The 72,089-nt window shown below is 25.5% G+C and overlaps 9 protein-coding genes across 10 annotated transcripts in view; 5 read left to right on the top strand and 4 right to left on the bottom strand.

Moving 5' to 3' along the window:
* Window positions 1-5,931, top strand: part of LOC129615078 (protein PF3D7_1417600-like) — an 18,724-nt gene extending 12,793 nt beyond the window's left edge. For both annotated transcript variants that reach the window (XM_055530139.1, XM_055530140.1), the window contains exons 2-8: window positions 2,607-3,677; window positions 3,774-3,930; window positions 3,995-4,124; window positions 4,219-4,355; window positions 4,733-4,961; window positions 5,057-5,226; window positions 5,349-5,931. In XM_055530139.1, the coding sequence (XP_055386114.1) occupies window positions 2,713-3,677; window positions 3,774-3,930; window positions 3,995-4,124; window positions 4,219-4,355; window positions 4,733-4,961; window positions 5,057-5,226; window positions 5,349-5,897 (2,337 nt within the window). In that variant the 5' untranslated portion in view covers window positions 2,607-2,712 and the 3' untranslated portion in view covers window positions 5,898-5,931. The remainder of the gene's footprint in view (window positions 1-2,606; window positions 3,678-3,773; window positions 3,931-3,994; window positions 4,125-4,218; window positions 4,356-4,732; window positions 4,962-5,056; window positions 5,227-5,348) is intronic.
* A 4,258-nt stretch (window positions 5,932-10,189) lies between these two features.
* On the bottom strand, window positions 10,190-13,407 carry LOC129615201 (ELAV-like protein 2). The gene is made up of 2 exons (XM_055530300.1): window positions 12,865-13,407; window positions 10,190-11,025 (listed from the first exon to the last, which is right to left on the bottom strand). The coding sequence occupies exons 1-2, from the start codon at window positions 13,263-13,265 to the stop codon at window positions 10,425-10,427; spliced, it is 1,002 nt and encodes a 333-aa protein (XP_055386275.1). The 5' UTR covers window positions 13,266-13,407; the 3' UTR covers window positions 10,190-10,424.
* Window positions 13,408-16,286: 2,879 nt separating this feature from the next.
* LOC129615332 (uncharacterized) lies at window positions 16,287-20,270 on the bottom strand. The gene is made up of 2 exons (XM_055530476.1): window positions 19,686-20,270; window positions 16,287-17,046 (listed from the first exon to the last, which is right to left on the bottom strand). Exons 1-2 carry the CDS (start codon window positions 20,117-20,119, stop codon window positions 16,449-16,451), a joined length of 1,032 nt encoding a protein of 343 aa, XP_055386451.1. The 5' UTR covers window positions 20,120-20,270; the 3' UTR covers window positions 16,287-16,448.
* Window positions 20,271-21,820: 1,550 nt separating this feature from the next.
* On the top strand, window positions 21,821-26,926 carry LOC129615050 (ELAV-like protein 1-A). Its single transcript, XM_055530101.1, has 2 exons — window positions 21,821-22,336; window positions 26,199-26,926. The coding sequence occupies exons 1-2, from the start codon at window positions 21,936-21,938 to the stop codon at window positions 26,776-26,778; spliced, it is 981 nt and encodes a 326-aa protein (XP_055386076.1). The 5' UTR covers window positions 21,821-21,935; the 3' UTR covers window positions 26,779-26,926.
* A 925-nt stretch (window positions 26,927-27,851) lies between these two features.
* On the bottom strand, window positions 27,852-29,803 carry LOC129615377 (ELAV-like protein 2). The gene is made up of 2 exons (XM_055530542.1): window positions 29,290-29,803; window positions 27,852-28,819 (listed from the first exon to the last, which is right to left on the bottom strand). The coding sequence occupies exons 1-2, from the start codon at window positions 29,682-29,684 to the stop codon at window positions 28,237-28,239; spliced, it is 978 nt and encodes a 325-aa protein (XP_055386517.1). The 5' UTR covers window positions 29,685-29,803; the 3' UTR covers window positions 27,852-28,236.
* A 1,305-nt stretch (window positions 29,804-31,108) lies between these two features.
* LOC129615067 (ELAV-like protein 1) lies at window positions 31,109-33,056 on the top strand. The gene is made up of 2 exons (XM_055530127.1): window positions 31,109-31,768; window positions 32,341-33,056. The coding sequence occupies exons 1-2, from the start codon at window positions 31,332-31,334 to the stop codon at window positions 32,930-32,932; spliced, it is 1,029 nt and encodes a 342-aa protein (XP_055386102.1). The 5' UTR covers window positions 31,109-31,331; the 3' UTR covers window positions 32,933-33,056.
* A 1,731-nt stretch (window positions 33,057-34,787) lies between these two features.
* Window positions 34,788-36,667, top strand: LOC129615066 (DNA polymerase alpha subunit B). The gene has a single exon (XM_055530126.1). The coding sequence runs from the start codon at window positions 34,830-34,832 to the stop codon at window positions 36,651-36,653; it is 1,824 nt and encodes a 607-aa protein (XP_055386101.1). The 5' UTR covers window positions 34,788-34,829; the 3' UTR covers window positions 36,654-36,667.
* Window positions 36,668-40,392: 3,725 nt separating this feature from the next.
* LOC129615023 (ELAV-like protein 1) lies at window positions 40,393-45,760 on the bottom strand. Its single transcript, XM_055530067.1, has 3 exons — window positions 44,697-45,760; window positions 44,166-44,459; window positions 40,393-40,877 (listed from the first exon to the last, which is right to left on the bottom strand). The coding sequence occupies exons 1-3, from the start codon at window positions 45,638-45,640 to the stop codon at window positions 40,532-40,534; spliced, it is 1,584 nt and encodes a 527-aa protein (XP_055386042.1). The 5' UTR covers window positions 45,641-45,760; the 3' UTR covers window positions 40,393-40,531.
* Window positions 45,761-52,035: 6,275 nt separating this feature from the next.
* Window positions 52,036-59,104, top strand: LOC129615043 (ELAV-like protein 1-A). Its single transcript, XM_055530093.1, has 4 exons — window positions 52,036-52,052; window positions 52,283-52,926; window positions 56,757-57,032; window positions 58,592-59,104. Exons 2-4 carry the CDS (start codon window positions 52,472-52,474, stop codon window positions 58,956-58,958), a joined length of 1,098 nt encoding a protein of 365 aa, XP_055386068.1. The 5' UTR covers window positions 52,036-52,052; window positions 52,283-52,471; the 3' UTR covers window positions 58,959-59,104.
* The last annotated feature ends 12,985 nt before the right edge of the window (window positions 59,105-72,089 follow it).

Raw genomic sequence — 72,089 nt, 5'->3', positions numbered from 1 at the left:
TATTGATTGAAAAATTAAAAAAAATAAAGGGATACATAGATTTACTAAAATTTTATTAAAACTAAGTAAATATATTGAATTACCTGTATACAATAAAAAAAAGTTCTCTGATAAGATATTGATTGAATCAGTAATAGTATATTATATACATCACCGTTACTAGGTTAGTATCGTTATCAAACGTCTTTTATTCAATGATAAAAAAAAATTTCTACCTTCGTAATCATTCATCAATAACATATTATTATTATTAGACAATACGACAGTGACTTAGCAATCAAAAGTAAGCGAATTCAATCAATGAACTGCTTTAATACTCCTATAATATACATGTTGTAATAGACTTAAATCTTATCAACGCAAGTAAATGTGTTTTAAATTTAAGATAAAATTATCATTTAAATCTGAAAAGAATTGGAAACATTGAAAATATCAATGCATATACATATACGTATAGACTTCCATATCGATCTGATAAAATGATGAGTATGTCATATTATTTATTTGATACATAAATTTCAAGTAGTTTAACAAGACTTTAGAGTGTCCATATATAGATAAATAATTATAATGCTCGTATAAGTTTTCTCATTAATACTCGCGTACTTCAAAATTTTAATAGCGATTGAAATTTTAATCACTGATTTTTAACCAACGAATGTAATAACTTATTTTTAGAAAAAAAACATTAAACTACGACACCTTGTAAATGATAAAATATGAAATTTATAAATTAACGATAACACATCAAAGGATTCCATTTTATAAATGTAAAAATATTTTAGCTCTTTTCGTTGACAGTGCGATACCAATGTGTGTGTGTGTGTCTGAGAGAAAAAATGTAACATATAAAATTTTTTCTTTTGTTAGACATTTCGGCAAAATGCATAACTGCGACTATTAAACATACTGAAAAAATATTATTTAGCAAATCGTGCAGTAGTTATTAATCAAACAAACTGTACTATCATAACTGCAGTATCAAAACAAAAAATTTCAATAACACTTAATTTTTAATAAGAATCTCTTTGGATCTTTATAAGGAAATTTATTATACGTACTTGAAAATCAACAACATATAGACTGCATACACATTTTCAAAATATTTTGTTATACCGACATCTCTATATACAAAATATGAACTGTATTTGCTTTTGGTAGCACATTATTTATCTTATCGCAATTTATTTACACAAGTTTTAACCTATTTCAGGATTTATTACATTACTTTATTACTTGTGTATCTTATTTTTGTTTTTAATCTTACTTAATGCATACAGTTACATTATAATGAACTAATATAATGTAAATTAGTTTTCCACATGTTTTAACTAATATTATAATTTCATTTATTTTTAAATTTTATCAAAAAATACGAATAAATAAAGCCGTGGTGCTGTTTTAGTTAAAATCATTACACTTTTTATTGCAATATCACAATTGGAACCAACTTCATTATTATTATAATTTAATAAAATATTTATGGCAAATCAATTCGTCAACAATTTGAAGTAATAGAAAATTTACTTTTATTAAAAATAATTCGTAGAGATATAGAATCTAAACACATAAGCAATTTATATAAAATACATATTATATCCGTCAGCAAGACGGATATTCCTGTATTATAGCATATAGATTTGCTTATTAGCACTTTTCCAAAAAAATTTTGAAAAAAATGCTTGTTAGTTTCACTTTGTCCGTCCCGTAGAACAAAATTTTCACATATCTCATCCCCTCTAAAAGTTATACCCACCTAAAACCCTAAAAACGGCACTTTAAACTATTTATTGCAATAAAGCCATTAACATTTTTCAAATTTTGCAAAAAAAAAAATAGTACTCGTAGCTGGCTTCTTCTATCGCGGGATACCATTTCTGGACTTTAAAAAAACAAAATGGCGATTAAAATTTACCGTAATCTAAAATCCGTTTTTTCCAAATTTTTGATGCCGTTTTTCTTCTACACCGTCCGTTACAGAAGTCTAAAATTTTAGCAGGTCTTAGATATATATAAATAGTTTAGATAATATAGAAGAAAATTTTTTCCTATCTCCACCCCCTATCAAGTTATCACCTCTCGAAATTTGTAAAATTTGAATATTTGGCACCTTATATTTGCGAAACCAAAAGCTTTTTCAAATTTCTTTAAACGCAAAAAGCTAACGGTAAATTCTGTGTCATTAAAAAATATTTACAAATTTCAACGGGCGATAACTTTGAGAGAGAGTGGAGATGGAAAAAAAAAATTCTTCTAACGAAATGAACTATTTCTTAATGTCTAAAAGCCCCTACCCGATTTGCTTTTATTTTACGTACCCACTACGTATAGAACGCATTTAGGAAAAGTGTACAATGTCAAGAGCTTTTACTAAATTTTTTGGAATGTGATACTTTGTAAATTTTAAGTTGCAAGCGCATTTTTGAAGTCACGGATTGCAGCATTATAGTGAAATTAAAACTAACCTAATAAAAAAGCACAATATAAAAATAATTTCTTAGTTTCTACATTATCGAAATAATGTCTTGATTTTATATACTATGCAAATAATTTAAAATAATTTTGCTCTATTAATTAATTCCAGTTTTTTTTTTATATATTTTCAGATAACCTCAAACAACTTATTGTTAGTGATTGCTTTTAATATTTCTTTTCTCTAATTAAAAATTAATTGTTAACTTAAAAATATAAATGAAAAAAAAATAATACAAAATGAAAACTGAAAATAAAAACACTTCGGGTAGTGAGATTATGAAAACAACAAATTTAAATAATTATCAACAAAAAACATTTAAAAATATTAATAATAGTCTAGCATATAGTAATTCAAACAACACTATTATAAATTATAATATAAATGAACATAATTTAAATAATAATAATAATTGCAATTCGAATAATAATAATTATAATTATACAAAAAATTTTAATAATGACGATAATACCAACGATAATTATAGTGCAAAAATAACAAATAATCAATATAAAGAATATTTTAATAATAATGATGTTAATCATAAACCTATAAACAACATAACAAACAATTCATTTTATGATCATAACAATTGCAATACAAACAATAATAATATATGCAATAATAATAGCAACAACAATAATAACAATAATAATAATAATATTAACAGCTATAATAATCGTAACAATATTCATAATGATTATTTAATTAATCATAATAAAATACTAAATTATCAACAGCAGCAACAACAAACACAAACTACACAAATATCAAATCATCTTAGTAATCTTAATCATAATCATAATCATTTAAATGATATTGATAATGATAATCAAGATCAACCAAATGATGAAATATCAAATGAAAATGAATTATTTTATTATAAAACAAAAAATTTAACAAAAATAAATCGTAGTTCAACTGTTTCAATATTATCAGCTCCAGTACCATTAATATCGGGTGCTGGTGCAGCTGCTGCTGGTGTTATATTACCACAAAATGAAATATCATCTGTAACAACAGCATTAGAAACAATTGATGACACAGAAGCAATTAAATGTATATTTTTGTGTGAATTTCATGTAACTGCCGGTCGAAAAATTACAGTACAAGTACCTGAAAATTATTTAAGTAAAGAAAAATTCGAGACTGTTAGTCGTTATGTAATACCACATGTTGAATTACAAAGAAGTTTTTTATGTTTGTAAGTATTTAAATTTTAAATAGAAAACTCTATAGTCTATCTGTATACCATGGATAATTTTAAAGTTTCCAAACAATTTTTTTTATTTATTTCCAGATCTTTATTAGGTTTTAAAATACTAGGTTATCCAGTTCGTATAGACAATAAACAATATGCTCGAAATGCTTTTTATTTTAATTTATGTTTTGTATTTGCACCAACAACTAGGACTATTGGTTATGAACCAGTTGTTAAAAAATTATCTGAATATCTGGTAAATAATAAAAAATTTCATATTAAATTTTAAATAATAAAGTTACCAAACATTTATTTTAAAGTTATCAATGGAAAAATCGAGCCGGCTTTTGTCCCAGCAAAGCTATGCTTCGGTTGAAATTGGTAGATTAGCAAGAATATTGACACAAGTACGAAATGACATTAATTCAAAAAAAGTTTGTATGTTACAAGGTAATTTTGATTTAAATTTGATGCCGTAGAAAAATATACATACAATAAATTAGAAAATAATTAAAACAATTTTTTATTTCTTTTAATCCAATAGAGGGCAGCACTCTAATTCCAATGTGTGTTGTACCAAGATATTTAGAGACTGTAATCATAAGTCCACATCATGCGGCAGCACTAACAGACGATTTTTATAAGTACGTAAAAGATCAATGGGATCTTACAACATTACGGGTAAGGTCACAATTTTAATACAATATAAGCCCATACACATACATATATTTTCAATATTTTAATTCTGTCCAAGATAGGAAATTCATTATAATACATTATAATGCATTATAATGAAACCTATTCAAGGTAGAAATGTGGCCGCATAAAATTAAGAGAAACATATAAGACATTAGTAAATTTTTTGCTGGAGAAAAATGTACCATTTGAAAAATTTACAGGAGAATTTTATCTTGCACCTTTAATAAACCACAGACCTTTAATTAACAGACCTTTAATAAACTATCTTAATATTGATGGCTTACACTGATAGCTTTTACGAAAAAAAATTACTAATTAAAATAATGAACTTTATAGTTTTTATTCTTTTTTATTTACAGATTCTGCCACATATTGATGGATTTAATCATGTTAACCGAATAACAGCTTTAGCTGATGTTGCTCTAGAATTAGTCTGTGATTGTTTAAAGCATTTAGTTCTCTTAGGCGTCGCTGTACTTGTTCCAGTCTTTCAATACAGTAATGTCTATAGACCCACACCAAAATTATCTCAATTAGCAAAAGATCGAGAATTACAACAAAGATGTGTACAAAGATGTTCAAAAACAGGTATAGTTAATGAAAAAAAAACTTCTATTTCCAATAAAATGCTTTCTCAAAGTGAATAAAAAGAAAATTATTTCTCACTATTTAAATACTTACAGAAAGAAAAAAAGCAAAAATTCGAGATATTTTCCGATTTTTTGCCTCAATGGCACACGGTGCAACTTTCGGAGAACTTTGTGTAAGATTTAACCCTCAAGCTCTAAATATTAGTGAAAAACAAATGGTACTTTTTGGTCAACTTGAAGGATTAATAAGACGTGTTGAAAAGGTACTGACGAAAATATTTTATTATGAAAACAAAATTTCTGCCTAAAATATTTTTGATTAACTACAAAAATAACACAATTTTTTTTTTAACAATTCTAATAATTTTTTAAAAAACATTATTAGTACCCCGTTACTGTGGAGCGTGATTTATATGCTGAAGATGTTGACAACATTACAAAACGTAAATTGGGTTTGGTTTCTGGACAAATACCCAACACCCCAGTATTTGAACAACAACAATCTCAAATATCCAACAACTCCGATTATCATAATTCTGATATATCAAACAATTCGTTTCATCCTATAAATTCAATGAATGATTCACCAACTTCGAATCGTTTTTTAGCATTAGAAGCAGGTGATGATGTTTATACCATTAACAATGCAAGAAAGTACCGACGTTTACCAAGTAAACCAATACCTCGTAGTGGTAGAGCAGCCGCATCTCCACCCAATAACAACATTATATGTAATAATCCAACATGTCCAAAGCATTGCAATAGAAATTCAAATAAAAATGAAATAAATGTTAATAAAACAGAAGGAAAACAACAAACTTTATACAATGGATTACAGAGCTTTGATGAAATTTGTTCAGCAACTGGTTTAAGTTGTCAGCAATTAGATTACCATTTAGCACGTGATAAACATGTTATTGTTTTATTAAAATAATTATTTAATAAATGTTGATAATTTTTATTGAAAATTATTTTTTTTTCAAGAAATGACGCAGTGAAAAGAATTAGTTGTGAACTTATGTGTACATTATATTGAAAAACAAAAAACAATATTATAAATTTTGAAAAATAACATTCAGACGTTCGTTCACCATCGAACTACCTAATATATAATTCTGTAGTTAATTTTGATGTAAATACAGAAATTCAACTTATTACTTTTTATGAAAATTTTAAAATACAGAGTTCTGCGATTAAGGTTGCGTTTAATTCCAGGGATTATTCTTTGATCGATTTCCAGCAGAAAATTGTGTAGGTGGGGGATTTTTACGAAAAAAAAATTCTTATACTGACGAGCTCTATCTCGAAAACTATGGCTCCATTAAAACTGATTGTAAGACTGAAAATAAACAGTAATCAATCACTTGTGAAACCAGCCTATGTTTACTCTATGTTGCATGATCCGGAATTTATTTATCTGCAAGGAAAATCTGGTACCTTTTTTTTCAACAGACTGCAATTGTCACGTCTATGCACCCTCTACACCGTACATAAAATTTGATTATTTTATATAAATAATTAATTTATATTAAATTTCATTAATATTTTCTTAAATATAAATAAAATTTTTTTCTTTTCATACATTTTTCATACATAATTCATACATATACAAATTGCACATACACATTCACATTCTTTGCACATTTATAATATTTTTCGTAATAAGAACATTACAAGTCTTTACTTTAGCAAAACGAAATTATAGCACCATAAAAAGTATTAATCGAGTTTACACTAAAGAAAAATAATTAAGAAAGTATTACCTTCAAATTTATAGGATGGCTATGCAAACACATTTATTAATATCTTGCATTTGAAACAAGTCTTGTCTTATTCTTATTACGATAATATCAGCAACATAGAAATAAGTATGTACATACATATTTTATATATGTATATATTTCCCAAAGAATATAGTAGCGAGGAATTTTATCCCACAACATACCTTCTATATAACTCTTTAGGAGTCAACGAGTTCAAATTAATTAAATTTTATTTTATATTTTCGCTTTCTGCTCGTACACCATGTTATTTTTTTTAACTTTTTTTATTTCATTATGTGTTATTTACAATATATGTATTACAATCACTTCATCGTCTTATGTAGGCATTACAGAAACTTAAATCTGGCAAAATAAAATACATATTAATTTCGTTCTTATAAAATACTTACATAAGTATAGTATTTATTAAATTAAGTTATTATTGTATACACTAGAACCAGTAACAGGTATTCTTTGGGATGATTTTATGGAACAGTTTCTGCATATACGAATGTTATTCCTGTGCCTAGCATTAAACTTATGTGAATAACACATAATGAATTCGAAGAAATTTTAGAATAACCAATATTATTGAGTATCTTGTATACTGCTTAAATTACTCGGTACTGATATATACTTCTTATAGGCAGAATTTTGTTTTCGAAAAAGAGCCTAAAAGTACCATACAGTCCTGCCTAAAATATTTGTGGCAATTGAGAGATATGTTGTGTCTTTGATAAATATGAGAAACAATAATGCTCCCAAAGTAGATCCTTAAGGAACCTAAACATCAATACATTTTGTAGAGCTCAGTTCATTTTTGAAATTTACAAATTGCTTTCAATTTTTTTAAGTAAGTATTCATTATATTAAGTGCAATAGCACAAGAATTAAATCCAACAAAAGAAAGTTTAGATAACAGCAGATCATGATTAATAGTATCAAAAGCTTTTTGTAAATCTATAAAAAACACAATTATAATATTAAAATTTGTCAGTCACAAATCGTGTCTAAAACAGAAAAAAATCTACTACAAAACAAAATTAAAAAAATTAAACGAACTCTAAATAAAATAAAAAATGGATCAATAGCCACATACCTCCAAGGTCTGATAGCTGAAAAAGAATCGGATTATTCCCTATGGAAATCAATGAAAAATCTTAAAAGACCGATAAATCAAGAAGCACCAATAAAAAGAGCAGACAACACCTAGGCAAAAACAGAGAAACAAAAGGCTGACCTGTTAGCGCAGCACTTAAAAAACGTTTTCACACCACTAGAAAAACAATCAAACAATGAAAACATTACTTTTATACCACATGATGACTATGTGGATATTCCCTACTGCACAATAGATGAGCTGCAAACCATAATTAGAAACTCCATCTCAAATAAAAAATCACCAAGTTATGATCTTATTACTGGAAGAATAATCCATGAATTACCACCAGTAGCAATTAAAAGGCTGAAAAACATCATAAATGCCTGCTTCAAATTAAAATATGTATGTACCAAAATTGTGGAAGATTGCAGAAGTAATTTTGATATTAAAACCTGGAAAAAATTCTAGTGAAGCAACGTCATATCGTCCAATTTCACTTTTGCCAACACTGTCAAAAGTTTTTGAAAAAACTCTTCATAAAAGACAATTAAAAATGTAACATTATACAAGAACGTAACTTGATCCCATCACATCAATTTGGATTCAGAAATAATCATTCTACGATTCAGCATGTACACCGCTTAAAAGATATTATAGAAAAATCGCTTGAAGAAAAACAAGTTTGCACCGCTGTCTTCCTGGATATAGCGCAAGCATTTGATAAGGTTTGGCTGGAAGGATTAAAATACAAACTCCATAGGGACCTACCGATGCAACAATATCAAATACTAAGTTCATGTCTAACAGATAGAAAAGGATGCGCTATGGATGTGAATATTCCGAACTGGTTAACATAGCAGCAGGAGTACCCAAGGAAGCGTGCTTGGGCCTACACTGTACCTTATTTATACAAGGGATATCCCTGAAGATAACAGTGTATTAACGGCAACATTTGCTGACGACACCGCCCTCCTTTCCAGAAACGCAGATCCAAATGTTGCAGCCTGTAATCTACAAAAATCAATAAATAAAGTTGAAAATTGGGCGAGGAAGTGGCGGATAAAGCTGAATGAGGCTTAAACTACACTTGTTAATTTCACGAATAGAAAAGTAATCCAATTACCTATTCGGGTTAATGATGCAATAGTACCTTACTCAAATAGTGCCAAATACTTGGGAATGACTCTGAACGCCAAATTGAGGTGGAAGGAACATATAAAAATTAAAAAAGATGAACTTAACATAAAGTACAGAAAATTGCATTGGCTTTTAGGCAAGAACTCAGAATTGTCAATCAACAATAAAACTTTAATATACAAGCAAGTTCTAAAACCTGTGTGGCTATACGGCATACAAATTTGGGGGTGTGCAAAAAAGACTAACACTAACATTATACAAAGATTCCAGAACAAGGTGCTTCGAAACATTGTCAATGCACCTTGGTATGTTAGAAATTATGACATACATAAAGATTTAAGAATTGAATTGGTCGAACACGAAATAACCAAATCCAAACATAAAAATAGGATATCCTCCCACAACAACATGGAAATCCAGAGATTAATTAACAATAATAGCAGTGACTTACGACGCTTGAAAAGGACGAAACCCCTGGATCTGGCTGATCAAAACTTAGATTAAGAGGATTCAAGGAATCAGAGATTAATAAATCCTTAGTCAATTTGTAACATGAGTTGGTCGGGAAAATAAATAAAGATTAAAAAAAAAAAAAAAAAAAATCGTGCCAAAGACATCAATTAGATCGTTTTGTGTTCCTATACCTACTCGAAAACCGTACTGATATGAAAAAAAGAACGGGTTCGCAAGTAAATCTGATTTAATTTTTCTATACTTTACTTTTGCATATGCAGAAGGGATAATAATTAGCCTGCAATTGTTGTTTTAGAAATATCTCCACTCTTAAAAATTGGTAGTTTTTTGAAGCTTTAAAGAATTACGATATTCGCCATCATCGATAATTTTCAGTAAGAAGAGAATGATTGAGCTGGTATATTGTCCCAACCAACAGAACTTTTATTTTTCAAATTAGTTATAGTATCTAGTACTTCTGATTCACCAACATTTTAATTAATTGTTTTAGATTTTATGGATCAGAAAAAAACCATGTACATATATGCATGATTTTTGATCAGTATTAATGTGTACGGTAAGTTCTTCACTAAAGTTTAATTTAAGTTAAATATAGATAGTGAATGTGATAAAGTGATTTCAAAATGCAGTTTTTTATCATTAGTTTATTTTTGTTTAACTTTCACTTCACAATTTTTAATTTTGTCGTCACTTTTAGCCAGTAGTTTTTCCTTCCAAGCTTTTTTTAACAAAAACAAAAAAGTCTATTTCAAAAAAAATCAGTATATTTATTAGTAAATTAAAAAAATCAAATTTAATTAAATATATCATTTATACTTATATTTAAGAAAAAACATAGAAAAAGTTAGATGAGTAAATTAGAGATAAAAAATGAAATATTTTATTTATTTGGTTACATAGATTGATAATGGAAATAGGTACCCAACCATTTATTGCAATGCAGAAAAATGTATTCTTAATAAATAATGTACTATAAAGTAAAAGTTTAAAGTTGAATTAATTCTCTTTTGTTCAAAGCTTTTTTTGTTTTGAAACTGACATGTATAGTTCTGTCATCCAACTTCGAATCATTCAGTGTATTTATAGCCAAATTGGCCTCCTCAAAATTTTTCATAGTAACGAATCCATATCCAAGACATTTTTTGGTCTGAGGATCCTTCACTATTGTTACATCTTTTATAGCCCCAAATTGCGCAAATAATTTCCACAAAACAGAATCTTCGGCGTCTGGCAACAAATTGTTGACATATATATGGTATTCTCCCATTTTGTTTTCGGTAATGTCATCATTATTTTGATCCTTGTCTAATTTCTTATTTTTGAAGCTCACACTCAGTTGACGACTATCTAATACAAATCCATTTAAAGTTCGTATAGCAACTTTAGCATCATCGACATTCCTCATTGTTATAAAAGCATATCCTTTAGATACATTCGTTTTTGAATCTTTAACGATGGAAACATTTTTTACAGCTCCAAATTGAGTAAATAGTTTCCAAAGGGAATCCTCGTCGCATTCTGGAGCAAGATTATAAACATACAATGGATATGAACCGATTTCACCCAATGCATCATCGCTCTCCATCCTATAAAAACATATAAAGGAAATTAAATCAAAATGTTTTTGATTTTTTTTTTATTTTACATGTATTCAAAATTTTTTATATGACCTCAACATGATAATATTGATTTTCACTTTATATAATATGCAAATAGGTATTAAATTTGAATGCTTAATTAGTTCATTCAATTAGAACTTCTTTCTAATAAAAGTTGTTTTCAGTACAGAAAATCTGAAATTTAATGATTTCATTTACAACTTACACATCTCCATATGATCGAGGTTTTAATTATTGCTTTAATTTCATCATTATCTATGTATAAACTGATAAATCAGCCCTTTTCATACAAACGACCAATCGTCCTAATAAAAAAAATTTTTTCAATAAAATGTAGAAATATTGTTTTTAGATCTATAGTTCGTTTATTGATTGTTTGATCATATACTGTTTAACTTTATTGATATCAAATATAAGTAAGCATATCGATGTTGTTTATATAGATATATTGAAAATATTTATAAACCATATAAGTAGGCATATAATATAAAAATAATTTTTATAAATATTTTTCACAATTATTTCATTCCAAAATTTGTGTATGTCTTTAATCATATAAACTGAAAACAATAATCATCAATAAAAATTATTATGTTTATAGTTCAATACATAATATTATTATCTATTTACATAAAATGTTATTAACAAACCATGTTTATTTTTATATTTATTAGCAGTTGCAGTTTCATAAATGTTATAAAATAATAAAATATGTAGGCAGGTACTTTGTAACTTACCGCTCTGTAGCTAGACATTTTACAAAATTTTCTGTTCAAACAGAATAAAATTTTAGAATTTTTCTTTCTTTTCAAATGTTACTTTTCAAACGGTTTCTTATCTCGATATTGCTTTTACTGTTCTTAATCTATAAATCTTTATTTTCGCTTTTATGTTTCATACTATTTGAATAACAAATTTTTTACGAAAAAAATAATTAATTGAAAATTAGGCAAGCATTATTGCTCATGCGCAGAATTTTATTATAATTGTTTACCCTTCTACTGCTACAGGGATTATTAAAAAAAGACGCTATTTAACTTTTATAAAAAATAATTCTTGAGTATTTTCTCGACCCCAATTCACAGCAATAAGTTTGCCATCAATACTGTTCTAATTTTCCCAAAAATTTCGCTTTCCGTTTTCCAAAAAAAGTCAATAAATTTTAATTGGAAACTTACCCAAAAAATCAAACAAATAAATTTTAATCAAAAAATTTCGAAATATAATGAATAGGCAAACTAAAAAATGTTTAAATAATTTTAAAATATGTATGTACATATGTACATACATATTTTAAAATTATTATATATATATTTCATATAAGATAAAAATGAAAAGCATACATATGTATGTAGATAAAGATGCATCTATTTGTAGTAAACATATCTACCTACATATGTATCGAGAAACCTAGTACGTTTTAATCGCAATCGGACAAAATGCTATGGAATATATTTTTCAATATTCCTAAAAAGTATTTCATTGAAATATTCTTAATATTACATTTAGCAATATTCCTAATATATACGTATTTCTAATATAACAAAATTTCCAATAAATATTGCTAATATAGCCTACAATATTTAGCAACTGCATTATTTTATTTCCATTTTTTATCAACATTAATACTTAAAATAATTTATTGAATAAGTCGGCAGCCATATTGATATTTCATATTCATATGTATAATTCTTTAACATTAGGGCAATGATATTTAGTAAGTATATTGTTGATAAGTAAATCAATATAACATAATAAAAAAAATTTATATTTAATTTAATTTCATAAAATTTTTATTTTACTTACTTTTTTCCTTTGAAACTTATTCTCAACGGACGACCATCCATAGACTGCCCATTAAGGATTTCTATGGCTTGGGACGCCTCATCCAAATTTTTCATGGTAACAAAGGCATATCCCTTATTAAACTTTGAATCACCATCCTTCATAACAGCTACGCTTTTTATTGAACCAAATGGAGCAAATAATCGCCATAAATCATTATTGGTTGCATCTGGTGATAAATTAAATATGTATATGCTATATCCGCTTAACTTTTCATCAACCTCTGATTCAATATCACTTTGCCTTTCTTCTTTTTTGCTACTTTCTTTCTTAGGTGTAATTGGGTCAAATCTTTCCTTACCCTTAATTACCGAAGAACTTTCAGCTTTTCCCAAAGTAGGCTTTTTTCCACCACGAACCATTTTTACTTTTATTTTTCAATTTATAAAAATTCAATTAAAAATTTATTTTTCAATCTTTAATTTCAAAGCTGATATTTTTTTGTACGTATACGAGGCGTGGTACTTGACTTGTATGTACTGACTGTACCTCTACCTAATTGAAAGCAAAGTGTGATTTTGTTGAGGTGAGCATTGTCGACAGCAGTGCTGCCAACGTGCAGAAAATTTCCCATTCGGGAAGTCAAGCCACCTTCCAAAAAGACAAATCTGGAAATCGTAATTTAGGGAAATTTTTGGCATATGCAATTTTAAATTTACTAAATTTTTTTGGCAAAAAAAAGATATTAAAAAAAACAGATCTTTAAAGCAGATGTAGTAATGTTAATGAAATTTTGGAAATGACCTTAATACATATTTATTTTAACGCAACATTTACATGTCAATCAAATATTGACAATAATGATGGAGATTGTTAAAAATTAATGAGAATATACATTTGCATGGCAGTCCACATTTATCGTTCTTTATATGCACTTTTAATTCAAAAACTTAAAAAGTCGGCATTACACCATCAAATAAAAAATCGCAAGAAAAAACATTAAAACAGCTGTTTATTGTGATAAGCTTATTTGAAATTTATTTTTTATATTTAGTTAAATTATTTTTTATAAAGTTTTTGAAAATTTATTTTCTTTGCAATTGAATCACCTCGATATTAATTAAAAGAAATTTAATTTGACAATATATTTGATCAAATAAAGTTTGATCTCTAAACAAAACTTCTCACCCAATTTCAGAGTTGTGAAATTTTATCGTCAAATTTTTCTTGATGTATAAATCCTACCTAGGATAGCATTTATACATCAAATAAACTTTGATGTATTACATGATTGAATGGAGTTTATTGACGAAGAGTTGTTGTATAAACATCCAATCAAATCAAACAAAATCGTAGGAGAAAAAATCTCTTGAGGAATCTTGTCAATTCTTATCAGTCTTTAAAAAAATGAAATTGCTGGACTAGATTTTACTCATTAAGAGCAGTCCAGTGATCAGTTGTTTTTTCTGAAGTTTGTATTTTTAAAGTTTTTTTATATAGTTTCAAGTTTTTGCAATTTGTTTGAATTTATTAAATATTTGAAAAAAAAAGAGTGCTTATAGAATATACAATTCAAAGTTTATAAAAAGTACTATAAAAAATAGAAAGCATATAAAAAGTTGGCAATGGAATTTGGAAAAACAAATGAAAGAATGAAAATCAATGGATTAAGACTATTAATATATTATTTATTTTTCCTTTTTCTTAAGTTATTTATTTTTCAATATGCTATATACTATGGATATATGTCTAAAGTATAACTTTTAACATAACTACTAGAAGTAATTTTTTATTGAGCATTTATCTTTAAAATTAAGTATTTGTAATCATATTAATTGTGCAAGACAAGATTTTTAAAATTTTACGTACAAAAATATCTTCTAAATTAAGGTTTTTTAAAATTGGAATTTTTTACACCTTTTTCCATATATTCCAAAGTTCACAAAAAAACATTTTGACCAAAACATCAATTTAATAGGCAAAGTATGGTAACACTATTTCCATGACAAAAAATTTTTGCTATTTTCCGCTTCATTTCATCAAGATGAAATCAAGAATAAGTCAAGAGAAAAAATAGTTCGACTACAAATAGCTCAGCTCAAAAACGACGAACCAATGAATCGAACTTTAATTCTATATAAATCGACTTGATGCAATTCCTCTTTCAATTTAGCTTCAATTGAAGATTTCGAAGGGTTCGTGAATTTTTTTTATCGGATCTTCAAAATGAAGATTGTATTTTTAAAAAAAATGAAGATATTGGGGCTAATCTATTTGACACCACTGCTCTAGCGTTATAATTTTTTGACGTTTTTTTAGTACATTTTCTATGAAACAAAATCGGAGAATTTTAGGTTGTTTTTTGGGAAATTTAACGATTTCCGGTTGGAGGCACTGGTTGACAGCAATGTACGAGACTCGCGGCAAAAATTAATCATTCTCTTTTTAAATTATCGTTTTTATTGCAAATTTATGCAAATGAAATTTTATGAACATTTATGCAAATTTTTAAATTTAAATTATGCAATGAAAAATATGAATATAAATATGCCATTATTTTTTTCTAGACTAAAATATGCCCAATCTTAACTCTAGTGCATAATTATTTGCTTGCATATAATAAAAATTTCTATTTCTTTTGGCAATCCGTTTAACGTTTTTTTTAAATTTTAATAAAAACTTCTAGAAATGGGTTGCCAAGCCCTTATTTAAACCAGTTAGCATTGTAATCATTTGTAATACTCTATTTATTGTTCATGTCTAGTATCGAAAATGACTTTCTTAAAATGAATGAAAACCACTATTTATATAAAAGCAACAACGGTTTTAACAGAAACTTTTTGACGAAAAAACGAAGAGGTGAGAAAGATAACGAAGAAGGTTTAAAGCGGTTTAAAAATTATTTTCTACAATACGGAAGTCACCTTTTTTGTAAATAAAAAGGTTGCATTCAATAAATAGTCAAATATTTTTATTTCTCGCTAGAAAATAGCTTTTTAATAAGAAAGCAATTTACTTACAATAAATCTACGAAGCACAATTTCTATGAAACGCAAATTATACAAAGCAAAAACTGGAAATAGTAAAAACAAAGAAATTTCATTTTTATTTATAATCTTAGAGTAAAATTTTTACAAACTAAATTTTTTATAATTTTCGCTGTAAGTGATTCGGCGCGAGAACATTTATAAATAATATCGAATCCGTTTTAATTGGCAAAGACTTAAAATGTATGTACTTAAATATAAACAATTTCAAGAAAATTTTGTAGTACACATTAATATTTCAATTCTATCTTAATTATTTTTAAAAGTTTACTTTGTTTAACTTAAAAACATATTACAAATATGTATTTCTCAAATCTTTCTTTTAGCGGGGGAAATCTGAAATTTCGACAGCATTATCTTCAAAAGTTTATTATTTTTACTTTAACAAAATTAATAAGTTCCTGTTTATTTACACCAATTTAGTGTTCACATCAAATTTGGTTCACTTAAACTATTGTTTGAAATTTCTTTTGGTTAAGAAATTTTAATTTTGAATCAATGCCAATAATAATGTTCTAGGATTATGATTGTATATTATATGTATCCTTTACTTTTTGATTAAATTGGTTCTCCTTTGATTTTCTTTTGAGATTTAAAACTTACTTGCAAAGTTTTATCTTCAAACACAAATCCATCTAGCGAATCAACAGCTAGTGTTGCTTCATCTAAATTTTTCATCATAACAAATCCGTAACCTTTACACTGTAATGTACTTAAATTCCTTACAATATTTATGTCATTTAATGTACCAAATTGGGAAAACAATTGCCAAATGGAATCATCTTTAACATCTGGTGATAAATTATTCACATACAATGGTATAGATTCACTTCGATCATAATTAGTAGTACTAATTATATTTGGCTTTTCATCAGTATCCATACGTTGTCCTTTGAATGAAACACTCAAATTACGTCCATCCAATTTAAAATTATTTAAAGTTTCAATTGCATTCTGAGCATCTTTAAGATTTTTCATAGTGACAAAAGCATAACCTTTCGAAATATTTGTATTGGAATCTCGCATTATTGTAACACTTTTTACAGCACCAAAACTGGCAAAAAGTTTCCACAAAGATTCTTCAACCGTTTTTCCAGATAAATTAAAAATGTAAAGGTGATAAGCTCCACGCTCTCCAAATTTATCATCTTCTGATCTATAAAATTACAGAAAAAAAGTAAAAATAAATTAAATGAAAAAAATTATGTATAATAGAAGTTTAAAATATTTAGTTGCAAGAAATGCATTCAAATGCAAATAATTTAATTTTTTTTTAATCTAAACGTTTTCAATTATGACGAAACACATTTCAATGCATACATTTTTATTACATAAACAAAAATATAAATATAAGATTAAATCTAAATTGAAAAAATCTTTTCTAAATACATAAATATTTTATTCAATTTTACTGTATTTAAAAAAAATATTAATGTATTTCTGAATAGTATGTCGATATGTGAAAATCTTTTAGAGTTTAATTAGCGTTACTTTTTCACAATATATTAAAATGTCCCTTTTTAATATTGAAATAAACCTCCAGCGATTTTCTGGTTTGATTGCTCATTTATCCCGTTCTCATTTTCTAAGACACCAAGAATAGCAAAAATAAATTTTTATTCTCCATGAGTTTCCAACATATTTGGTTCCGAAATCTATGGTTTCACAATTTTTTAAATGACATTTTTATTTTGATTTTTCGTTTAAATCATACAAAACAAAAGTCTTACATTAACATATAGCCAGTTAGTTTTGTGATTAAGAAGTTACTCAGATTTTTCATCAGATTGTATTTCTTCCAACCTAAAACAAAAAGCATTAATATGTCATTATTGTTTTAGTTTAATTATAAGAAATGATTTTTAAAATTAAATAATTAATAAAACTGTGAATAAATTTATTCAATTTTCAAATAATAATTGGTGTAATTACTATTTTTATTTTTATTAATATATCTTATATTAAAAACAAAAGACATAAAAATTCTTTATTTAATTCAAGATTTAAATTTACAGTCTGTCAAGACAATACAAAATTTGCCTAAATATGTGTAAAATAGGCAATAAAATTTATTTTGTAATTCAAGAGCATTAAAATCTTTTATTAAAGATTAAGATTACAAAATTTCAATGAATGAAATCTTTGGAAAATTATCATGGAAGTTAAACTAAAGCAAGAATAAAACGCAAAACGACATAAAAATTTTAAAATAGTTTCGACGATAAATAAGGAATAAGATATATTTTTAAGGAGAAGTTTCATATCTAATTACCGCAATTAATAATATATTTATTAATTATAACACATAATTTTCTTTAAAATTAAGTTTGTGTCAATTAAGTGAAATGATTTATTTTGCAGCGGTATTTAATATAATGAAAGATTTAATAAAATGAACATTAAAATATTTATCACCTCATTTATTTAGGCTTTCATATAGGTAACATTTTTTCAATACTTTTTAATGAAACTTTTGCCATGAAACGAGTTCAAAATAATTATAAATATGTAGGTAAGCACCTACTTATATTATGAACAGGGAACTGAATATAGACTATCGAAAAAAAACTGATCATCGGGCTATTTTTATTGTCAGTATAAGTTTTAAAAAATATAATAATTTTAATTAACACAACATTTTATGCAATAAATTATAATCAACAATGTAAAATATTAATATTATTTTATAAGTTATCAATAATTAAAAATTATATCTTACCTTAATTTTTTTATGTAAATTTAATTTTTATTTTATATTTTCATATTATTATTTTTTGAACACTTCAATAGTTTATTAAATTATAATTATTTTCACTATAAATACACTTTATAAAAATATCAATTATTAAAATGTTTCTATTTTAATATACTTATATGAAAAATATTGGTTTTATAACAGTTTATAGCATTGTTGATATGAACTTAAAAATATTTTTAAAAAAAAATATTTATGTTTATTAAAAAATTTGTTTTTTACTAGATAAAGTTAAAAAATCGAAAGAAAGGAGATTAGTTAAGAGATTACTAAATATAAAAACAACAAAATAAGCAGAAATCAAATTTTTACTAAAATTACCACTTACAATTGAGTAATGAAATAAAACGAAAGACATAATAATTTTCATTTCTTGGTTAAATATACTATTTAATTAAGTGATTTGAAATATGTGGTACATAATATATAAATGTGGTACATAATATGTGACCTGAATGTTTTGGATTTAATATTTTTAAAGTTGATTTTTTTCATTTAGGTTTGAAGGGTTATTTAGATAACTTGTAATAAAAAAAAAACAAAGCAAGTAGCTACAAGTTGCATGAAAAGACCATTTCATTGAATAATTGAAAAACAAATAGCTTTAAGTAATTTGTAAAAAAATCTAGATGCCATAAAATCGAGAGAACCGAATAATATGGAAATAATAATCAAATGGACTAAATAATATAGAGCCAGATAAAAATTATTCCTCTTTTTAACAAAAATTCACATTTTTCATATGTAAATAGTTTTTTTGATAGAATATAATTTTATTTGAATGAAAGTGTTGATTATTAATATTATGATAGAAGTATGTACATTTTTGAACAGAAAATTTTTCTGAAATAAGCTAGTAGATAATTGTACATCTTCATCCTATATTCAAATATTAAATAACTTTAATAATAAAGAGCCACAATAACTTTAATGTCTTTGATTTAAATTGATTTTTTCATATTATGCATCAGGTCAAATGATTTCAATTTATAAAACAGATATTTTATTTAAATAAACATAAATTTTCAATTAAAACTTACTTTTTTTCATTTTTAAAACTTATTTTCAGTGGGCGTCCATGTAAAACATGTCCATTTAGAATTTCAATTGCATGTGTTGCTTCATTTTGATTTTTCATAGTTACAAAACCGAAGCCTTTATGTTGTTTTGTTTGCGGATCACGCACAAGCGCAACATTTTTAATAGCACCAAAGGGCCCAAATAATCTCCACAAATCGTTCTCAATTGCATGCGGAGGTAAATTAAAAACATAAATATCGTACTCAGGAATCAAATTTGCTAAAGGGCTTTTTACTTGTAATTTACTTTCTTTATTTTTGCCATTTGCAGTAGCTTCCGATACCTTTTTTGGATCTCTTTCTTGTTTTTTATCTTCTTTAGCAATTGGATTATAGCGTACAGATGTCTTATTTTTCGCTGGAGCGGAACTTGTCTTTTTAGATTTCCCAGCCATTTTTATTTCTGTTTTCTTTGGTATTTTAAAGATTCTTTGATTTTTGTAATTTAATTTTTTTAAGATTTTTTGCAAATTAATTTCAAAAAATAAGCAAATGAAACCAAGACTAAACTTTTTCCTTACTCAAATTCGAAAAATTCAATTCCGATTTCCAATTCGAACTTATATTCAAAACAGAGTTGTCACCTTCATTCGTAAGTAGTTTATTTAAAAAACATATAAGTAGTTTATTTAAAAAGAGCTCAATGTCAAGAGCGTGATTGTTGACATAAAAATAAAAGCATATATCCTAAGAGAAAGTGCTTGTTTTCCCTTAATTCAACTAACCTAGGAAAAAATTTTTAATTCTATTTTATGAAATTAATTTTAGCTTTTCTATCTTTCATCTATCAAAATTTAAATCTCTTTGTATGCGATAATGTTTCTGTATGTATAGGCTAATGCTTCTTAAAGGTCTGTCGTGGTGATGCCGTTTAGCACATCTTACTTTTATCGTCAAATGTGCCAATGGTATAGTTTGACATGTCCATTTTTAATTTCAGATTTAATTATTATTATCTATATTTTTTTATTAACATTGCTTATAATTGTTAGGTTGGAAAACAGAATTGAAGCATCATTACAATTATGTTACCCATTAACTAATTTTTGACGTTAGTCAATTTAACAAACTGCTGCAACATAATAAAGTTATAACTTAACTTTAATGATCTTGATTATTGATTAATAACATGATTTTATTGATATAACTAAATAATCTGATGGGGAATTCACGTCAAAATTTAAAAATTTTCTACAAAAATTCTTTCAAACTACTCAAAAACTTATGTTAAAACTACTCATGAGTATTTAAACGTAGTTTGTAAATGTCTCTTTCGGTATATGAGTACAATATAACAAACTTTATTTTTTGGTATGGCTATGTATTTTTATTCTTATAGCCATTCTTTTTCATTGTTCAAATGTCAATTTAATAAAAAAGAAATTTCAAATATTAAAATTATATGCCAATATAGCTTCGAAAAGACAAAATCCAGTCCTTCGGTACATAAGAGGAAACTAAAAATTTTTCTTGAAGTTGTAAGTAGATTATAGTGTAAAAACTGCTTTGCTTGGACTTTCGGACAGTGAGAGAAAACGAACCTTAATTTCTATTATTTGCCGTTAGATCGGACAAAGTCTTAGATGTCAAACAGTGTTTACATATACGACTTTCAGCAGATTCAAGTATAATCTTATCGAAAATGTTTGCTTAGTTTTTGGTAAATATTTCTCAGGAAGCAAAACATCTAAAATTCACCATTTTTTTATTTACAAATTACGTAGCGAAGTCTGAAAACACTTTGTAAAATTCATTATGACATATTCGTAATAATGACATATTAGTTAAAGTGTTTTAGTGATAATTTATTCTTCTTTTATAATTACAATTTTAGTGAAGTGCAGTTAATAAATTGACTTTAAAATCTATTTAATTTCAATATGAATCGATGAGTCATTATTACGACTTTCGATGAGCGATTTGGATTATGAGTATCTATACTACATATTATTCTAAAATTGCAATATAACCAACATAATATTTGCATCAGTACCAAATGTAAATATTTCGTTTTTTATATTGGTTGCACTGTGTGGTTAAAGGCGTGGTTTTCATTATAGCAGTCTATAAATAAGAGTACATTTGAATCACAGCGTCATTTGTTTAATTGCATAGTAATATTAAAAGCGTAAACTTACAAGTTTGAATCACCTTACGTTAGGGGGGAAAAGTCGAGGAAAATTTTTTACAATTAAGGAATATTATATAAAAATGGTTGGTGGTCCAGTCCATGTCCAATCCAAACGTGAAGCAAGATATAATCCGATGAAGAAACAAGTACAAACTGAATACCGTCACCCGAGGGATAATGAGGCAAGTACTGCCAATGATGCCGCAGCAAATCCAATTTCAATATTAGTCAGAGAATACAGTATTTATATATTCAATTTGGCTGATGATGTTATTGAAAACGATTTATGGAGATTGTTTGGACCATTTGGAGCTATAAAAAATGTCGCAATTATGAGAGACCCGAAAACACATCAAAGTAAAGGATTTGGTTTTGTAACAATGAAAAATTTATCAGAAGCTGAAAATGCAATCGATATCCTTAATGGTCATGCAATCAGAAATAGGCCAATGAAAGTCAGTTTTAAAGGAGCAAGAACCAAGTAAGTAATGGTCATGCGCTTTCACACATTTTTAAAATTTCAAAAAGTGAATTTTTAAAAAAAATTTAAAAGAAAAAAATTTAATTAGAAATATTTTCTATCGGTTATTCAAAATTTATAAAAACTGCACAACAAAATTAATTAAAAAATATTTGTAAATTACAACTTATAGGCAAAATATTTCAGTTCTTTCTAAATTTCTTTAGTAAAACTCTATATAAAATGGAGTTTCTACTATATAATCTACATAATATGTACATCCAAATATTTTTACAAAATATAATATAAAATTTCATACATGGACACAATTTTTTAAATTAAAAATATTTTTTTAATAAAGAAGCATAAGAATATTTTAATAAAGCCATAATTTAAAGTATATAAAATTCTCAATTAAATTAGATTGAGAGTTTAATAATTTAAATAAAGAAGTAATAATGTGCAGGTGATAGTTGAATTTCTATAACCTGCACTCTAATAATATAAAAAGTAATTTTAATTAATTGTGTAATAAAGAGTATGTGATTTTTTTATATCATTACTGTTATAATAAGAGTATATTATTAAAAAAAAAAAGTGCAAAAAATTGAATAAAATTTTTATTAAATTTATAGTGAATAAATTATTAATAGTGAAAATAATACGAGTAACAATTTTTATAAAAATATGGAAAAATACAATTTTTATATTCCTAATATAATGTATAAACATATCCAAGGTAAGATACTAATACTAATAATAATAATATTTAATATATAACAAATATTTTTGATTTAGCTATGACACACACATTATTGGAAATTAATAAGTAATAATATTAGGAAAGATAAATTTCGTTTAATTAAATTTCAAGTATAAAAAAATCGTATAAAATGTTGATGGAAGTAAATTTTAGGCACGTAAATACATTTTATTAAATTAATATCTTTTTTCTTGTATATTAGTCCGCCATTTCCATTTTCTTTTGTAAGTATTTGTGGATACCCACATCTTCTATTGTGTTATTGTATGTATAGTGTACAAAATATTCAATTTGAAAATCAAAGTAGGAATCTATAAATTTTTTATATACATACATAACTACAAATATACAAACATGTTTGATAAGTTTTTTTAAATTCAATTTTGAAAATCTCGAAATTTGTTTTGCATTAACTTATTCGTACTTATTAACTGTTATACTAACAATGTATGATATGCTAATTGTTATGTTAACAATGGTACACTATACGTATAACTCACAAATTAAATTATTTCATTTTAGTTAATTTTGTAAGCATATGGGGGCAGGTATCCTTCTACTTTTCTACAATTATTAACCCAGGTACATTCGTACATGTCTGCTAATTTAATTTATAATGCCTTTTAGATTTATAAACATGCATATTACAAATAACCTACCTACATAATCAGAAATTTTAATCACTTATGTATATTTTGTACTTACTTTGTAACTACCTTTTTAGGTTTAGATTCTTAACAGAGTCCTTTTAAATTGTATTCTGTAATCAGAAACTTATTTCTTTCAAAAATTTAAAATTTACATTGTGGGGCATATATAGATGTACCATATATGTTAAAATGTTTATTTAATTTATAAATACTTGAAAAAACTATTATACATAATTTATAAGTATACATACATAATACCTACCTACATATTATTACATTTAGGAATCACTTTCACTCTGTATTTTATCTTATATGAGCCGTTCATTACACACATTTATGTTTGCCATAAAAATTTACCAATTTCTTTACGAATTGAACTAAATATTTGCTTTATCGTATATGTATAAAATTATGAGAATAGTTCGGAAAAAACCGTCATTAATACTTATTGCCTATGTTAATGTTGGACCTAATTAATTTTTTATGTAAAAAGTTTCATTGAAACAACAATTTTTAATTTCAATTTAAAAGCCTCTTAGTTCCAACATTTACACAAAAAATTTTTGTTTTCGCTCAAGTTCTGAAAAAGGAGATTAAAAACATTTCATTCATTAGATCTAATTTCATTAATGCAATGATTATTAGGCAATAACTATTATGATTCTTATAAGCTAGTTATAAATAAAGCTAATCAATAAAAATTGAACTTTTCATTTAATATTTTCAAATATTTGTGGCATGGACGTCTTATCTATGAACATACATACATCATACATCTTAAATACACAAAAACAAATATCGCATTCAATTGGGCAATGCCGAAACGAAATCTTTAAGATTTTTTTTTTTTGTTTTTTAATAATTTATTTTATGTATGTGTATATTATTAAGTTAATAATTTCTTTTTTCATTATTTTTTTATGCATTTAGGAAGAAAGTACGACTTGAAAATGGCTAAATGGAATTCTAGATAAAACTCATTGGAACTTATCAACACATGACTTAAGCGACGAAGAGTTTCGTTTGTTTATTTGCCTTAAGTAAACCTGAATAAATTTAAGTATGAATAATTAAACTGAATTGGAGCAATGGAAGTGATCTCTAATAACAAAATTAAATGAAAAAAATTTATGTCAGTAAAACTGTGGAATCATCAGAACAACGTTTGAGTTAATAAAAAATTAATATGAAATGTTCGCCGGAATTAAAAATTAATCAATTAAAATTGTAAAATTGTACAAGTTATAAAATATTGTTTATAGAATGCTTTTTTAAACAATAAAGAGTACATATTCAAAAATTGCAAAAGAAAAAAAAATCATTAGTTTAAAAAACGAAAAACCTTTTGATGAATTTTATTATGTGCTAATCAAATCGACCAAAATTTTGTTTTTTATTTTTATATAAAATTTTACAGAGCCTCAGGACAGGAATTATTTCATACTAACATTCTTTAGTAAATAATAATTGTGTAATCGATAATCTGCATTAAAATTTAATTAAATTTATTTTATACATCTGTAAAATAAAATAAATTTATCAACGTATTGCATCTACAATATGTTGTTCCAATATTGCTTAATTACCTTTACCTCAGTAGAAATGAGATTTTCGATTATTCCGACATTCACTGAAAGTTGTAAATTAAATCTTAAAAATCTTTTTGCACATACTTATAAATTTAAAGAAACAAAGTATTTTGCTATTTAATTCTTCATTGCAAAATTTTATGTTACACTCCTCTAATTCATAACATTTTGCAGTGACAACAAAAAAACAATAATAATTGCTTTAACTTTAAATAAAAACACTTTTCTGACTTTGTAGTTTGATTTGAATTTATCGAACATGTTTTATATCAAGACCTAAAGATCTGAATTATCGAAAATCCCCAAATTTAATATCAGTAGTACATACAATCTTAAGAAATTTTTAGTCCTCACATTAAAGCATTTTACATCTGGCAGGTGGGAAACTTTTTAATTAAGGTATTTTCGACACGCTTATAAAATAAGTTTTTGTTTGTTCCTCTGATATTTCTCTAGTTTTGGTTTAAATTCATAACTTTAACTTAGTGAGCATTCGATTTTAATATAGATGTTCTGCGAAAATAATGGGAACTGCAATATTATACATACTTATTTTAAAAGTTGAATAATTATCTTTTTTCTTTTATTTACAAAATGTAACAATTTTTTTATACCTATAAGTATTTTATGTTTTTGTATATTAATTTTTTTATTTTAAGACAACAAAAAAAATATTATTTTTGTTGTTAATTACAGTCTCATATCAGCCGAACATTAAATTTTGCTTAAATTCCCTTTTCGTACATAACTAGTAAATTAAAAATTCACATAATTGAGTTGATATGAAAAAGTAGGAAAGCATAAAAAAATTTTGTTATAGTTTATTTATAATAAGAATTATTATCACACTCATTCAATTTTCCATATTTTATTTGAAATAGATATGAAGATGAGGAAAATCCAATGGGAGAACCCGGAGCATATCAAATTTATGTTTTTAATTTGTCACCAAACACTATCGAAGATGAACTATGGAAATTATTTGCTCAATTTGGAGCAGTAAAAAGTGTAAGCATTGTTGTTGATCAAAAAACGCAAAAATCAAAGGGTTTCGCATTCATTACTATGAAAATCTTAGAAGAGGCACAAAAGGCTATTCAAACATTAAACGGATTCAAATTAAATGGAAGAAATTTAATGGTTAGTTTCAAAGGACAACGTCCAGATGATCACGAATTTAATAAAATGAATCCAGATGTCATTCAATCGGTGCCTATTTATATAAATTATTTACCACATGACATTGATGATGGCACAGTTTGGAAATTATTTTCTCAATTTGGTGCCATCAAAGACGTTAATATTGTACGAGATAGTGAAACAAGAAAGTGTTTGGGTTATGCTTTTGTTAACATGAAAAATTTAGAGGATGCTACAATAGCTATAAGTTCTTTAAATGGATTTGAATTGAATGGAAAACGTTTGCATGTCAGTTTAAAAACGAAGAGGGTTAAAGAATAAAAATCAATTTATATGTAATAACATTTATTTATATTAATCATGAATTATACTTCATATTAAATTAAAATTTAGATGTAACATACCTGCATATAAATTTTTTGGAATCGTCAATCTAATAAAAAAACATATTTTGAAAATATAATTAAAATTGTAGATGTGTTTTCATATAAAAAACAATGCATATAATATTTTTTCTATATACATGTATGTATTCTATTAATATTATTATATTAAAATTATAAAACACTAAGTAATAAAGTATGTTAATAAAATTTAGTACTCACAAAAATTATCCGGTTTTCAATGTAACCATCCTCATTATAACTCTTGAAAGGGCCCGTTGACAAAAAGTATTTTAATACTAAAAGAATTTTTTTGTCAAAGTAATATAGTCGAGGCTCCGTGGTATGTTGAATTTTTTTTTTTTGAAATTTTACAAAATTCGAAACTTCTCTAGTAAAATTAGTTTTTCTAGTGAAACGTGTTAAATATTTTTAAAAACACGCGAAAAAGCATTCATTTCATACAAAGTATACATACTAAGCTAAAAAAGTATTTGTGAATGTTATTTGTATGAAAAATGCATTAATCATTTATTTATATGCAGGAAAAGTCCGGTACCTTTTTTTTAAAAGGCTGTAGCTCGAAAACGAGTATATCTGCACCTCCCCCCTTAAAAATTTTGTTGGAAATTGATAAAAGAATAATCCCTAAAATTGTATGCCACCTTACGTGAAACACTCTGTATAAAAGCAATACCTGTATAATTTTTAGTAATGCAACTGACTTTTTTTACTAACAATATGTATGGCTATTATCAAGTTTATTTTATGAGCTACAATCATTGTCAGATACCTACTTGTATGTTGCAAATGTTAATAAAAAAAAAACTTCTCTTTTAAAAAAAACAATTGAAACAATTCGTAAACATCTTAAAGTTTTGGAATATTCTTTGTGCTGGAAAATCTTTAAAAATTTTAACCTGAACGATTATTTTATCGGTACTTCCGTAGCATTTCTCCTTTAATGAAATTTGTCATAGAAAACAGCGTATGAGTTAATAAAGCAGTGCCAATATAGGTTGGTACATAAATACATAAATGAATTATTTCTGAAATTAATTAAAATTTCACACTATAAATCGAAATTGATCTTCGGGAAAAATAAGCAGATGAGCAAATTATTATTCATATAAATGATTTACAATTAAAAAAACTACTATTGAAATATATTTGTATTAGATGTTCTGAAAGTATAATAAAGTACACAAAACCAATAAAAATTTGATAATTATTATTAAATCGTTCTTTTTTTTCAAAAATCATATAAGTACTAAAAATGTAAAACATCAAAATTATTCTATTCTGCAAATTAATTTGATTTAAATTCATAAATCACATTTCAAAGAATTGATCTAATTCATGATCTAATATGTTTCTGAAATTCTATTCTTTACTTTTATAAATATTTTTTCCCTTTTAAATTTACTTGTAAATGCTTTCCGTTCATTTCGAAACCGTTTAATGTATTTATTGCAAGCGTTGCCTCGTCTAAGTTTTTCATATTAACAAATCCATAACCAGAACATTTCTTTGTATGTCCATCACGTATAATTCTTATATCTTTAATAGCCCCAAATTGAGAAAATAATTTCCATACTTCGCCATCTTCAACATTTTCTGGTAAATAATTTATATAAATAGGGATAGATTGAATGCGATCAGATGTATAATCTTTTACACCATTCTCTGGATCATCTGGACGTTGCCCTTTGAAACTAACCATAAGGTTACGTCCATCTAATTTAAATCCATTTAAGGTTTTTATTGCTTTTTCTGCTTCTTCAAACTTTTTCATTGTTACAAATGCGAAACCTTTGAATTTATTCGTCTTCGGATCACAAACAATACTAACATTTTTTACTGCTCCAAATTGAGCAAAAAGTTTCCAAATTGAGTCTTCGATAGTACTTGAAGATAAATTAAAAACATATATTTGATAAGCACCTGGTTCACCCATTACGTTTTCTTCATCATCAGACCTAAATTTAATTAAAAACAAGAAAAACTTAGATAGCATTTTAAAAATTTCTAATTATAAGTAATTTTTGTTTTTTTCAGCTCAATTCGTTTTTACCAGAGAGTAAAATTCTAAATTTATTGCTTTAATAAAAATTCTCTTTAAAAGATTGGGAAATCGAATGAAATTCCATTAAATCGATACCAAACCAACGAGACGATCGAATTTATAATTTATAGAAAAGCCAATAGACAATATCAATTCATAATTGATTCAGAAAAATTAATCTAATAAATTTTAATTCCAATTTTTCAACATAGCTTTACATTTTTCGAAAACTTTTTTAATTTTTGAAAATTTTGTTTTAAGAGAAATTTTTTTTTTAGATTGTACACATCTAATATTTCAATTATAACTTTCTCTTTTTTTTCGAAGATATATTTTATTACTCTATGTATTTTGTTGAATCAAAAAGAATATCCAATCACTTACCTAACCCTGGATCCTTTAAAGCTAACTTTAATCGGTCTTCCTTTTAATGCAAAACCATTTAGAATATCGATTGCATTTGTGGCTTCTTCTAAGTTTTTCATTGTAACAAAACCAAATCCTTTACTTTGATTAGTTTTTGAATCTCTCACTATTGTAACATTTTTAATAGCTCCAAATGGTCCAAATAAACGCCATAAATCATTTTCAGTTACATCATTTGTTAGATTAAATAAATAAATACTGTACTCTGTAATTAGTTCAGATATTGAATTTTTTTTCCGCTCACTTGAATTGGAAGGCTCTCGGTCGTGTTCTGCTGCTGATTTTGCCATTGGATTAAATCTTGCTATTTTCGATGCTTGTATATGTACCGGACCAGTACTGTTACGTACCATTTTCTGCTTAGCAAGCGAAAATTGTATTATTTCTTGCGGTATTGAAGTTATTCAAGAAAATCTTTGTAATCCGAATTTAAAACTCATATAATTTTGACTTCTCTACACCTAAACAATCAAAATTGACACCGATTAATCATTTGACATTTTTTTTTATCTAGTTTGCTGATACTGATACACTATTGATAATTTTTCGTGACCTCTGGTTGCGGTTCCCGAAACTAATATATAATGGTAATGTAAAAAGCTGAGGAATAAAGTTAAATAAGTAAAGAAAATTTAATTTCAATTACTGAAATAAAGAAAAGTTATCGCAATTATAAAAAAATCTCACTTTCAGAATGATATCCACATCTTATACTTAAATTCTTTTGAAACATGTTTTCAAAATTTTTATGATTTTCTTGTTTAGTAGTTTTACATGCTTAGGAGATTCCAATGATGTGTTAATAAACTTCTGATCGTAAACTTTTAACCAATCATGCATTAGAATCGTTTTATTAAATTCTTTCATTTTTTGATCTAATATAGTTCATCTGCTTTTTTAATAAGCAGGAATTTTATTATGGCTTGCCTATATTTTATTATAGTTTTAGTTAAGTTGTTATTTTAGTCATCATTGGGTTTCTATTATGCAACGTAACAAGTAAACATATATTTAATTTTGTCTTCCGCTTTTACCAAATTTTCTCCGGCTATTAAGTATTATGTTACTGAAATACTTTTACAAGAAGTTACATATGGTCAAAATTACGTAACACAAATATTCATGCCTCCCATTTCTGAAATAAAAACCGAAAACTTTCATTCCACTCAAAAAATTCCATTTCTTGTAATTGATATATATTCTTCTTAAATATCCCGAATTGTTTTTATTTCAATGTAAAGTTTCAGCAAAAGTCTTTTAGAAAAAAATTTTTTAAAAGAACTGAATTACTTTATTTTATCTCTAATATGAATAAAATGTAACTTACTCAAATTTTACATAATATTATTATATTTTGGTTCAGCACAATATGTAAACAAAAGTCCTTCTACACAAATTAATGTTCCACATTACCGATAGATGCACTGCCACAAACTTTCCCTGTTGTCAACATTTAATATATTTAAAGTACCGTAGTAAAACTCACTGTTGACCTGACCAATTTTGACAATGAAAAACAAAACCAAGCTTCAACTTAATTTTATTTTAAAATCTACCATTGAAAATTTTTATTGAATATCTAACAAAATATTTGTACATATTAATATTTTTAATTATTTTCAAACATAAAAAAACCACCTCTATATTGAAAAACCTGAGCAAAGCACACTCAAGTTATAAAATATTTGGTTACTTAGAAAACCATACATTGTAAGTGAAATTATGTAGTTGTTTACGATACTTTCCGCTTTTAGAGAATCAGTCAAAAATAAATAATATGCAATATACATACACACAAATTGATAATCAAATTGTGACTTGTGAGTAATTCTTTACCCTTTTAAAACTTGTTGTTTTATAGTTTTATTGCTTGTTCAAATAAAAAATATTCATGTTAAGAAAATTCAAGGGATATAGTTAAAGTACAATAAACAGTGTTGGTATATCATTTGATAATCTAAAATTTCTACTTGGTTAATCTGTTTAAATACCTAATTAAAATGGTAAGACCAAAAGTATCTGGTCCGATTACAGCCCCTGCCAAAAAACCAGTTGCAGCAAGTGGCGCAAGATTTAATCCAATTGCAAAATTAGAAAAGGAGAGTTCAAAAACAATACGTCCAGGAAATGTTAAGAATTCTAATTTAGATCATTTATCAACTGAAAGTAATCCATTAGCAAGTCTGGTTCCAGAATATGATATATACGTGTTTAATTTGGCACCTGAAGTTACCGAAAACGATTTATGGAGATTATTTGGTCCTTTTGGAGCAATTAAGAATGTTGCTGTAGTAAGAGATCAGAGTACGAAAGAAACAAAGGGATATGGATTTGTTACAATGAAAAATTTAGAAGAGGCTACACAAGCTATTGAAATTTTAAATAGTCATCAACTTCATGGACGTCCATTAAAAATCAGTTTTAAGGGAGAAAGAAGGTAAGAAAATTTAGGCAAAATGAATGATATTTAATGCGTACATTATTTTGTAAACATTATCGAAATAGTAAGCAATTAATAACAAATTATCATTTAATAAGCACAATTTTAGTGTAGTAAATTTGGGTAAGGTTACTGAACTTTAATTGATTCAAGAATTTTATAACGATTTCAAAATGATAATTTTAAACCATTTTTTATTGCATTACTTGAAGTTTGAAGAATTTAACAAATGAAGAAAAAATTGTGGTAGATTTACGAGCAACAAAGTTTCTAAATACATACATAGCTACATATCTTAATATATATTATATAAATAAATTGCTAATTGCGAGAAGTAATATGTAAAAAAGAAAGATGTAATATGTATGTAGTTACTCAAAGAGTTAATTTTTATGTTAAAGTAAGAATTAAAATGTAGAAACATTGAAACAATTCTTGAATTCCGTTGAAAACATCAGAATGACAGTACATACATCAAAGATTTATGTACTGTAATCAAAATTGAAATAGACACTTATAAAAAGTACATATTAAACGTAAATTGCATTTAATTGTTGTTTTTCTTACAGAGATGAAGACGAAGATGGTTTTGGTGAAATTGGGGCTTATCAGATTTATGTTTTCAATGTTTCGGCGAATACCACAGAAGATTCACTCTGGAAATTATTTGCACAATTTGGTGCTGTTAAAAATGTTGCGATAATGCACGATCCTGTCAAAAACACTAATAAAGGTTATGCTTTTATTACGATGAAAAACTTAATAGATGCGCAAAATGCAATCAAAACAATAAATGGTTTTACGTTAGATGGGAGAACTTTAAGTGTTAGTTTTAAAGGACAGCGTCCGGACGAAATGATCAATCCATACAAAATACTAGGTGAAACATCATCTGGGTTGCAATCTGTCCCAATATATGTTAACAATTTGCCAAATGAAATAGAAGATCAAACAATATGGAAACTATTTTCACAGTTTGGAGCTATAAAAGACGTAAATATTGTCAGAGATTTATCTTCTCTGAGATGTAAGGGGTACGGATTTGTTAACATGAAAGATTTAGAAGAAGCAACTTTAGCTATCAACACTTTAAACGGTTTTAATTTAGAAGGAAAAAATCTTCAAGTTAATTTTAAGTCTAAGAAAAACAAGGAAGAATAAATCTCAGCGTTTATAAAAATAATTGATATAAATTATCAAAACGTGTTATAAATTATTATCTCGAAACATGTATAATTTATATATTAATTATTAAAACAATTTAATATTTATGTCAATATTACAACTGTATACATATGTACATTTATTTATCTATTTTAAAAACTTATTTATTGCATCAAAATTTGGTTTATTTGAATATAAGTAAGTGATTCAAGAACTTAAATTTTATTTCATAATTAAACTAAAAATAAAATCCTACCAATTAATATTTAACCGACCAAAATTTATTCGCTTTTATTTTACGGTCTTCACATGCATATGTACAATTTGGGCGCGTATAAGGTGCCGTCTACATATACGGCGCATTTAATATTAAATCTATCTAATATATATCAAACAAAATACTTTCACCAGACTCAGTATAAATCTTGGATTTTGTCATATATGTAAACAGTACCTAAAACCCTAATGAACCCTACAACCAGTTCATAAATATATTTAGAAAATATATTTGTGTCTTTTTTTTTAAATAATGTACTTAAAAGGATGAACATTTACACCCTCTAATAATGTAAAGTCTAAGTCAGAATTTTCCGTTTTTCTAATGGATATTTCATTTTTACAATAAGATTACTCACTTTTTCAATTGGATTTTTGCATTTTTTCTTAAAATATCGATTGAAGATCCTACCTTCAAATTCATATTTGTATAAATTTTAGAAAATAACGAAACATGCAATACGCAATAATTGTTCTCCCTCGAAAATTTCAAATATTCTCAAATATGTGATGGTTATTCATTTTCTTTTCATTTAGCAAGTGAAATAACGAGATACACGATCAGGGTCTTAATTTCAAAATGTTTAAATTTGAAGTATGTATGTATATCGATACAAAAACATTCTTCACATCTCTAATTCATACTTCAAGCAAGTTTCAATCCTTAGTTCTCGTTTCACTCTAGAACCATGATCGCAATTACGTGGCACGCGTGATAAGTTGATATTGAAGAATATATCTGATATTTTTGTTTTTATTTTTGTTGATTGAATATATTTAAGTTTTCTTTATATAAATTTATGTTTAAATATAAATAAAAATAAAATAATAAATGAAATAAATAAAAATTAATATAAAAACGAATATAAGTATTCTGATTTTCAATATTAAATTAATTTTATGGAATAGATTCGGCACGCCGAAATATTGGTTTGAAAAAACACATCTTTTTTGGTACGATACATAAAATCTTATTGCGACCACTGCAGTCTAGAATGTTTCGTTTTTGAAGACTAGTGTTGCTATTTTAGTCCATTTCTCTTGTTTAATCATTTTAGCCTCGCAGCTAATTTTTTCCGGTCAAGTTTGGCCTTTTCTTGAATCTTGAAAAAAAACTTGCACTTTTCTCAGTATAACCATTTCCCTAATTATTAGATTTTTAGTTTTAAAACACTGAAAATGTTGAACAAATTTTCTCATCCATATTATGCTGTCATTTTTGTGCACAAGTGTATATTTTGCTATAATTTTATCATGCACAATTTTCAGACTTTACAAAACAGACCAACAACATATTATATTAGGTTTGAGAAAAAATTTTAAAATAATTTTATTTCAGAATAAAATTTCTATTTAATTTTATTCTGAAAATTTCAAATTAGATTACAAATAAATTAAGCATATTTTACCTCTAAAACTAAGCATATTTTCAATTTTGGTACATTTTGTTTAAATTTGGCATTTTTTTTCGAAAATTTGACTCATTAATTCTTTTATGAGTGGCAGCCCTAGTAAAAATACAAAATAACTTTCCCTCGCTGTCAGTTTTTTTTTATATATTTTTTGATAATTCAAAACAGCTTCAGTTAATTTCATAAAAAATAAATGTTTTACAAATATGCATAAAGAAATAACAGAACAATTCGAAGAACTTGGAATTGAACCTAGCAGTGAAATACTCGACAAATGTGTTGAGATTTGTTTAACACACGGTCTGTCAGATCCGGTTGAATTTGTTGAGCAATGGGTAGCATATAGTATATCAAATTTAAATGGTGCTGAGCCAACAATACCGTTCTTAATAGAATTTGAAAGAAAAGAACTTGCAAATATTAAAAAGGAACTGAAAAGCAAACCAAAAACGGTAAAATCTGAACTAAATTCATACTGCAAAGATTCCAGCGAGGCATTGGTTGATTTTTATAATGTAAATCCGATTGCACTGTACAGCGATGTCAATATTAATGATAATACAAATGAACAAACGACTGCATGTAATGAAGATGACAAAACGTTTGTAAATAACGATATTTGTGTTACGCCAAAGGCCATTAAAACTATAATACCAAGGACACCTTTAAGTCAAAATCAAGAATACAAATTCAGTCCTGCTAGTTATTCGCCTGTTTGTGGAACCCCAAGAACTTCGATTTTAAATTCTGGAAAAATTGTTTATACTTTTGGTCATTCAAATTTGATTAATGAAACCACATGGTCAGCAAAAAAAGCAATCACAATTAAAATAAAAAATTTAAGTCAATATGAGGGTGAACCTTTATCTAATAATTCTAAGTTTTTGTTTGATAATATATTAGACAAAATCAATTTGTTTGCTGATAATATATTCGAAAGAGGAAAGGAGCTATGTAAGAAGCATTTTGGTCCAAATACAATTGATTATGATTTACAACACCCAGATATTTTAAATTCCGATACTTTTAACACTATTGGAACAATAGTTTGTGAACATGAAGGCGTTCTTGACAAAAATTCAACTTTTCTTGTAGGTTCAGACGATATGCGATTGCGAAAAGTACATTTAAACTTCAACAAAGCAAAGCCATTCGGAATTTTTCCTGGTCAAACTGTATTAGTAAGTGGAACAAATCCTCATGGTGATGCTCTAATGGTTGAAGAGTTTTTTGTAGAAAGAAATTTGCAACTTCCTGAAATACCAAAAGTTGATGAACCCATAAATTTCGTTTTTGCTTGCGGTCCTTACACTAACTCTAGTGATTTAGTTTATGAACCTTTAACCAATTTGATTGCATATTGTAAGGAAAATAAACCACATGTATTAATATTGGTAGGACCATTTATGGACACAGATCACAGTATGATGAATGGAACTGTAATAGCTGAAAGTTTTGAATCATATTATTTAAAAATTATTACAGGTATTATCGAAGAAATGGAAAATGACATTACTATTTGTATAATTGCATCTAATAGAGATGCAAATGCTGATATGGTTTATCCAACTCCACCTATAAACTTAAGAAGAAATTTTTCTAACGTACACATGTTACCCGATCCCTGTATTGTTGATGTTAATGGAATCCAAATTGGTTTAACAGCAACAGACATATTTGAACATTTGCTTAATAATGAATTAATTTTAAGTGCCGGAGATAAAGTAAAACGTATTGTTAATTATTTGTTTCATCAGGGTTCTTTCTATCCACTGAACCCGCCTGCAGATGGTGTATGTTTTGACAGTGGTTTAGCAAGCAAATTTGCTAGAATTGAAAAAGTGCCTCATGTTCTTGTATTGCCGAGTAGTCATAAGCAATTTATCAGAGATGTGAATGGCTGTTTAGTTATAAACCCCGGTCGTTTAGCACCAGTTGATATAGGAACTTTTGGCAGAATTGTTATTCATTCTACCGAGAAAAAGGAAAAACCAATTGAATATATGGCATGCCAAATAAGAAGAGTTTGAATATGTTAATAAAATTTTTTATAAAAATTTAATATGTATTTTATTTTATGAATTATGTTCCCAATAAACACACTGTAACAAAAAAATATGAAAAACTGAAATACGCTGACCACCAATAATGAAAATAGAGGAAATAATACCAAGCAAGAGAAAACAAATAAGAAACGACGAAAATAAAATCCAAACTATTACAAATTCAAATTACTCGAAAGCCTAGAACTAAGAGTACAAAAGAGTTTGTACGATAGAGTTTGCGAACAAAAGATTTTTTTTTTTTTTTTTTTTTTTATTTCTCTTTTAATATATCGCAACTAAGTTAATTAAACCTATCTAGCAATTTATTTTTCACGTGAGAGAGAGTGGGAGAGCGTCCAACGACGGTAACCCCGGATTTTATAATTATATTATGGCTGCAAGATCTAAAGGTCTTCTTCTTTTTAAGCGACGTGTTGCACTACTATCTTCATCTTCAATTATTTTCCTCATTTCTATGTTTTCGTGTTGCGTTATTCTTTCGTTGTGGTTAATTGCATATTTCCTTATTTCTTGTTCAACTGTGTTGATTTTTAAGTCTCTGTGAATAGTGGAGTTTCTGACATACCAAGGAGCATCTACAATACATCGAAGCACCTTGTTCTGGATTGTCTGTATAATTTGGTAATTGCTTTTCTTAGTACATCCCCAAAGTTGGATACCATAAGTCCAAATTGGTTTAATAATTTGATTATATATTAAGAGCTTATTATGTAAGTTGAGCTCAGATTTCTTTCCGATTAACCAGTTAAATTTTCTTAGTTTCAAATTTATTTCCTCCTTCTTTTTCTTTACGTGGGTTTTCCAGCGTAATTTAGCATCTAGGGTCATTCCTAAATACTTTGCTTCATTAGCGTATGGCACTGCCTCATCATTAAGCATGATACTAACAGGGTTAATGGTTCTGTTTGTAAAATTTACGTTAACGGATTTAGATTCGTTAATTTTTATACGCCATTTTTTCATCCAAGAGTTGACTAAATTTAAGTTTACTTGTAGCTTGTTTGAACATTCCTCAATTGTCTTTCCCGTAGCTAAGATTGCCGTGTCATCTGCGAAAGTGGCTGTCATTGTTGAACTTATTTCTGGGATGTCTCTTGTGAAGAGGAGGTATAGCACAGGACCCAGCACACTACCTTGTGGGACCCCAGCCTCAATGTTTCTAATATCTGAATATTCGTTATTGTGCTTAACTCTAAAAGTTCTACCGGTAAGATAGGATTCTAGAATCACACACATTTCGTTCGGCAGTACCTTATTCAATTTGCATATTAAACCTTTATGCCACACCTTATAAGAGATTAAAATTAGATACAAAAGATTAAAATTAACACAAAGCAATATCCTAGTAAAACGTTCGTTTCTATTATAATCTGTACCATGGTAGCGAAAATTATACAATTCAATATATCCCACATTCCTTATGGAATGGAAAATGTAATCCCTTGGAGAGCCCCCAAAATCTAACGTATTTCGAGCAACATCCCAAGACCAGAAACAGTTCACCACTTTTAAATTAAATAGTAATTATAACAGAACACTTCTTTAAACTCAAGACATGATACTTGACTTGATTTTTTTTTCTACTAGGTGAAAAAATCTTGAAAGACGAAGAATGACCGCTCTATCTGCCTTTTTCGTCCGACAGTGGGGGAGCGTGACTCCTAGCCTAAAAAATCACCTAAATTCTGAACGGATAAAACGGATAATTTCCTCCGCGCTAACTTGGTTTTTTGGTGCAGGATTAAATACCTTCCATAAGGAATTAGTATTTCGTGTTAAATCGAATGGTCTTGTTCGTTTATGTCTTTCTGTCATTGACTTGATGATGAAAATTTTGGTTGCTTTTCACAAAATTTTGGCGCTGAATATTATAAATATTGCATATAAACCTTTTGAAAACAACTCAAACACGGTAGCAGAACTGTTTTTTGCAATAAGGGAGTTAAAAGTTTTCCGAATATCCTGGTCTATAAGCTAGGCTTGAAAGGTTTTTATGCATAATAGAAATATAAAACTTTCAAAGAGTTACAGTTTCCGTTACTATGTTTTAACCGGTTGCTCAAATTTTCACAGAGTACAAGTGATTCATAGACCAGACTATAAAATTTGTGATCATAAAACTATAGATATAAATTTAATCTCCAGATGTTAACCGAATTTAATTTCTTAAGATTCGAAAATATAAGAATAATTTGTAGAAGAAATAAACCTTGGAAAAATATGTTTAAACTTGTTTTTCAAAAAGCTGGAAATGTATTCCAAATAAAAATGCAGGTTCATCATAAAAATCAGGAGTGGTTTAATGAAGAATTAAGAGTCAGGAGAAAACTTGCGTTGAGCTATTTTAACAAATGATTCAGTGAGTTGGAAGACTTTTAAGACAACCAAAATTCTTCATGAGCACTTTCGGTATAATAACAATTAGTATTCCAAGTGTCCAATATGTAAATATGATTGAAGAACGTAGCTACAGATTCAAATTCAAAGAAATTAATAAAATTGAATATTACAAAATAATAAACGAAATGAATAAGAAATCAGATTACCATGGAATAAACAAAAATACAATAATTAATTGCTTTAATTATTTTGATGACGCATCGGTACTCGTACATATTATAAATCTGTCAATGAAGCAGGGACTATTTTAAAATAAACTGGAGCGAAACGATTGTGAAACGAGCTCCAAAAAAGAGTCATTCTAAATTCGTTTTATGAGGAGATTTAAGGAAGGGTAATATACATACATACATATGTATGTATGTATCTCCGATTACAGACATACCCGAATGAAAATAGTATTTTATGCAACGAACAAAGCGGATTTAGAGGTAATTATTTGTGCTAAACGGAATTAAACTTTGTTTTACATGATTGGAATTTAGCAAAAGAGAACAATTTTGTTATTACGGCGGTTTTTTGGACTTTAAACGAGCCTTCAAAACCGTAGATAGGAAAATTTTAATCAAGAAATTTAAAAAATATGACGTGGAAAATATAGAACTTCAGTGGTTTGAAAGTTTTCTTCAGAACAGGGGTAGAAAACAAATGTTTGTGGAAATTTTTCAAGATCAGAGTTGATAAGTGACGGTGTACCACAGGGAACTATATTAGGAGTTGTATGTTTTTTACTGCACATTAATGAGATTTTATGCATCAAATTTTACAAAATAGTATTGTTTGCTGATGATGCTCTTATTTACCAGAATGATGCTCAGAACTGATAATACCCCTGACGATGCTCAGAATACCAAAAAGTTTTGCTTTAAAATTAAGGAAGACCTAAGAAATTTATTTAATTGCCTATGCATAATCAACATCATGGTATTTAACAATAGAACTGATAATACCGCCGAAATAAAAATGAGTGATGAAATAATTGAGGAGGTTTAAGTTATTAAATACCTAGGTGTGCAAATCGACCTGGCTGCGCACGACATATGTAGGTGTGCGCAAGTTATGTGGGAGACTCAGTGAACTACAATTTAAAATCTATTTAGACTACTACTCTTCAGAAGAAATAATACACAGAAAAACATTTTATAAAAATAATAATTTCAAGAAATTAATTTTCAAAAAACTGAATCTGTTCAAAAACGCAAGAGTACAACTAACTTATGTCACATAAATGTTTCACTCATGTAAAAAGAATGGGTAAGTATTTACATTATAAATAAAGCCAATCATAAAATGAAACAGTAAATTATATGTTTGTATGTACTTAATTTATTTACCAATCCATTAAGGTTTATTTTGACTTGTTAATTGAAATTGCTTAGAATCCCATTATGTATGGGTTTTTCTCGAAAAATTCTTAATAAAAGGTTTTGTTTTTAAAATTCTTAGTTATCATTATGCTTATTTGATTTAAGCTTGAAGCTAACCTGCAAAACCCTGTCGTCAAATATTGTTCCATTAAGAGCTCCAACAGCTAAAGATGCCTCCTTATAATCTTTCATTGATACAAAAGCATGTCCTTTGTATTCGAATTTTGCACTTTTATCCTCAATCACCTTAACATTGCTAACAGCACCAAATTGGCCGAAAAGTTTCCACAAGTGTCTTTCTTCAGTATCGGCAGATAAATTGTACACAAAAATTTGAATTGTTCCAAATCGATCTGTTGCAATGTGTGCTGGAACTTTAGAATCCAAAGCTTCATTTTGATAAGTGTCTCCTGATTCGGAACTAGAAACAGATTTTACTTTAATGAATTTTATTCTAGACATGTGTAATTTAAAAATGTTTCATTTCATGTACATTTTATAGCAAAATAATTATTTCTGGGATACAAAAAATGTTTTAGTTCTATCAGTAAATGCATTTATAGTTTTTTTGTATGTTACTTGAATTTTATTAAAAAAATACGATTTTGTTCGATTTTAAAGATTTAACAGTAAAACACATTAAATTAGATCGAAAACGAGCTGTCGAATCTAGAAATTTTAACTTTTTCTAAAAATCAGGCAAAAGGTATAATAAGACCTTAAAAATTGTATTAAAATTACTTTACATATTCCTTCCGTTATTATTCAATAATTTGTCTTTATAAATAAAAGTAATAAGCTCCCAGGCATTAGAAATCCCAAAATCTTAATAGTAGGTAATGCAAGATGAATTACCGGCTGAATGGCAAATGTAGAATGGAGTAGATGCAAGGTATTCTGAATCTGTCAACATGCCAAGATGTTATAAATGTTTAGGGTACACTCATAAGGCTTAAACATGCAAGATAGGGGCATGTTGTTATAAATATGGAGATTTAACTCATGTTGCAGCAGAATGTCACATTGAAAAACAACAATGTTTGAATTATAGCAGAGCCAAGCAAAAGCTTGGTTTAGATGACTTGTAGGTAAACCACAGTATGGAAAGTTTAGAATGGTCGATGTATCAACGAAAATTAAAATTAGAAAAAAGCAAAATAACGAGATAGCAATCAGAAATCAAATGTGTGTACTTAAATGTGCAAGGTGTAATCAACAACTGGGCGGAGCTACATCTAATTAGGGTGGAGATGCAAACTATATAAAAAAGAATGCTGAGTATAAGACTATTCTGATTAAAACTTATAAAAAAGAATATTGGTGATTAACAGTAAAAATAAGGTGTAGTAACGAAAATATGATTTTTTCGTTTATATACAGAACACCTGGATATATCGCAACAGTATCAGAATTCTATAAGTTATTAAAAAATAAACTTGAAGATTTTCAAACATGGAAAATAAAAAATACACTTGCTGGAGATTTCAATGTTAACTGGCGTACGAATGATGTCCAAAAGAGGACCGTATGCGAAATAATAACCGATAATGGTTAGAGCAGGTTTTGAACGAGTACACAAGAATCATGTGAGAATCAAAAACTTTAATTGATTATGTGTTAGTGAAAAATACTTACAAATGCGATGCGAGAGGCAATTCGACCTTGGAGGTGAGCGATCATGAAACTATTGAAGTCATAATAAGCAATAATAGAAAGAAGGTGTTAATGTTGAGAGAAATGCTACATTTAAGTATAATAGGGAAAGATTTAGAGAGTTGTAAAATATTATGTTAGTAATATAGTAACTATTTATTATTGTGATTGCAACTTAAAAGCAATTATGTTGAGTTTTAATTTAAAAGAAATTTTAGGAACCTTTTTGCATGAGCATGTTAGTTAGACAAAGGCAGAAAATGGGTAGTACACTAATGAACTGAAAATATTAAAAAAACAGGGATAATAAGTACAAAAAATCAATTTTTTCAAATACAAATGAGGAATTTGAAAAATATAGGTACCTGAAAAGTTTATACAAAACAGAAGTCAACTTGGCTACAAATAGGTACATTAAGTTTAAGGTAGAAAATGCTATAGATCAGAAGCAGAAAATCTGCAATTAGCTAATGAATTTAATAAATATTTTGTAAATATTGTTGAAGAAATAAGTAGTAGCATTCCCTTTGTGCACTATAGCAATTTAGTAAATAGGGTAGACACAATTTATAAATTTGAAATTATTAGTTTAGAAAAACTTAGAACTGTTATTGTGGATATGAACAATAAGACTGATAGTAAATTTTTTAATGCAAGTATTTTTAAGGATAAATTTGATATTATAGAACCTAATTTTTGATTATAATTAATAAATCTTTATAGGAGGGAGTTTGCCCGGGTATTTGGAACGAAACAGTAATTACACCCATAGAAAAATAAAAAAACAAAAAAAATGTTCAGAATTTAGGCCGATAAATAATATTGTTTTGGAGGGTAAAATTTTAGAAAAGATTGTTAGCTCACAATTTGCAAATTATATGGAAAATAATAATTTTTTGTATGAGTTTCAATTGGGTTTTAGAAAGAATCACAACAGTGAATATTGATTAGTACTTACGGAATTGAAGGAGACGACCAATAATAAAAAGGTAATTTTGTCTGTCTTTCTAGATTTCAAAAGGGTCTTTGAGACGACTGGCCGAAATATTCCACTGAGTAAGCTGAACAATGCGGAATTGGGAGAATTGAGATTAAGTGGTTTAAATCTTATTTGACCAACAGGACGCAGAAGACAAAGGTGAATAAGTCCCAGTTAGAAGATATAAATGTAGAATTGGGAACTTTGCTTTTTATTTTTTATATTAGTTATATGGAAAATAACCAATGCTAATTTTGCATTATTTGCTGACGAGACATTGTTGTATGTAGTAGGTGATGACGCAGAGGAATATGTTAGGCTTGTAACATAAATTTAAGAAGCAATAAACTAAAGTTAAATATTTCATAGTCGAAGGGTATGCTACTATACTCAAGAGTAGCATTGAGATAGTTCATAGTATTAAGTATTTAGGTGTAGTCATAGATAATAGATTAAAATTTGATGATCATATTGATTATTTATGCAAAGATTGCGAAAAAAATTTTTTTCAAGCATATTAGGGTTAGATTATCTTAAAACAATGCAATAAAAATTTATAACGCACTAATAAAACCTCATTTAGAAGCTAATTCTCCAATTTTATTTATATTTTTGATCAATAATCAAATAAAAATTAGACTTCAGCAGATGTAGAATAGAGCGATGTGTGGTATTCTTAAGTGAACAGGTTTGCATCTGTTAGATTTATGCTAGAGGATTTGAAATGGTTGAATGTAAAACAAAGGATTGAGTTTAATGTATTACTATTAGGTTTAAAAATTAAAAATTGTCTTTGTCTAAAACATTTATGTGATCAAATTTTGTATGACGAATAAATACACGGTTGTGCCCTCAGGAATGACTCAAATTTTTGCATAAAGAATTTTATATTTGATTTCTTTTTTTGTTTTTTGAAAATTTTAAATTTTTTGCTATAAATATATTGAAAGAAACGATAAAATGATGATGATGATATGATAATGGTAAAATGAACCAAATAAAAATAAAAATAAAAATAATAATAATAATAATAATAATAATAATAATAATAATAATAATAATAATAATAATATTTACCGTTTGCGGGTTTTGAAACTGACTTGCAATAAACGATTGTCCAAAGTGAATCCATTTAAAACTCTTACTGCTTCTTGCGCTTCATTTAAATTTTTCATTGTAATGAAGCCAAAGCTTTTGAAATTTTTGTTATCCTGGTCGTGTATTACTTTTACATTTTTAACAGCGCCAAATTGTCCAAATAACTTCCATATCGCGTTATCAGGCGTTTCAGGGTTTATATTATAAACATATAATGTATGTGTTCCAGTTATATCATTTAAATTCAAACCATTAATATCTAACTCACGATCCCTTATTAAGTTTTGTATAAAAAAGATAACATTTTGTAAAAATAATTATAAAGATAAATATAATTTTAAAAAAAATAATAACATAATAACATAAACATAAATATCAAATAATTAAATATATTGTGAATAACATAATAAATTTCTTAGCCCAGAAAATAAACCTGCAATTTAAAAAATTCCAATATTTTCATTTTAAGGAATTAAAAAGTGCAAAAAAATATATATGAATATAACTTACTTGTTTTTGAAGCTGACTTGCAAAATTCGATTATCATGCGTATAACCATCCAATGTTTGAATTGCCTGCACGGCTTCATCTAGATTTTTCATTGTCACAAATCCAAAACCTTTACATTTTTTAGTAACCGGATCGAAAACAATCTTAGCGTTCTTAATTGCTCCAAAAGCCCCGAAAAGTTTCCATAAAGCATTGTCATCTGTATCTGGATTTAAGTTATAAACATATATGATAAAAGTTTCATCTTGTTCAAGATCGGATAAATCATTCAATTTGCGACGCTTCATAAGTTCCACATTCTTAGAATTCGCAGAATTGGAGAGGCGAACTTGTATTTTTGACACGCATCCGGGTGGGGTAGTATTATTTGTAGAGTTTATAGCATTTGTAGCGTCCTCCCGTTTTGAAAAACGTACAAAAGCGATGTTTCGGCCTTCTCCTTGCTCATTTTCGACTATTTTTGATGATACGATAGTTCCATATTGTGAATACAAATCTTCTAGATCTTTCTGCGTAAAAGAGTTGGGTAAACCAGATATATAGATATTGGTAAATTTCTCATTATCCGAAGAAGGTCGAGAATAAGAGACTTTTATTGTTTTGTTAAGAATCTTTGAACCATTGAGAACATCAACAGCTCTTTCTCCATCAGCTGCATTCACATAATCTACAAAACCATATCCCAAACTTTTTCCTGGTCCAGCTGCTTTATTCGTCAAATCTCTCATTAAGTGAACTTTCTCAACTTCCCCAACAACACTAAATAATTTAATCAAATCCAATTCGTCCATTTCGTGAGGCAAATAATTTACAATCAAGTTTTTGGACCCTGCTGAAAAGGGATTTTTTGCCTTACGCTTTCCCTTTTTTGATAACTCTACTTTTCTTTCAATATCATCAACCAAATTAGCAAAATCATCCTTAAAATATTTTTCAGAACTCATTTTAAGAATTTAATCTTTTTCAAAATTTAATAATTCAAAACTTAAATGGAAAATGGCTGACGACGCCCTTATAATAAATGCTTAATAGAAATCGTTCTAATATGTGGAGAGCTTCTTTCTTGGCTTCCTAAAAAAGTGGATTTTGGAACTTGTTTGTGTTTATAGATACATAAATATGAATGAAATTAATTTTGATTACACGACCAGGGTTGCCACTTGAAATGAAATTAAAGTCGAAAAATTTTAGGAAAAGAAGGAGTATAGCAGAAAAGCTTAGATTGAAAACGTAACACAAAAGTATTACAGTTCATTTTGTTCAAAATATTGTGTTGAAAAATGGTTTAAAAACAGGTTTATTTTAATTAGAAAGCGTTGATATTTAATTGATATATATATAATAAATCCAAAATTATAAACTTAAGAATATTTAATTTTAATATATATGTTCAGCTTTGCTTCTAAGATTTCTAATTTATATTTAAGTGACGTTTATGTATTTATTAAATAAGTTATTGTCTTATGAATAACTCATTTTAAGTCCTTTGACGAATATCATATTTCGTATATTATTTTTGATTAAATTTAATTGTGTAAAAACCGGTTCAGCCGCAGCAGAACCACGCGTAAGGCTTAAAATATTCAGAACAAAATCGAAGGTATAATAGCTTTAATACATACCTTTGAAACTATAGGAAATTGCAAAAAGAAAATTATGCAAAAGTGTATCGCCCTTTTAAAAAAATAAAGTAAAATAAGGAAAAGAAATTTTAACTATAAAATAAAGAAAATCAAGCGGATATGTGAAAAAAGTAGAATTTTAATTATCATTTGGAATTGGTCAAAAAGTAGCAACTCCGAAAATTAAGTAATACTTACTAAAAAATTAACTCAAAAAGGGTAGCATCTTTGCTACTAATGTAGCATTGTACCACTGCTGTACACGACGGATTTTGTATGAATGTTTGGCTGACATAGTTTAATTCCCCTTGGTAAAAAAGCATTTAACAAGGGGAATAAAACCTATGTCAACCCACGCAAAAGCAGTAAGATGTGTAAACACAAATATATATGGTTGTAATGAATATCGATTCTGGAGATATGTATGTTGGAATATGGATTATTTAAAAATAAATTTCTCGGTCAACGCGCTCAAATGTTAAGCAATATGTGTTCAAATTTATCAATATATTTCAGCAAAATTTTCTAAAAATTTCTTTAATTTTGTACCTCTAGCAAACATCCAATCTCTATAAAAATTTTCTGCATCGAAAAAATTTTAAATTTTACATGAATTTTTTTTTGGAGAAAAAATACTTAGTTTTTTGGAGAAAAAATACTTAGTATAACAAGAATCATAACGCCAAAACCAAAAATTTCGTTTTAAATCTAAGAATAAGAATTAATTATAGGAATCGAAATATGCATACGTATACGAAAAATATAGATGACTTTTTTTATTTAAATTTTGTTAACAAAATTTGTGGGAGGATCAATTTTATTGAAAAGGATGGAAAATTTTACGAATGAATTTCATTTTCCAAAATACATGTAGATAAAAATGTTGAGAAAAAAATTGAATTAAAAAATTTTTTATTTCTTAGATGTGGTTTCATGCATCTGCATTTCTAGGGCTATGAGGATGCGCCCAACAGCGGCAAAGGAGGGGCTTTTGGGACAAACTTCACCGCATCTCGTCGTCGAGATTGCGGCGAAAGGACGAAATGGTTAGAAGATACGGTTGAGTTACACGCCATTGTATGGTAAACTGATAGATCAAAGACCAATAAGGGGGCAGATACAGGAGAATGGCTGGGCAAAGAACCAAATTCTTCGAACCCAAGGAAACGTATCCCAGCGCTTTCAGGCGAAGATGAACCTTTAAAGAGGATACCGGCGACAAGAATCTTAATCATGTGTGACAGTCAGGCTGCCATCAGAGCGATGAAATCATTTATCTTCCTTTGCACTATTGGGCTGCCTTAAAAAACTCAACAAATTGTGTAGATGCAACTGAGCCACACTGCACTGGATGCTTTGACATGTGGGCGTGGAAGGAAAAGAGGCGGCTAGTGCGCTGGCGAGGAAAGAGAGCAACACGCCTTTTCTTGACCCGGAACCCTTCTGTGGAGTCCTTTCAAAAACAAAAAGAAATGTTTAAAAATAGGTCTGTCTGGGATAAAACTTGCAAAAACTTTTAAAAGAGAAGCAATGATGAAATTTCTCTCAAAAAGAAATACTTTTTGGTTATAACAAAAACCCAAATTTTTATTTTGGATTATAAAAGTGTGAAACTTAGAAAATCTATTTTGGTTATTTTATTTTTAATTGAAAAGTTTTGAAAAAAAAATATTGTTGATGAAGTTTTTTTTTTTCAAAAATAAAACCTTCTGACATAACCAAAAAAAACATATGTTTCAGCAGCTGTAAGATTTGAAAAGTTTTTAAAGCACTAAATTTTACTTTACAAAATTTGAAAAAACTTTAAACGTTGAGAAAATGAGAATGTCATCAATTTCTCTAATTTTTGTTCAAAAACTATTATCCCACGCAGTTTGCGTGCAAAAACTTAATATAGTTTTTAAGAACTTTCTTATACCAGACAGACAGACCTAATATTAACTATTTGCTATGGAAAGCAACGTTCAGGGTTGCCAGAAAAGCTCTTATTAAAAACGAGCTTATGCTGATAATTAATATTTTCTCAAATTCGAATTTCAAAATGGAATGTATACAAGATTTGCAAAATCTGAAAATTTTTTTCGAGCACGTAGAACGTAATCTAAAGGTGCGCTTCTATCAGTGTCTGTTGTTCGGACGTTCGGAATTTTATCCATTCAAAATAATTTAATTTACTAACACATATGCAAAACTGAAATGGCTTGATACTTCGTTAATTCACTTTTTTGAGTTGCAAAAAATTCAAACTGTTGAGTGTTGACTGAAGGCTGAAACCAATACACACACGTGCATTTTAATTTTACATAGTATCTATCCGTGTTTTTTTTTTTTTTTTCAATTTTTCTTTGTTATGTTTGTACTTACTGCATACTATGTTAGATTACGTTTCTATTTATTTACAGATATCAAATATCAGTCTTTCAGTACATAAAGGTAAATCGAAAATTTTTCTTGTTTATAATTGTAAATAGGTTAATAGTGTAAAAATTATTTTATTCTAACTTTCAGGCAATGAGGAAGCGAAGCTAAAGTGTTCTCTGATTGCAAAAACGAAACAAACTTTTAGCTCCGAATGCTTTATGCTTTCGTTAAAAACGAACACGAATTTGACAGTTCTAGTTCTTCTGTGATTTAAAAAGCAAACCACATAAGGCTCGATCTGCAATCAAACCTATTAAAACTTAAAAGGTAGTATAATCGATTTTGTCATATCTATTTTGATACCAATTCACTTCTCTGAATTGGCTTTTACCATCATTTGTAGATTTTTGACCATTCATAAAAATAGAAAACCAAGTTGTTCAAATTTTTAAATTTATTGTAATAAATTTGTTTAAATTTAAATATGTTTCGACAAGTAGAATAAATTCTGAATTCGGTAAACTCATAAAAGTTATATTACACATTATAAAACAAAAAATAATATACAAAACAAGAACACAACATAAAAATACTTAAATGCATAACAACACAACAAAAAATATTTGAAAACATAGCACAATATAAAATTATGTAAAAAAATTTGATATTAACAAAATCTTGAGTAACTTAATAAAATCGATTTTTTTCATTTTAGTTTTTTTTTACTGCTGGCATTTGATTTATTCAAATTATTTTAGTTTTATTTCTGATCTTAATTTTATTTTTGATGATTTGTTGTTCATTTTGGTTTGGGAAATTTTTTTTTTAGATTTTTTGTTTACTGCGGTATTAGAAAAATTTAGTTTGCGAATTTGAAGTTGGCATTCCTACGTTCAGCAATTCGTAGGTACCATGAATAGCCACAATGCTTAATAATGAATAAGTAAGTTCGACCCTGTGTCAGGGAATGAACGCTATATCAGCAACAACAATTCTAATCGATTCTATTCGTTGTATATATCAAAGTATATATACTAATAAGTAATTCGACTCGTTCCATTCCGTTAGTTTTCATTTGCATCTTGCTTCCAAATTCTTAAAATATTCCATTTTTTTTAGAAATAGATGGTAATAAGAGTTGTGTAGGCAAGAAAGGAACAAAATATTGTAAACAAACGAGTGTATCAAAAACATTGAACTAAAATAAAATTAAATTAAGTTAGGTAAAAATTTTGTTTTTTTTATTTTGATAACAACAAAATTTATTTTTCATTTGATAAAATTTAGGTAAAAAATTCGAATGTATGAAAGCAAAAGAGTTTGAAATTTCATGTATGAATTTACACATGCATGTACCTGGTACAGTAGATACACAGTATCAGGTAGAGACATAGAAGTAAAGTAATTTATAAAGAAAAAAAGGTGTATGCATACTGATTACTTTATGAAATATAGTTATTACCGATTCATTTAAAAAAACAAAGCTCTCTACATCTCTTGGCAACAAATGAAATTTTCGTGTCGGCTTTTTTGCCTCACACACAATATTACATCCCAAACACTTCAAATAATGTTTAATATTATAAAAAAAATTTTTTTTCACAGCTACTTAAAATTTTTTTTAATATTATACGTCTTTTTAAAATTTATTTTTATTATTTTTCATATAAATTATAATAATTTTTTTAAACACTTTTTTTCCGCTTCTCTTTTATAATATGAATACACATTTTTTACCACCTTGTACTGGAATGAATTACAGAAAATATTGTGTCGCTTTTAAAATTTTAATATTTTTTCCTATACTTTATATACGAGCAAATAATAAAGTGTCGCCTTTCAAAATAGATTATAAAAAAACAGGTTGACATCTATTGCGTACTCTTTCCCTCTCCCAAAAATTCTTATGTGTATAAAAATGAAAATAACAAGGTATACTGCTTAACTCTTTTAACTAAGGGAATTTTTTGTATAAAAATATTGGTGAGTAATTGCATTAGTGTGATGTAAACGGAGAGTCGAACTGCTTGTTAGTAGATATACTTTGGTATATATAGTGTGACTAGGAAATTTGGTTGTTAATCATTCATTTTATAAAAGAAAACTTTAAAATTTTAAGAATATTGAAAAAGAACTAATGTTAATAAATTTGAACAACATTTGTTTCGAAAACTAATTTCAAATAGGTATTTATTAAAATTTTGCAGAGTACACAAAAATTATAAAAAAATTTGAAAGCCAAAAACTTTTCAAGTAACCTTATACTCATAAAGTCAAGTATTATTTGTTATTTTATTTTTGATTCGTTTGTCAAACTTATTTTCACAGTTGCAATGTTTACTATATTATTTATTATTATTTGTGTGTTTTTTCTACTTGTTTTCCTATTTGTCATATTTTATTTCTATGTGCTTAGATTTATGATTCATCAGCCTTAGGAAATTGATATAAAAAAAGTTTTTGTAAATTCTAAGACTTAATCAGATTATACATCCATACATAGAAATAATGTATTGATTTTTTTAATGAATGTATTGGCAGTATGTACTATAAAAAAATCAAATGTATAACTTTAAATATTTAAAAAGGTTTATTAAAAATAAATGTTTTAAAAAACTAAAAAAAATCTGAGAAATAATTATTGTAATATTCAGAAGAACGTTCCATATAATTTAAACAAAATACAGTTAAAAAAACATTTATTGCTTTTTAATTTTCATTGACTTGATTTTTATTGATGATTGAAGTTTAAGATTATTGTGATTTTAGGGTAAGCCCAGGGTATCAGTATATGCTTAATAATTAAATATCATGATTAAATAAGTTAGCATTTTTCAGAGACCCTTCAATTTATTCTTCAAAAACATTTCATTATAAAAATTATATTGGTGCTTAAAAATGCAATTTTTGTTGAATTTTGCGAAAGCTGTAAATTCAAATTGTGTTTTTAGAAGTATTTAATAAATTTCGTAAACAAAAACCTATGTCTTTATTAAATTCATTTAGAGCTGTGTAATGTTTTACACTCTTACTGAAAATTGTGGATTAAAAAATTTAATTGACGAAATAAAGTTAAACTTTTTTATTATATTCCAGAAAAAAATCGAAAGGAAAAGGTAATTCAAATGTCACAAAAAGTAGTTTGCTTGTGTAAACGCAATGCATATTTAACATTTTTGTAGACGAATATTGTATTCAAAAATGAGTTGTGTTTCCTCTCTGGCCAATTTAGTGTGAACCATTTGAATGTTTACTCTATAATCGATTCTATTCTTGTTATTTCGATGATAAATTACTTCCCTGAATCTGTTTTCTGGCCATTTATCCGGTGAAAGAGTGTAGAAAGTTTCTTGAAATTTTAAAATGACTTGTGGTAAAACAAATTTTTGAAAAAAATTTTTATAATTAATAAATTTAAGAAAAATTTATTTAAAAAACTAATTTTGATTGTGTGTTTATCAAAATAATATAAAGTACAGCTAAAAAATTAAGAAATTGACAATTAGAAAAATTTTAGGTGGCTTCGTAATAAAATCGATTTTTCTTTTATTTTTTTTTTGTTTTTTTTTTTTTTTTATTTTTTTTTTTTTTTTTGAGGTACAGTGCTTAAAAAACTAAAAAAATTCAAGAAAAAAAAAAAAAATTAAAAGCCGTGTGTCGGTATTGACTTTTATAGCTGAAAAGTTAAAGTAATTATTCAAAATTTATTTCTCTCAACAATTTGGATATTACTACCGAGGATATACAAATTATTTTCGGTTTTTGTGACATCAAGATAAAAAAAATTCACAAATGGTTCGTAATAGTATGGGACCTGGCCCTATATATTATAAAAAAAGTGAAGTAAGATATTCGCCAATGGTGGCAAATAATCCTAACGCAATGGTTCAAACTCAACCAATGGATGCTGGACATTCAAGTCATATGGTATATCATCAGGATCCAAATTATCAAGGAGGAGATCCCTATGCAAATAATTATTCAAACCAACATCCAGAAGAATACGCCATTTTTGTATTTAATTTATCTTTAGAAGTAGTTGAAAATGATTTATGGAAAATGTTTGGGCCATTTGGTGCTGTAAGAAATGTAGCTGTCGTAAAAGATCCTAATACAAATTTATGTAAAGGATATGGTTTTGTTACAATGAGAAATATGCAAGAAGCTGAACTAGCGATTGACATTTTAAATGGTCATCATTTAAAGGGAAGGTCAATTAAAGTCAGCTTCAAAGGACCGAGAACAAGGTAAATAAATATAGTCCAGTTGCAGAAGTTTTTTTTTATATTAGTATTTTAATATATTTCTAATTTATAGTGGTAAAATTAAAATATTACGTATTCAGTTACCAAGTTAATAAATTTTAACCATGTTTAAGAAAATAGGTACAAGAAAGCATTAAAAAAAAAAAATTCAAGCATTTTGTGTATATATCAAGTACCTATATACCTACCTACCTAGGTATACCTATATTTTTTTCTACCGTCTTTACAGTTGATTTTTTTTTTTTTTGTAATAAATTTTTGTTTCCAAAATTCATTTAGCTAGGAAAAGAGAACATGTTGAGGTATAAAAATTTATATCATATTATCTCTTGTTAATCGCCTTGCAATAAAACATAAAGAAATAGAAAAATTTAAATTAAAAGCTTACATTAGTTACACATTATTAGTGGCTAATAGTAATATTTTATACATGCATATGTAATATTTTCAATACTAAAAGGACTAAATTTATTATAAAATATGTGTTGGATCTAAGTAACCTGCCCTAAGTAAGGCACCTACTTATTGGGATAGAACGATTTTAAGAATTCTATTGCGAATTACATAATATGTAGCCTTCTTATTGTTAGCAAGTACCTGCCCACCAATTTAGAATATATTATACTTGCATTATTCAAAAATTATTTTAAATCTATAATGATATTTATTGTAAATTAAAAGTTCCTATATATAAGTACCTACCTATTTCTTTAATGTAAGAGAACGCACTTGTATTTTGGCAAATACTTGAGTTTGGAAATTTTTCCAATCAATAAAGTGGTTATACTTAATTTAAATAGGAAAATTTCATTAATAAAATTAATTTAAATTTTAATGTCCTTTTAGAACTGAAAATGAAAACGGAGAAAGTTTTTTTTTGTTTTAAAAGGGGTTAGAACTTGGTAGACTTTATGTTAGGTGCATAATTTATATAAAATATTTAATAAATTTATAAATATAATTTATTATCTTTTATATGTGTTAAAAAATATAAAAAATTCGTAAAGTGATAACGGTATAACAGTATTACGTCAGTATATATGTAACATTCATTTAATAGTTGTAAAACTTACAGAAAAGAAATATATTCATTATTGTTTTCGTATAATATTACTTGTATGTGATTACATTGAAAGGTAAGAGCATTTTTGATATATATTTTCTATATTTGTCAAATAGATTTTAATGGTTTAATAAAAATTTCTTAATATAAATTAATATAATTTTAAAAATTTAAAATTATAATTTTTTTTTTTTGCTTTTGAGATCATCATTATTTATTGAGATTTGTTAAAATATCAAACATACGCATTGGATGAATTTATCGACTCCATGTAAGTTGTAGTCCGTTTTGTTTTTTCAAATTAATTTTATTTTATATTGAAAATTTGTTATTTATACATTCAAGAAATTCTGTTGTTTAATTATATTTTTTATAAAAGTTTTTGTTAAAATATTGTTAAACCATTGAAATCTAATACTTGTATTTTATATAAAAAATAATTTATTGATTTTCTTCATAGCTGTATAATTGAAAACGATTTTCATAAGACAATTTTGCAGTTTGAATATAATTTCACTTGAAAGTTTTTTATTTGGCAAAAAATGTGGTAAAAGTTACCTAATAATTTCAACAACTTATAAGATTTTTTATCTTAAAAAGTCAAATACCATTGTGATGAACATATTTAAGGGTTTTTTTTGCTACTAGAAACATTTATTATAAATTTTCGGCTTAGGAGAAATTGCGACTCGTCATCCGTATAAAAATTAAACCTAAATTAAGTAATAATTTTATTGAAAGCGTCTATTTGAAATTGTGTTATTTTTAATGTTAACATATTGATTGCATAACAAATTTAATTCTTTAATTCTATTTAAAAAAAAAATTAATCTATATTCGTAAAAAACCAAATTTTTTGCCAATTAAAATTAGATTATCTTACAAGAACAAGAATTGAAAGGCTCATCATCGAAATTGATTTTTTTCAGGTAAAAAAAAACATAAAAATTTCTATCTATGGTTGTAAATATCCTATATTTGTGTAAATTGTTCTATATTATCATAAAATAACAGTATGAAATGGTATACGGTGTGGTTATATAAAGTTCTTTTTTCTAAATTGTGTTCAAATTCTTTTTAATATAATTAAAAATGATAAGGTAAATGTAGGTCTTAAAACATAAAAGTATCAAAATACGCAGCTTCTATTATTTTTCGAATATTAACGTGATATTTACTTTAAAGAGCAGTTTAAATTCGCTAGCTGTAATTTTTGTCTAGTCTAGGAACAACATAATCTAGGCACATTTTTAAAAAAAATTATGTTTTATGATCTGATTAGATGAGTTTAATTCTGTTTTATATAGTTGAAGTGAGCTAAAAATTTAAAAGAAACCTTTTCTCATTTTAAATGTATTTTAAAACTATTTAATTTAACACGTTTTTTTTTCGATGACATTTTTGGGAGGCACAATGTGAATGAACATGAAAATTTTCATTTTATAAAAGAAAATCACACATTTATTGTTTTTCCAAATTTAATTTGTCATAGAGAAAAAATTTTTTTTTGCCATTTTTATTTCCAAATTTAATTTGATAAATAAATAAATTTAATAATTGCAAGGTAAATATTTGTGAAATATCTCAGAAAATGTTATTGACAGAGAATTAATGTTAATATCGAGACAAGGTTCAGAAAAAACTTCGCTTGTATTATTCGCTTGTCCAATATTAACCAATGCCAAAAACAATTTATTTTATTTTGCAGTCAATTATCATTTTATAAAAATATTGTGATAATATTTTTAAAGCTAATAGCAAAAAATTTTATGTGAACAAAGAGGGAAATTAGGTTATATAAATGAAATAGCTACTAGTATTGATTAAATTAATGGGGACAAATTTGAACATTTTCCGAACCTTTCCGTAATTACCATTCAAAATCGTTAGAAATTATATTCTGTGATAAAGTCAGTACAATTTTATTTATTTATTTATTTTTTTTCTATGGAATAAAGTTAAGAAGGTGTGTTTAGATAATTAATATGGTTTAGGTTTTTAAATTTCGTTATTTTTTCATTATTTTTGCTAAAATTTATTAAAATAATTTACTCATGTATTTTTTTTTCAAATTTTTTTAAAATTTAAAATTTTTATTCGTTTTTTCAGAAAAATAGTACAAGGATGTCTTTTAACTGGAGTAAAAATATTGAACTCGGCAATAAGTTAAAGTTCAAGTTGAGAACTATTTATCAACAGAGATGAAAGCATTCATGGTTTAAAAACTTAAAGAATATAGAGAAAGTCATATACCATTATCGAACTTGACTATTTAAATATCAATTTTTTATAAGTTTATATTCAATTTTTTATACAAAATAAAAAAAAAGAAATAAATATTCTACTGCATTTGTTTAATAGTGTTTTTATTGTAAGTTCTTAATATGAAAATGCAAAAAAGGCGGAATCCTACAAATTTAATTTTACATTAGCAATTCCCCATAATTAGACAAGTTTTAATTTACAAAAACGTGAAATTATTTATATGTACTTAAAAACAAAAAAACATTTACATCTGAATCTTATATGGATATTCACTTATGGTGTCCTATTAAAATATGTATATGTACTGAAAAATGTTTTTTTTTTTGATTGTGTAAAATTATAAAGTTTTTGTAAAATTTCGCCTTTTATTTCATAAAAACAATAATTGAAAAAAAGTTCTTTTGACTCCGATTGTTTAAGTTTTATATGCATGGTACTATCAGAAGATTTTATTTTGTTTTTTATTTTTATTGTATAATTGTAGAACATATGAAGAGGAATCTGTTGGAGAACCGGGTGCATATCCAATTTATGTTTATAATTTGCCACTGAAGACATGTGAAGATAATTTGTGGAAATTATTTGGCCAATTTGGTGCTGTCAAAAATGTTTCAATAATGCAAGATCATGTTAAAAACATGCCAAAAGGATATGCATTTGTGACAATGAAAAATTTAAATGAAGCACAGAATGCTATTAAAGCCATCAATGGTTTTACAATGGATGGAAGGGTCTTAACCGTCAGTTTTAAAGGGAGAAGGTAAATTTTGATTTGATACAAAGCGGGAATCTTAATTTCCAACACGCTTTATTAAAAATCTACCATCATATATTATATTTTATTTGTAGAAAAAGTAAAGTTACAGGAATTTAATTTTATTTTGAGAAAAAAGTACTTAAACTATCATAAAATATTTGACTTGATAAATATTATAAATATTAATCTATAAAATATGGAAATTGTAAACTTCAAAGTAATATGATATTTTTTTTAAATTGCATCTTTCAAATAAAAATAATGTTTTGTGGTACATATTTTTTTCTTTTAAAATTATATAAAAATTGTTATAAATTCCTATAAATTTTTAATTTTTTAATTATTTAATTTAACTGGGTAAAACTCATATTTCTATTTATTAGAGATATTAAATTAAAATTTATAAAATAAAAAATTAATTATAAATCTAATAATTTATTTTATTTATAAACGAAATCATTTCTAGCTTGAATAACATTGAGGTTGTGTACGAAATGTGACTTTATGACTTTAAAATAATAAAATAATTAAAGTTAATTTTATTCTTTATATCAAATATATGCTTGCAAAAGAATCTATTGGCAAAAATCAAATCTGAGGAGAATATATTTTATATTGTGAAAAAGCCACATATCATATACTGCCTTAATAAAACAGGTCAAATCGTTTCACAAATGCAATTTAAAATGCAGAAAGTAAAATGAGATGGGGTAAGGGATTTATACGTGTATATTGCTAATTTAATAATGGTATAAATAATTGTAATTGCAATATTTTCAGTCTCAGACTATGCAGTAATTGCATTGTGAGCGCACCAAGACACTAAAAATTTTAATTTATTTTTAATTTTCTAAAATGCAAAAAATATTCAAAACTGTTGAATGTCAATTTTTAAATTTTAACGCAATTCATTTACATGCTTTTTTTTAATTATTATAATGATAAAAAGAAATTATTTTTTTTTAAAGATAATGACGCAAAAATTTTAAAGTACTTATCAGATATTATCTAGAGATTTCTAGCATTTTAAATGTCATTGAATTTTGACCAAAAACAGGGTTGACAATACGAATAGAGTTCATTTTGTCTTTTAAAGCCCGACCTGATATGTAAAAAGATTTAAAACAGAATCAAACTCGAAATCATAAAATTGAAGTCTTCATAAAGAAGTTTTTAATTTTATTTACAAAAATTTGCTGTAAGTTATAAAATTAAAAATAAAATTTTAATTACAATTTCATATTAAAAAAAATTTTTTAGTTTCAACTTTTGTGTTTAAAAAATGCTGATTGAAATTTTAATTTTATTTGATAGTTACAACAACATTTGTTTTAAAAATATGTATAATTGTTTGTAAAGCAATCAGTGAGAAAAACTATAAAAAAAAGAAGAAAAAGAAAGAAAATAAGCAATAATAATGCATTTGTGAAATGGATCTGGTAGGCATAAATATAATTTAATTACTGGCCAATGATTCAATTTATTAATATATATTTTTTTTTATTTTCAATTTTATCTAATCTATTTAACATTTTTTTTTCCGGACATTCTCCTGTAATTAGACCCGAAGAACCAGAAAATGCTAATCCTTATAAAGCTGGACAGGGAGAAGCCTATTATGCTGATCGTAGTAGTACAATACCAATATATGTGAATAATTTACCATCAGACGTTGAAGAACAAACAATATGGAAGTTATTCGCTCAATTTGGTGCAGTTAAAGATGTTAATTTGGTTAAAGATTTAGCAACTATGAAATGTAAGGGTTATGGTTTTGTTATGATGAAAGATATGGAAGAAGCAACTGTTGCTATAAATACGTTGAACGGCTTCACAATTGGCAACAAAATTATACAAGTTAATTGGAAAACTAAAAAAAATAAGCAACAAAATCAACAACAATCACAGCAACCGTCACAAAACCAGTAAAAAGGAAAATTAATAAATTTAAAAAAGAAAATTAAAATTAAAAAAAATATTAAAAAAAATTAATAAAAAAATTTTTACATATAATTTTTAAATAATACACACATACATATAAAACAATTTGAAAAATATATATAAAATATCGTATACATGTGGAAGTTTTTATTTTTTTTTATTTGATTTTGCCTATGGTATCTATTAGATTTGTTCATCAATTTCTTTTTATATACATACATACAAAATATATTTAAAAGAGACTTTTTACTTTGAGTATTTAGATATAATATATATAACTGCATAAATACATACATACATACATTAAATATGAGTATATATATATAATATAAATCCATATAAACTATATGCATATTATATTTAAAAAACAACTATTATTTTTAATAATTAAATTATAATTAAGAAATGTTTGCATTGTATTGTATCGAATTATAATAATATATTTACATGAAAAACAAAAAAAAAGCAATTATTTGTGGAAAATTATTTTTATTAAATTTTTTTTAAGCTTTAGAATCTATTGCCGAAAAATTAAAATCTCATTTTCGAATGCATTTATGTTTGCAGTAAGAAAAAATAATAAAAATGCGATTATGGTTATTAAAATAGCATTTTCAATTCTTAAATTCGGTTTTCTACGTTTTTACGCTTCATTTTCGTTTATAAGTTTTTATTTTCTGAAAAAAATTTTCCCCATCTGAAAGAAAGAAAAGGGAAATAAAGCATTTTATTTAAAAAAATTTGACTTTTATTTGTAACACAATAGACCAGTGCATTTTAATAGACATTAGTAAATATTAATTCTGAATCACATATTATGTGATTCAGAATCACTTTACGTATAATATTAGAATTATAACTACAAATTTCTTTTAGGAAAATTTTCAGCGCTAAATTAACACTAATTATTGAGTTGAGCAATTGAAAGTATATATGTAATTGAAAATATATTGATATCCTACTTCAAAATATTTTCATAACTGGGAAAAATCGTCTTCTGTTAAGTATTACAACAATCTATATTAAATACAATAAGTTATGCTAAAGTCCTTCCGAACTTAATTTCGAGTTCTGAATATTTTCATTTTGAGTACCTGTTACTTTCGTTCTGAATACCACTTTTGAATTTGAGCTTTAGCATATACTTTTAGGAATTTTATTGAAATTTTCCTTTTTTTGTGGACTTCAGCATAACGCTCTTAATTGAGGTCAAGTTATTTAGGATTCATTTAAAAAAATCTGTAACTGGTTATCGTCATTAATAGCACGGTGAAAAATTCCGGGTTTGTAGTTCCTGAAACTTTATATGTACATATAGGGTAATTTTATAATAAGAAAATTAAGGAACTATTTTAAAATTTTCTCTAAATCCTTTGTTTCCGTGATTATAGTTAAAGTTTATTAAATAGACCATGGTGTATACCATTCTAGAGGAAAAAAGGGTATGTAACAAAATAATAATTATGTTATAATATAATATATAAATAATTTTTATGTTTTTAATTTTAAAAATGTATTAGATTCAGGTAAGAAGCTATTCGTATCTTTATTATTTAAAAATCTCTTAGAAAAATGATGGACTTTTAGTATGTATGTATAAATCAAAAATTTAAAGCGCACTTAAAGATTTTATTTGGAGATTTTCGATAATTCGATAAGATTTTCGATAATTCAGTTCTAACTCAGGTCTTAATATACAGCCCGTCTGATAAATCCAAATCTGTAAAAGCTGCAACAATATTCGTGGTTGACAGTTGTGCTTAAAGTTCTAGAAGTTTTTTTTATGACTTGAAAAAGTATTATAAATTGGAAGAAGAGCTTAAGAGAAAAAAGTGTGTCACATATTTAGAAGATTTTATTTGGAGATTTTCGATAATTCGATAAGATTTTCGATAATTCAGTTCTAACTCAGGTCTTAATATACAGCCCGTATGATAAATCCAAATCTGTAAAAGCTGCAACAATATTCGTGGTTGACAGTTGTGCTTAAAGTTCTAGAAGTTTTTTTTATGACTTTTGAAAAAGTATTATAAATTGGAAGAAGAGCTTAAGAGAAAAAAGTGTGTCACATATTTACAAAATTAAAATATTCAGTTTCTGTAAATTTGTAAGCATCTGTTAATTTTTAATATTTAATTTAATGCTTTCAGTGCATGTCTGAATTATCTATAATATTGTATGTATTTTATTTACATATGGAAATTTTGGGTAAAATATTACCCTTTCATAAGGCCGTTTAACGGTTTCCTCTTAACGTTTTTTTTTTTAATTTAACGTATATTTTAATATTTGAAGAAAATTTAAATATATAGTACAATAACAATGTAAGTATTAAGCTCGCTATGTATTCAAAATCAAAAAGCTCACTGTGTATTTTTCTTTTTAAATTCTCTTAAACAAAAATTTTCAAAAAAATTCTCTCAATTTCAATTGTTAACAAAAGGATTCTCTTAAAAGTTTTTAGATTTCGTTGAAGGAAAATCTTATACTATGAAAATTTTTTCAGCCGAGTCTCGTTTGTTTTTTTTTTATTGCACTTATTTTTACTAACCTTATTTCATTTTACATACTTTTTCGCTTTTTCTTTGGTTTTAACTCTGTATAACAATAATATTTAATATTATCTCATCATCGTCGGGTAGTTTTTTTTTATATCTACTTCCGGTATACTAAGAAATAAAAATTAAAAGTTTTCTACATAAATGTTATACACAAATTTTTAGTTGAGTTTTTTTTTGTATTGTTGTTTTATTCGCATTTTTAGGGTGAGTGTTATGGGTTGTATTTTTTACGTTTTCTTTTATTAATGTTGCGAAAATATTGAATAACTGAAGGAAAATTTTTTTTTGCATACTATCTAAATTTTAGTTGCTTCATGAATTTCGTCGGATTCATATAGTAGGTCTCTATATACAATTTTGTGAAAATTTATCAGAAATTACAGAAGAAGAAAAAAATAAAAAAAAAAAAAATAAAAAAATTTCAAGACGGATTATTTAATTTGAAATTTTGATAAATTTTGAAAGTATGCACGGGCAAACGTTAAAAAACTTATTGTTTTTTTAACTCTTCTTGGTTAATAAAATATTTGTGAAGTTTGGGAATTTTTGAATAAAATATTTAGGTAACTAGTCTACATAACTATAATAGAGTAATATTAAATAAAAGAAATTGAAAATAAAATAAAATAATTTAATAAATTTAAATATATTGTAATAAAATAATAATAACAATTTATTTTAATAAATTTAAAACTTTTTTGTTATACAATTTTATATTATTAAAACAGTTTGTGTATACCAGTTTAAATCTGAAATTATTAAAAATACATTTCATATATACATTATTAACGGTTTACCATATTATTAGTATATATATTTTTTATTAATAATGTGTGAATGATATTTAAAAAATTTTTTAGTGTTTATTTAATTAATATTATTCATTAATTGAATATATCATCCTTATATAAATATATGTACGATATATACATGTTATAATTTTGAATATTAAAAAAAAAAAAAGGATTTTTACACGCAAACTTAATTTTATTTCTTTTTTTTTTTATGTTTGTTTTTCAAGGTTATTATTACATATTCAAATTTATACATAATATATGTGATTACTGATTATATACGCACATAAATAAGAATAATTATTCATATATAGTTATAGAAATTTATGTGGAAAATAATTAAAAAGAGAAAAGAAACAACAAAAAGTATAGTTACCGTTGTATGTGTTAATTAAGTAATTATGAAGGTCATTTAAAAAAAAAATAAAGCAAAATATAAGTATGTAGGTATATGTATAACAAAAAATGCAGTGTAACATAAATATAGACATTAAAACAAAAAAATTTACAACTAAAATGAAATTAATTTAATTAAAAAATTAAAAAGAGGGGTGGTTGCAAAATGATTTCGAAAACAGTTTATTTTTTTCAGGTTTATCATTTTTTATTGAAAAAGTCAAGTGAATTTCAATTAATAATGAATGTTATTGTTATGTGCCGAATTCCTTTTGGTTATAATTCTTTACAAATTCTAGATTAATATATTTTTTTAGCATTTAATATTATTATTTTAAATATAAAATGTACTTATAGTTTAAGACTAATCAAAAATTCATAAAACAGAATTTCATAAATTTCATAGTTAACATTAAAAGTTTTTCTATAAAAGTTACATTTAATAAAAAAAGTTTTATTAAATATAAAAAAAAATTGAATTTTTTAAAATTTTTATTATTAAATTTTAAAATATAATTTATTTACAAAAAATGTTTGTAATTAGTTTTTAATTTTAAAATTGAACAACAATTAATTTACATAAGTACGAGTATATATGTATATATAGTTCCGTTATCTGTATAAATTCAAACCTTAAACAAAAACCATTTATAATCAGACAACTAATTCAATGTAAGTTTTTTTTAACTAAATAGAAAAAAAATACAAGATTACTATAGGATCGGGATATTTGCAAAAAAAAAAAAAGTCTAGCATTTTCCCGGGTTTCATTTAATTTTTTTAGAGCTGTTAGCGGAGTAAGTCATCAGATAAAAAATTTTAATTATTAATTGTATAAGTAAAATTTTTTATACATATGATATAGAATTTCGGTTTTGAAAATTTTTCAGCAAATTTCTTAGAATATTAAATTAAAACAAAAAAAATGAAATTGTATTTTTCATAATGAATATATTTTCAAAAACGTGTAATTAAAACAACAGCATTTAGTTAATATCTTCCTATTGAAGTCTTATAAAATTCCCTTATAAAATTCTTATTATGTGTAATATTAATGTATAACATCATACTATATTGAAATGAGGTCATGAACTGGGATATCTGACGAAATAATCTTACTTCAGAATATTAAAGATAACCAAAATGTACACCACACATTACGGTAATTTTCAATATTCTGAAAAATGGCAAGAGTAATCGATACTTCTGATTTTATTTCTATCTATATATTTCTTTTTATTCTGATCATATACTTATATTTAAGTACAGGAGTTTATAATATAAAAAACGTCTTGATGTAGCTAAATTTAATTTATTTTTATGTTTTTGTTCATTTATGTCAATTTTTTTTAAACCTTTCAGTGATAAATCGTATTTAATAACAACTATATTATATTATAAATTTACTAATACAACATTGTAGTCGTGAAATAAGATAAATTATATTAATAAAATAAATTATTACACTAATAATTTTAACTTAATGGAAATTTCCTCATACAACTGTAGAAGAGATGGAGCTCTGTAGCTCAGTTGGTAGAATGCCCGCCTAGAAAGCGGTAGGTCAGTGGTTCGAGTCAAGTTCGAGGAGAAAAATTTTTTAATTATTCTGCCTTTAACTCGTTCCTTTGATTACGTCATCCAACCTGTTCTGCAGTTGTATGAAGAAATTTCCATTAAGTTAAAAAAAAAAAACTAATTTGCTATTGGTAGATTTCATTTAATTTCAATAGATGACTCTGCGCGAAAAATTAATATTTTTAACTAGATACTTTTTTTTACATAACAAATTTATACCGTCCGATTTTACTTAATTGTCCGATTATAAATGATCGTTGGAATCAATTAAAATTTTTTATATTCGTACATTAACATAATTTTTTGGGTATACTCTTATTTATGTACATATGTAAATTTTAAAATAACTTTAAAGAAGTACGCCTATATGTAATGTTAAAATCGATATATTAAAATATGACATAGTTTTATTGGCCTGAAGAAGGTAACATTAGTATGTATAGTATGCACGCAATGAAAAAATAACAGTACGCATCAAAACATCAACAATACGCATAGTTCACTTAATATCGTGACTAAACTACATTTTTATTTGTATGCGTGTATGTATTTTTTTTTTTTAATTTTTTTTTTTTTTCAATTTTGCTTTTCCTTATTATTTTCCTAATTATAATCAATATCATGTATATAACTTTCATAGAGCAATATTGTTATTCCTTGATTAACATATTAAATTAAATTTTAATGCTAAAACAACAAGAAAATATAATTTTACTAAGTAATGAAAGTTTTTAAGTTTTTATTTCTTTTCAATTGAAATTGAATGCAATAATAACAAAATTAAAACAAAATTTTGGTTGAAGATCTTAGATGGAAAGTAGGATATAAAATTATTTGTTTATTCTTTGGAGGAGAATTATGTGCACTGTAAAGTGTAGAGTCTCAACTCTTTCGGATTTTAATAATGAAACGCTGTTTTATAGGAGAATAATGGTCAAGGGTAAAAATTAGTCCATAAACGTATCAAAAAAATATTAAATAGCCAATATTTTTATTGAATTATTGAATGTTAAGTTGTCTGCTAGAATAAATTACTGTAACTACTACTTTCAACTAATTCTTTGAATATAGAGTTGAGAATATTATAAATCTAGCATACATTGAGTGTTATAAAATGCTCATATAGAACGCCGCAATTAAATACAGTTCTGTTTCTTTAAAGAGTATAATTTGTCTTTACTTTTTTGGAAAAACGAAATATATACATATAACAGGTCAAGTATATTGTCATATTTATTTTTATTTTTTAAAATTCTAAAAAAGATTATTGAAATTTTTTTTGAATAAAAAATTTGAATAAATTTTCGAAAACTTTTGTCCTTAAAATTACAAAATGTTCCAGCTTACAAATTATGGTATCTACTATTACATTGTATAACACATTCGCTATATTAAATTGCATTTGTTTAACAAAACAGGCTTCTATTTAAGATTCTAATTCTTTGTGGGTAAATAGAACGAAAATGAAAAACGCCGAAAAAAACAATAAAAGAAAATCAAAATATTTTTGAAAAATTACAAAATTATGCTTTAATTTTCGTAAAATATATTGTACACTATAAAATGTCAAGAAACTGGGGGTATATTTTTGTACATTTAAAATAGTGAAACTGAAAAATCGCAAAATTATTTTGATATAACAGAAAATTATTTTTGTTTTTGATTTTTATAAAAAATTTAGGTTATCCGTACCATTTTTAGGTTCTTTTAACATTTTAAAAATTTTATCACGCTTTGTACTAGTGCATATATCAAAAATTTTTCAAAAAAAGGTTTTTTTTTTAATTTTTATTCATTTTAATTATAAATAAAATTTATTTATGTATAGCAAGAGAATATAGGTACTCATATACGCATATACTATTAAATATATAATTGTTCAAGTATATATCGTTTTAAGCGTATTAAAATCTTTGATATTCCTAAAAATTTGAAAACAAAATTTTTCTTTCAAATTTTTATTATAATTTTTGTTTTTTAGCTTGCTCCAGTTTCTCTTTTTAAAATATGATTTATATAGGATGTACATATAGTATATTAAAGCACATATGATTATTATCTATGTCATCTCTTTTATATTAATTTTTAAAACACCATATTTTTATAGTTGGACACTTTCTAATCTATATACTATCTTTATAAATGATGAAAAATGTTAAAATAAAATTCATAATATTTTTAAATATTAAATATACGTAATACGAGTATTAAGTTGTGAGAGAGGGTAAGGTGAATTAGTGTAAAGGTGACGCAATATATATGTATATAGATATAAATATATACGTATATATATATATATATATATATATGCGTATATTACATGTTTATTTATATAATAATATATATATTATTGAATATGTACTGTTATTATATATATATATATATATATATTTGTATACATACGAGTATATATATATATATACATTTATTAAAAATTCATATTGCATTTTTATTAAAAATTGTGTATGTATAAATTTCTTATTTGTTTTTTCTAATTATTTTTTGGGGTCCTAAATATACACATATCTATTATATGTTTAGCTATCTATGAAAACTGTACTACAAAGTGTTTGTTCTAGAAAGAATCCTTTTGTTATATTAAAAGAAGCAAAAGTATATAATGAGAAAAATACCATATATAATTGTTAGTGTTTAAAACCAAAAATGTTTCGAGCCTGTATTAAATAAAAAAATTATATGAACAAAATAAAAAAAAATTTTTGTTTAAATATTTTAACTACTTATTCACATAAACATAATTATATATATATAACAATATAAGTGTGTATTAAAATAAAATAACACAAAACAAAACAAAATAAATTAAAATATACTTTTTGTGTTTTTGTTTTTAATAAAACATAATTTAAACAAATATATTATTATACTTATATGAATGGAATATAGCTATAAAATATTTTATTAATATAAATTTGTATATATAAGTATAACACTTATTTATGTTACTCGGATTCTTACTACATATGTATATGCATATAATAATTAGAACAACACCTTAAGGTAAAAAATAATTTACAGAAAACAATTCAAATATATAAATATAAATAACTATCAAATACTCGTATAAAAGAAATATTTTTTATAACAAAAAAAAAATATTTTTTGTTATAAAGCCACAATAAGTTTTATAAAAGAAATCTTATATAAATTGTATAATTTTTAAAAAATATATATATTATTCCAAGTGTTTTTTTTTATATACATACACACACGTATATATTATTAAAATTGTTTTTTATAATTTTATACGTTATAGCAACAAATATACGAAAATAAAAAAAAATAAGAATATAAAAAATTTATATTAAAATTTTTTCTTGAAATAATTATACAAATTGTATATCTATTCATAATAAATGTTATACAAATTGTGAAAAAGTGAAAAAAAATATTTCAATAAATTTTTAATTTATAAGTATAACAAAACATATTTATATTAATTATGTGGTTTCTCTTTTATATTTAAGATTAATTATACAAATACATAAGCCATCTATGCTTACATACACATACTCGTATTATACATGATGATATTAATGATAAATTAATTTTAATTCTGTATTATAATAATAAATATCCTTAAGATTATAATAAATTTATAAATATTAAAATATATACAAATTATAATAATAATAATGTTATTAAACTAAAAATAAACTTTTTTGAGAATCGGTGTACTTAAAATTTTACTAATCTTATATACAACAAAAAAAAAAATCTATATAATAATAGCAAAATTCGTTATAAACTAACACAAACAATAAATTATTATATATAACAATAATAATCATAATAATAATAATTATCATCATTATGGATACTTATGGATTATTAATTACTTTGATGGCAATTATAGGTAAGAAATATTTAATAAATTATTATTATTTTAATTTTATATTTTTTTACTTGTTTTTTGTTCTTAAAATTTTGAAAATACTTAATTATTATTATTATTCTATATATATACATATTATATATTAAACATGAATTATATGTAATTATTATTTTATTGCGGGAATTAACAATACATAATATATTGTTATATAATTTCTCAATTTATCTCATTTTGTGTTATAATATTATCTTATTTTATATATTGATATTATGCAATTGAAATGGAAGGGAGCAGCTAATAATGATTTTGAGATTTGTTTTAAAATCATAAATAAATAATTATTGATTTTCAAAGTAAAATTGGGTTTTCGACATTATATATCCTATTATGTTCGAGAGGGATATGATTTATTTAGTATTATATGCAAGGTGTTCATATTTCAGTTGTTATATAAATATATGTATATATAAACCCAAATATAATAGATTTATTACTAATTATAATTATCCTCTTATAGGAATTTAAAGTGGCTGAATCTCTGTATTACATTTTTTAAATTGTTATATTAATAATTATTATTATTTGCTGAATTGTGTATGCATTAATACAGTGTTAACCTATTTAAAGCCAAAATACTTCAAAATTTCAGTAAAACACAATTTGAATTGTAAATTAATAATAAATATCAAAATTTCATTTAACTTGTGTGGAAGAGAATAAATGGCGGCTTTAGCAACTATATGCCATATACGATTTCATAAGTAATTTTCCTATATCTTTGAAAACAGCGTCAATTTTATGGTAAAAAGTATTGTAGTTAGAATTGTGAGAGTCCTTATATTAGATGTTATACACAGCTTTAAAAATAATTTATTTATATCTCGGAAATATTCGAGCTACATATATTGGCGTAAAATTTTGTCCAAATGACTTTGATGAACATTTCACAAAAAATCTAGTTGAGATTGCTTGAAACTTCTTAATAACCGCCATGAAACTTCAATAGTAACAATTTTGTCATATTTGATAGAAAGCCAAAGTATTTTCCCGTAACAAAATTTAATCACTGATTTTTCCTACTTATTCTCCTTAAAATAAAATCACCTGTACATTTTCCTACATATTTAGCCAAAATTCATTCTATATCTTGTATATTTTTATATGAATATTTCTTAAATTAAAAACTAAAATCTTTTTATGGATGTTTTTATTCATATTGAAAAATTTATTAAGTAAATATTATCTTTTCTTAAGAGCTAATCAAATTTATGTATGAATAATAATGAGAAATTACATGAACAGTCATAAAAATTACAAGTATGTATAATGGATATAATAAAATTTCTTATATACATATATATATATATATATTTTTTAATATGTTTAACAAGTGAAATAAGGAAAAAAAACTTTTAACATTAAGTAATTAAATATTCATGTCAGGATGTTCTTTTCAACTTATTAAGATCTCACTAAGTTTCTTCTTGAGCAAATTTTATTTTTGTTTGTTTTTCTTTTATTTTTTGTTCAATTCACCATACTGTTGTTGAAAATTTTAAAGGAAATAATGATAATTGCATTATTGATGGAACGCTATAAGAAAATTTAATTGTTCTAAAAGAACTGGTATTACTTAATCGTTATAAATTTAGTAATTTAGAAATGATTTCATTCACTTGAGAATATAAAAATGTTTTCTGATCTTTAACTCTTTTAGTTACGGCAACATTTTCCTTTTAAATATTTTTATAGAGAATTAAGAATGAAAAATAATGGCATTATTAAATGAAAATTCCTACAGTGAAAATTGCACTAATTGGTCTTAATACACCATTCAGCAATTAGAATTCATTAGCTGAATTGTGTATTAACACGTTCGCTACCGGAGCTTGAGAAGAAAAGCTTGTACCACAGAACATGGAAATTTTTCAAATGAAATGACTTTAAATAGCATTGGAGTTTTTCAAATTATACTTATAGCATTAGAATAAAAAAATTTTATTATCTTCAGACGAAGAACACTTTGCAGTTATTTCAAAATCGTATTATAGTAATTTTGAAGTTATTGCATACTTATAGGGACAAAAAATTAAAAAAAAAAATTAATATAAGTTTATTCTGCTAACATGTTACCAATTATATAAAAAATATTAACAAGAAGTTGGGAAATACTATTTAGAAAAGAACAAGTGAATTTGATATTAATTTATGAAAACACAATTATTATCGGAAATTAAATAACGTTTTTACTAGCATAAATACTAAAATCATGTATGTACCTACACCGAGTTTTAATTTTCAAAAACTCCCTCACTAAATATCCATATTGAGAATAGGGCAAATTGCCAAGATATAATTTTAGGTATCTTGAAATAAGTAATTCTTAAATCCATCGCGGCAATTTATATTTAACCTGGATTCGGTAATTCACATTTAAGCTTAATCGAAATTAAAACCTGTATGTATATATAACTGGTATATAGAATATAAATAATATTAAACTATTCCAATATTTTTAAAAGTGATAGTTTGTGTGAATTTCAAAAGGATGTATTACAGAACATTTAAAAAAACAAAGAGACTCTTAATTATGGCTTTTAATATAACTATATAAATCGGGTTATAATAATATATAAAAATTTATAGTTATAATAATATATAATAATTAATGGTTGTATTAAAGCTTGGACAATATTAAACAATCTAACAAAATATTTTCTGAAATTTCAATATCCAAAAAAATACATAACAAATAGAATCTAATTTCCCTGAGAAATGTGAAATTTTTTAAATTCCCATTTAAAGGTCTTTAACCTTAATTTCGTATTAATTTAAGTACTATGTTATGCATAAATATTTAATGAGGTCAATTACATATACTCGAATTTTATAATAATATGAAAATTAATTCTATTTATGTATAACTATTATACGAGTACATTGACTAACTTCATTCATTCATTAACACCATTTCTAATATTAATTTATAAATATTTATTATTATTTATTAATTAGAAAACAGAGAACTATTAAAATACATAATTAACTTATCATAAAGTTATTTATTTTAATATTATTTGTGAAAACTGCATATATCGTAAAATAAATATAAATAAAAGTTATTGTATCATTTCATTGTACATGAGCATCATGGTATATGAAAAATAAAATTAAATATGTATATTAAATTTACGATAATAAGTTAGGCTGGAAAATAATTATATTATGTAAAATTATTATAATTAAAAAAAATTTTTTCGCAGTTATATAATTTTGTAAAAAAAAAACCTTTATTCTTTTATAAAAGTAATAAAATGCAGTATGGATTGGCGACATTTTTATAATAAATGTATATACAGTGTGGTACAGTTTATTTGTAACATTTAATGAGTGTACAAAATATTTATTGAATTTTCTTCAATATTGTTTGTTTGAATCTCAAGAAATTCTTTAGGTTAGTAATGTACATAATTAAGGAATCTAGTATAGTTTTGAATGCGGGATATTAGCCTATATGCATTATAACAAATTAGGAAAAATTCAAATTTAAGAATCAAATTAAATTGAACTGGCTTTAAGATGCTATTCGGTTTAAGTAAATTTATAAATATTATTAAAAATTTAAAATTAACCAAAATTTTTCAATGCTTATGTCTCTAGCCCAATATCTTTAGTTAAAAGGTCGAATATTTCCTTTCAATGAATAATACTTAATGATTTAATTTTTTCTAATTTACTAGAATTCATGTCTGAAAAATCGAATTCTGTCAAATATGCAGAACTAAGAAAGAACATTATTTTAAGTATTGGATTGGCTAAAATAAAATTTCACGTGTTCTCTTGTCATGATTGTTTTGATTAAGGTCAAAATTTATTTATGTCAACAATGTCAATAATAGTGTACCTATAAGATTTATGCCAACAATGAATGTGA

This window comes from Condylostylus longicornis, unplaced genomic scaffold, assembly GCF_029603195.1.
Source record: "Condylostylus longicornis isolate FDR11 unplaced genomic scaffold, ASM2960319v2 ptg000135l, whole genome shotgun sequence".
NCBI classification, from domain to species: domain Eukaryota; kingdom Metazoa; phylum Arthropoda; class Insecta; order Diptera; family Dolichopodidae; genus Condylostylus; species Condylostylus longicornis.
The sequence above is the reverse complement of the archived record's forward strand: the minus strand, read 5'-3'. Positions and strand labels throughout refer to the sequence as shown.

What these genes read in the sequence shown, in the direction of transcription:
- LOC129615050 (XM_055530101.1), top strand. Translation starts at nt 21,936, where the DNA reads ATGGTTGGTGGTCCAGTCCATGTCCAATCCAAACGTGAAGCAAGATAT. An exon ending in TTTAAAGGAGCAAGAACCAA is followed by an intron (nt 22,337 to 26,198) that starts GTAAGTAATGGT and finishes TATTTGAAATAG; the next exon opens with ATATGAAGATGAGGAAAATC.
- LOC129615201 (XM_055530300.1), bottom strand. Translation starts at nt 13,265, where the DNA reads ATGGTTCGTGGTGGAAAAAAGCCTACTTTGGGAAAAGCTGAAAGTTCT. An exon ending in ATAAGTTTCAAAGGAAAAAA is followed by an intron (nt 11,026 to 12,864) that starts GTAAGTAAAATA and finishes ATGTTTTTATAG; the next exon opens with GATGGAGAGCGATGATGCAT.
- LOC129615023 (XM_055530067.1), bottom strand. Translation starts at nt 45,640, where the DNA reads ATGAGTTCTGAAAAATATTTTAAGGATGATTTTGCTAATTTGGTTGAT. An exon ending in CAAGTCAGCTTCAAAAACAA is followed by an intron (nt 44,460 to 44,696) that starts GTAAGTTATATT and finishes AAACTTAATAAG; the next exon opens with GGATCGTGAGTTAGATATTA. An exon ending in AGTTTCAAAACCCGCAAACG is followed by an intron (nt 40,878 to 44,165) that starts GTAAATATTATT and finishes ATCTGTTTCTAG; the next exon opens with TTCCGAATCAGGAGACACTT.
- LOC129615043 (XM_055530093.1), top strand. Translation starts at nt 52,472, where the DNA reads ATGGTTCGTAATAGTATGGGACCTGGCCCTATATATTATAAAAAAAGT. An exon ending in TTCAAAGGACCGAGAACAAG is followed by an intron (nt 52,927 to 56,756) that starts GTAAATAAATAT and finishes GTATAATTGTAG; the next exon opens with AACATATGAAGAGGAATCTG. An exon ending in GTCAGTTTTAAAGGGAGAAG is followed by an intron (nt 57,033 to 58,591) that starts GTAAATTTTGAT and finishes TCCTGTAATTAG; the next exon opens with ACCCGAAGAACCAGAAAATG.
- LOC129615332 (XM_055530476.1), bottom strand. Translation starts at nt 20,119, where the DNA reads ATGGCTGGGAAATCTAAAAAGACAAGTTCCGCTCCAGCGAAAAATAAG. An exon ending in AGTTTTAAAAATGAAAAAAA is followed by an intron (nt 17,047 to 19,685) that starts GTAAGTTTTAAT and finishes GTAATTTTATAG; the next exon opens with ATCAGAAGATGATAAATTTG.
- LOC129615377 (XM_055530542.1), bottom strand. Translation starts at nt 29,684, where the DNA reads ATGGTACGTAACAGTACTGGTCCGGTACATATACAAGCATCGAAAATA. An exon ending in TTTAAAGGATCCAGGGTTAG is followed by an intron (nt 28,820 to 29,289) that starts GTAAGTGATTGG and finishes AATTAAATTTAG; the next exon opens with GTCTGATGATGAAGAAAACG.
- LOC129615066 (XM_055530126.1), top strand. Translation starts at nt 34,830, where the DNA reads ATGCATAAAGAAATAACAGAACAATTCGAAGAACTTGGAATTGAACCT.
- LOC129615067 (XM_055530127.1), top strand. Translation starts at nt 31,332, where the DNA reads ATGGTAAGACCAAAAGTATCTGGTCCGATTACAGCCCCTGCCAAAAAA. An exon ending in AGTTTTAAGGGAGAAAGAAG is followed by an intron (nt 31,769 to 32,340) that starts GTAAGAAAATTT and finishes TTTTTCTTACAG; the next exon opens with AGATGAAGACGAAGATGGTT.